The sequence below is a fragment of the Nicotiana tomentosiformis genome, chromosome 2 (assembly GCF_000390325.3).
Source record: "Nicotiana tomentosiformis chromosome 2, ASM39032v3, whole genome shotgun sequence".
In the NCBI taxonomy this organism is placed as follows: domain Eukaryota; kingdom Viridiplantae; phylum Streptophyta; class Magnoliopsida; order Solanales; family Solanaceae; genus Nicotiana; species Nicotiana tomentosiformis.
In genome coordinates this window covers 8,570,943-8,643,031 of record NC_090813.1, presented here as the reverse complement: position 1 = coordinate 8,643,031, position 72,089 = coordinate 8,570,943, and the positions used below count along the sequence as shown (strand labels likewise).

At 40.0% G+C, this 72,089-nt stretch overlaps 3 protein-coding genes and 1 non-coding gene across 4 annotated transcripts; all 4 read left to right on the top strand.

Annotated features, from left to right (window-relative positions):
* Nucleotides 1-28,324: 28,324 nt before the first annotated feature.
* On the top strand, nt 28,325-28,541 carry LOC117273688 (small nucleolar RNA U3). The gene has a single exon (XR_004503704.1). It is a non-coding gene; the product is annotated as a small nucleolar RNA U3 (small nucleolar RNA).
* An 8,067-nt stretch (nt 28,542-36,608) lies between these two features.
* On the top strand, nt 36,609-37,157 carry LOC104087808 (uncharacterized). Its single transcript, XM_009592367.2, has one exon. It carries the CDS (start codon nt 36,609-36,611, stop codon nt 37,155-37,157), a length of 549 nt encoding a protein of 182 aa, XP_009590662.2.
* Nucleotides 37,158-37,160: 3 nt separating this feature from the next.
* Nucleotides 37,161-37,508, top strand: LOC138904308 (uncharacterized). Its single transcript, XM_070192809.1, has one exon. The coding sequence runs from the start codon at nt 37,161-37,163 to the stop codon at nt 37,506-37,508; it is 348 nt and encodes a 115-aa protein (XP_070048910.1).
* A 25,674-nt stretch (nt 37,509-63,182) lies between these two features.
* On the top strand, nt 63,183-65,128 carry LOC138904307 (uncharacterized). The gene is made up of 3 exons (XM_070192808.1): nt 63,183-63,213; nt 63,498-63,562; nt 64,418-65,128. Exons 1-3 carry the CDS (start codon nt 63,183-63,185, stop codon nt 65,126-65,128), a joined length of 807 nt encoding a protein of 268 aa, XP_070048909.1.
* Nucleotides 65,129-72,089: the final 6,961 nt, after the last annotated feature.

Sequence of the window (72,089 nt, the reverse complement as noted above, 5' to 3'; positions counted from 1 at the left end):
TTTAGAACCCCGTTCCCAAAAATAACTTCCCGTATGTACTTTTAATGATTTATGACTTGCGGGGATGGTTGGTTCGGGATTTGAAAGTGTTTGGGGTTGAAATCGGAATACTTGGTTCCTTAAGTTGGCTTTAAAAAGGCCAAGTTTGACTACGGTCAACATTTTAAGAAAACGACCCCGGAATAGAATTTTGACGATTCCAACAGCTCCGTATGGTTATTTTGGACTTTTAATGAGCGTGTTCAGAATTTTATTTGGAAGTCCGTAATTAAATTAGGCTTGAAATGGCCAAAATAGGAATTTAAGTTTGGAAGTTTGACCGGGGAGTTGACTTTTTTATATCGGAGTCGGAATCTAGTTCTGAAAATTTTCATAGCTCCGTTATGTCATTTATGACTTGTGTGCAAAATTTGAGGTCAATCGGAGTTGATTTGATACGTTTCGACATCGAATGTAGAAGTTGGAAATTCTAAGTTTCATTAAGCTTGAATTGGAGCATAATTCGTGGTTTTAGCGTCGTTTTAGGTGATTTGAGGTTTCAAATAAGTTCGTATGATGTTTTAGGACTTGTTGGTATATTTGGTTGAGGTCCCGAGGGCCTCGGGTGAATTTCGGATGGTTAACAGATCAAAAATTGGACTCAAAAAGTTGCTGCAATTTTCCCTTCTGCTGGATATTTTGGGTTGTGATCGAGTCCAGGGTCGACGGCCTGAGTCGAAGCCACGATTGAAGGTCCAGCTCGAGGTCCATGATCGAAGGCAAGGCTCGAGGGCCAGGATCAAGACCCAAGATCGAGGGTCACGATCGAAGGCACAGCCTCGATGCCAGGCTCGAGGCCATGACCGAGTCCGAGGCTCGAGGCCATGATCGAGGCCATGACCGGAGTCTCAGGCTCGAGGCCATGACCGAAGCTCAGGCTCGAGGGCCATGATCGAGGCCCAATTCCGAAGGCTGCCTGGGCAGTTCTATAAAAGAGGGCATTCGTCCCATTTGCCATTTTTGACGAACTTGAGCTTGAGCAGAGGCGACGTTTGACTGATTTTTAAGGGGAAAACATTGGGGTAAGTGATTCTAACTCGGATTTGGTCTACATATACAAGTATATCATTGTTTTCACCATAAATTAGTGTTTTGAGATTTAAATTTGGGAAAACTTTAGAAATCTCATAGAAAATTTTTTTTGAGATTTCGGTATCGATTTGGAGTCGGATTTGAATGAAACTGGCATGGTTGGACTCGTAATTGAATGGGTTATCGGATTTCGTAACTTTCGCCAGATTTCGAGACGTGGGCCCCACAGACGAATTTTTAATTAATTTCGGAATTTTATTGAAAATGTTGTATTTTCTTATAGAATTGATTTTTATAAATTTAGTGATTGTATCGAATTATATTTGATTATATTCGAGCCAATCGAAGTTGGATAATCGAGGAAAAGACCTACTAGTGGATTAAATTGGAGCAAGACGATGTACGTCTCTTGTCTAATCTTGTGAGGGGGAAATTACCCCATAGGTAATTAACGTAATAATTGTTGCTAAATGTGGGGGCTACGTACGCACGAGGTGACGAGAGTCCGTGCGTAGCTACTATTAATGCTAAAGTGCGGGTAGTTTAGGACTCAAAACATGAATTACTTGTGTAAATAGTATTCTTTGTTTAATTAATATTATTTTATATATATATATATATTGTGAATTGTTAAATAAAAATATTAAAGGATGGAAATCTCATATACTTGATTTTTTGTTTAAATTAATTCATTGTTAAAAGAAACTGTTCATTCTCCCGAATTTATATTATAATAAATACATTCTTCTTCCGGAGGTACATAAGAAAATGTCCTCCTTTCGTGTGGAGCGGGCCGAACGCCTCGACAGGATAGATGCATCTATGGATCGTGCCGCACGTCCCTCGGTAGTGTACACGACACTCTGGATAGGGCCGTACGATCTCAGCAGAAATCGTGCATAATAATAATAATTACACGATACTTTGATAGTTTATTGCAGCTTGTAAAGCTAATTGATAAATTGGAAATTTTATTGGAATTGAAGGAATTTAACTGATATATTGGGAATTGTTGCATTTGAAGGAATTTAATTATTTCTACTGGTTAAATAAATTATTGTAAATTCTGTGAATCATGCTGATAAAAATATTCTAGTTTTATTTCAATTATTATTATTGACCCATAGTGAGTGTCAAAGTCGGCCATCTCGTCTCTACCACTTCGAGATTAGGCTTGATACTTACTGGGTACACGTTGTTTACGTACTCATACTACACCTGCTGCACTTTTTGTGCAGGACCTGAGGCAAGTACTAGTGAGGGACCTATCGCCTTACACCCATGTTATCCAGGGGCATAGTATTGAGCTGCCTTTCTGAGCCGTTGTGCAGCTACTAGTGTCTCTCCTTGTATTTTTCATTCTGTCTATTTTTATTTCAGACAGTATTTGAGATTTTATATAATCTACTAGATGCTCATCCACTTGTGACACCAGGTCTTGGCACACACATTGGTAGAATTTGGTGTCTTATTATTTTTCTTGGATTTAAATTTTATCGATATATGTTTAATTTATTAGTTGGCTTGCCTAGCTATAGTGTTGGCCGCCATCACAACCTATAGGTGAAATTGGGTCGTGACAACATGGTATCAGAGCACTAGGTTCATGTAGGTCTCACAAGTTTTGAGCAGACCTAATAGAGGCTTGCGGATCCGTACGGAGACGTCTGAACTTATCTTCGTGAGGCTATAGGGTGTTAGTAAATTACCTTTCTTCACATTCCATCGTGCAATTAATGTAGCACTATCCTTCTCTTATTTTCTCACAGATGGTGAGAACGCGCTTGAATGAAGTTCCAGACCAGGGAAGAGCTACTCCCCCAGTTGCTAGAGGCCGAGGGAGGGCTCCAGCCCGTAGTAGAGGGCGAGGACGTCCCAGGACTATTCCAGTTATGCCGCCAGTGGATCTAGCAGAGCATCCCATTATTGAGGAGCAGGAGGAGGTGCATGTGGCAGAGCCAGATCCGGCGGACTTCACATCTGCACCGGGATTTCAGGATGTCATGGGTCGTATGCTGCGATTCATGGGCAATATGACTCAGGCCGGTTTATTTCCGGCAGACTCAGCCATATCTCAGGCAGGCGGGGGAGCACAGACCCCTACCGCGCAGGCTTATTGACAGGCAGTTGTTGTATATCAAACCCAGGGTGCACTACCCATGGGTGGAGCCCAGCCATTGGCAGCAGCTACACCTGAGCCCAGGCCAACTGTAGCCGTCGATCCTCAGAAACTATTGGACAGATGGACTAGACTACATCCTCCTGTCTTCGGGGGTGAGCGACATGAGGATCCACAGGATTTCATTGATCGTTGCAAGGATAGACTGTACAACATGAGGATATTGGAATCCCATGGGGTTGATTTCGCTACTTTTCAGCTAGAGGGTAGAGCCCGTAGATGGTGGCAGTCTTATGCTCTTGGCAGACCAGCAGATTCTCCTCCCATGACTTGGGACAGGTTCACCCGTATCTTCTTGGACAGGTATATTCCACCCTCCCAGAGGGAAGAGTTGCGGTTTCAGTTTGAGCAGCTCCAGTAGGGTCAGATGTCAGTGACTAATTATGAGGCGAGATTTTATGAATTATCTCGCCATGCACTAATGATACTCCCTACTGAGGCGGAGAGAGTGCGAAGGTTTGTAGCCGGTTTACATACTGGTATTCAGGCCACTATGGCTCGAGAGGTTGAGATGGGTAATTCTTATGACGGAGTTGTGGAGATAGCTCGGAGGATTGAGGGTGTACGTCAGCGGAGCCGAGAGCAGATTATGAGAGATAAGCGGTTCAGGTACTCTGGAGAGTTCACAAGTGCTCCGTCCGGAGGCAGAGGTCAGTTCGTGAGGGGGCAGTCCAGCAGACCCCCATATCCAAGACCACCACCTCCTCGAGGTTCTCCAGTGCGACCTTATCTTAGTTCTATCCCATAGATTTCTTACCGCCCACCAGCTATTCAGGGTCCTCCCAGTGGGTATTTACGTCCCTAGGGCCAGACACTTAATTAGCAGCCCATCACACCGAAGAGTTGTTACGAGTGCGGGGATCCCAGTCACATGCGGAGGTTTTTTCCCAGGCTTCGGGGTAGACCAGTACAGCAGGGTTAGCAGCCTATACTTACCGGACCAGTTTCTCCACCAGTTGTCCGACCACCCAGAGGTAGAGGACAAGTGGGTAGGGGCCGTCCTAGAGGTGGAGGTCAGCCAGGCGGAGGCCAGACAGTTGGCGCCCCAGCTCGGTTCTATGCTTTTTCGGCCCGACCAGATGCAGAGGCCTCAGATGCCATGATTACAGGTATTATTTCTGTTTGCGACAAAGATGCCTCAGTATTATTTGATCCAGGATCTACGTATTCATATGTGTCATCTCTATTTGCTCCATTATTGGGTGTTTCTCGTGAGTCCTTGAGTACTCCTGTTTATGTGTCCACCCCTGTGGGCAATTCTGTTGTTGTAAACCGGATCTACCAGTCCTGCATTATTACATTTTCTGGCTATGAAACTAGAGCAGATCTCTTATTGCTTGAGATGACTAATTTTGAAATTATTCTGGCATGGACTGGTTATCTCCATATCATGCTATTCTAGATTGTCATGCCAAGACTGTTACCTTGGCTATTCCAGCATTGCCTAAGCTGGAGTGGAAGGGTTCGTCTATTAGTTTATTTAATCGAGTTATTTCTTTTATAAAGGCTCAACACATAGACGAGAAGGGTTGTTTGGCTTATCTAGCCTATGTTCGGGATACTACTGTAGAGACTCCGGCTATTGATTCAGTGCCTGTAGTTCGGGAGTTCTCCGATGTATTTCCTTCAGATCTTCTAGGTATGCCGCCTGACTGTGATATTGATTTCTGTATTGACTTGGCTCCAGATACCCAGCCTATATCTATCCCACCGTATCGCATGGCTTCAAAAGAATTGAAAGAGCAGCTTGAGGAGTTACTAGCCAAAGGGTTCGTCAGACCGAGTGTATCGCCTTGCGGGTGCACCGGTAGTATTTGTGAAGAAGAAGGATGGAACAATGTGGATGTGTATTGATTATCGTCAACTGAATAAAGGCACTATTAAGAACAAGTACCCGTTGTCGCGTATTGATGATCTATTTGACCAATTGCAGGGTGCTAGGGTGTTCTCTAAGATCGATTTGAGGTCGGGTAACCATTAGTTGAAGATTCGGGATTCGGATGTTCCGAAGACTGATTTTCGGACTAGATATGGTCATTCTGAGTTTCTGGGGATGTCCTTCGGTTTAACTAACGCCCCGGTAGCGTTTATGGATTTGATGAACAGGGTATTCAGGTCATATATTGATTCGTTTGTCATTGTCTTCATTGATGACATTTTGATCTACTCCCGCAGTAAGGAGGAGCATGAGCATGAGCAGCATATGAGAGTAGTGCTTCAGACGTTGCGGGAACAAAAGCTATATGCGAAGTTCTCTAAATGTGAGTTCTGGCTTGAGTCTGTAGCATTTTTGGGGCATATTGTATCGGACGAGGGCATTAAAGTTGATCCCAAAAAGATTGAGAAAGTTCAAATTTGGCACCGTCCCACTTCGGCGACTGAGATTGGGAGTTTTCTAGGTTTGGCAGGTTATTATCGTCGGTTCGTGGAGGGTTTTTCATCTATTGCAGAATCTTTGACCAAATTAACCCAGAAGGGTGCTCCGTTCCGATGATCAGATGATTGTGAGGTGAGCTTTCAGAAGCTCAAGACAGCATTGGCTACAACACCAGTGTTAGTGTTGCCTTCCAGTTCGGGGATGTATACAGTGTATTGTGACGCTTCACGCGATGGTTGGGTTGTGTATTGATGCAGGAAGGGCGAGTTATTGCATATGCTTCACATCAGCTGAAGCCCCACGAGAAGAATTATCCGGTATATGATTTGGAGTTAGCTGCGATTGTTCACGCTCTAAAGATTTGGAGGCATTATCTTTATGGGGTGTCTTGTGAAGTTTACACTGATCATCGCAGTTTGCAGTATTTGTTCAAGCAGAGGGACCTAAATCTGAGATAGAGCAGATGGCTTGAGTTACTAAAAGATTATATATCCTGTATCATCCGGGCAAAGCAAATGTGGTTGCAGACGCCTTGAGTAGAAAGGCGGAGAGTATGGGTAGTTTGGCTTTCATTTCAGCAGAGGAGAGGCCATTAGCTTTGGATATTAAGTCCTTGGTCAACAGACTTGTGCGGCTGGATATTTCAGAGCCCAGCCGAGTTCTTGCATGTGTTGTAGCCCGGTCTTCACTATTTGAACAGATCAAGGCTCGCCAGTATGATGATCCACAGTTAATGGTTCTTCGAGAAACGGTACTACTGGGTGGTGCCAAGGAAGTTACTATTGGAGCGGATGGTGTTCTGCGACTCCAGGATCGTCTATGTGTTCCTAATATGGATGAACTGAGGAAAAAGACCCTAGAGGAAGCACACAGTTCTCTGTATTCTATTCATCCAGGTGCTACTAAGATGTATCGTGACTTGAGGCAACATTATTGGTGGTGACGAATGAAAAAGGACATAATTGAGTATGTATCTAGTTGTCTAAATTTCCAGCAAGTTAAATATGAGCACCAGAGGCCAGGTGGCCTACTTCAGCAGATGACTATCCAGTGTGGAAATGAGAACGAATTACTATGGACTTTGTAGTTGGATTGCCACGGACCTTGAGGAAGTTTGATGCAGTTTAGGTGATTGTTGATAGGTTGACTAAGTCGGCACATTTTATTCCTGTTGTGACTACATATACTTCAGAGAGGTTAGCCCAGATTTATATTTAGGAGATAGCTCGGTTGCACGGTGTGCCAATTTCCATCATATCAGATAGAGGCCCTCAGTTTACTTCACATTTCTGGAGAGCAGTACAGAGTGAGTTAGGGACCCGTGTAGAGCTCAGCACAGCCTTTCATCCGCAGACCGACAGGCAGTCAGAGAGGACAATTCAGATTTTGGAGGATATGCTCAGGGCATGTGTGATCGACTTTGGAGGTCAGTGGGATCGTTTCCTGCCTTTGGTCGAGTTTGCTTATAATAACAGTTACCAATCCAGCATCGAGATGGCTCCATTTGAGGCTTTATATGGTCGGCGATGTCGTTCACCTATCGGATGGTTTGAGCCAGGTGAGGCTAAGTTATATGGTACTAATTTGGTAAGGGATGCCTTGGAAAAGGTAAAGTTGATTCAGGAGCGACTTCGCACAGCACAGTCAAGACAAAAGAGTTATGCGGATCAGAAAGCGCGTGATATATCATTTATGGTAGGTGAAAAAGTTCTCTTGAAGGTTTCGCCGATAAAGGGAATTTTGAGATTCGGGAAGAAGGGCAAGTTGAGCCCAAGGTTTACAGGCCCATTTGAGGTGTTGAAACGAGTTGGGGAGGTCGTTTATGAGCTTGCATTGCCTCCAAGCCTATCAGTAGTTCATCCGATTTTCCACGTATCTATGCTCCGGAAGTATCATGCCGACCTATCATATGTGTTAGACTTTAGCATAGTTCAGCTAGATAATAGCTTGGGTTATGAAGAGGAGAGAATTGCCATTGTTGATAAACAGGTTCGCCAGTTGAGGTCCAAGAGGATTTCTACAGTAAAAGTCCAGTGGAGGGGCCAACCAGTCAAGGAAGCGACTTGGGAGGCCGAGGAAGACATGCGGAGCAGATATCCACACTTATTCAGCACTCCAGGTACAATTCTAAACCCGTTCGAGGACGAACGTTTGTTTAAGAGGTGGAGAATGTAATGACCCAACCGGTCATTTTGACTTTTAGAACCCCGTTCCCTAAAATAAAACTTCCCGTATGTACTTTTAATGATTTATGACTTGCGGGGATGGTTGGTTCGGGATTTGGAAGTGTTTGGGGTTGAAATCAGAATACTTGGTTCCTTAAGTTGGCTTTAAAAAGGCCAAGTTTGACTACGGTCAACATTTTGAGAAAACGACCCCGGAATAGAATTTTGTCGATTCCAACAGCTCCATATGGTGATTTTGGACTTTGAATAAGCGTGTTCGGAATTTTATTTGGAAGTCCGTAATTAAATTAGGCTTGAAATGGCTAAAATAGGAATTTAAGTTTGGAAGTTTGACCGGGGAGTTGACTTTTTTATATCGGAGTATGAATCCAGTTCTGAAAATTTTCATAGCTCTGTTATGTCATTTATGACTTGTGTGTAAAATTTGAGGTCAATCGGAGTTGATTTGATAGGTTTCGACATCGAATGTAGAAGTTAGAAATTCTAAGTTTCATTAAGGTTGAATTGGAGCATAATTCGTGGTTTTAGCATCGTTTTAGGTGATTTGAGGTTTCAAATATGTTCGTATGATGTTTTAGGACTTGTTGGTATATTTGGTTGAGGTCCCGAGGGCCTTGGGTGAATTTCGGATGGTTAACAGATCAAAAATTGGACTCAAAAAGCTGCTGCAATTTTCCCTTCTGCTGGATATTTTGGGCTGTGATCGAGCCCAAGATCGAACCCAGGGTCAACGGCTTGAGTCGAAGCCATGATCGAAGGTCCAGATCGAGGGCCAGGATCAAGACCCAAGATCGAGGGTCATGATCGAAGGCACAGCCTCGATGCCAGGCTCGAGGCCATGACCGAGTCCGAGGCTCGAGGCCATGATCGAAGGCACAGCCTCGATGCCAGGCTCGAGGCCATGACCGAGTCCGAGGCTCGAGGCCATGATCGAGGCCATGACCGGAGTCTCAGGCTCGAGGCCATGACCAAAGCTCAGGCTCGAGTGCCACGATTGAGGCCCAATTCCGAAGGCTGCCTGGGCAGCTCTATAAAAGAGGGCATTCGTCCCATTTGCCATTTTTGACGAACTTGAGATTGAGCAGAGGCGACTTTTGACAGATTTTCAAGGGAAAAACATTGGGGTAAGTGATTCTAACTCGGATTTGGTCTACATATACAAGTATATCATTGTTTTCACCATAAATTAGTGTTTAGAGATTTAAATTTGGGAAATCTTTAAAAATCTCATAGAAAAGAATTTTTGAGATTTCGGTATCGATTCGGAGTCGGATTTGAGTGAAACTGGTATGGTTGGACTCGTAATTGAATGGGTTGTCGGATTTCATAACTTTTGCCAGATTTCGAGACGTGGGCCCCACAGACGAATATTTAATTATTTTTGGAATTTTATTGAAAATGTAGTATTTTCTTATAGAATTGATTCTTATAAATTTTAGTGATTGTATCGAATTATATTTGATTAGATTCGAGCCAATCGAAGTTGGATAATCGAGGAAAAGACCTACTAGTGTATTAAATTGGAGCAAGACGAGGTAAGTCTCTTGTCTAATCTTGTGAGGTAAATATTACCCCATAGGTAATTAAAGTAATAATTGTTGCTAAATGTGAGGGCTACGTACGCACGAGGTGACGAGAGTCCATGTGTAGCTACTATTAATGCTAAAGTCCGGGTAGTTTAGGACTCAAAACATGAATTACTTGTGTAAATAGTATTCTTTGTTTAATTAATATTATATATATATATATATATATATATATATATATATATATATATATATATATATATATTGTGAATTGTTAGATAAAAATATTAAAGGATGAAAATCTCATATACTTGATTTTTTGTTTAAATTAATTCATTGTTAAAAGAAACTGTTCATTCTCCCGAATTTATATTATAATAAATATACTCTTCTTCCGGAGGTACATAAGAAGGTGCGAAGAAATCACCGCGGATGCGAAAATCCTGGACAGAATGTTAAAAACAGAGGGGGTTCCGAGTTTTGCCATTTTTGGACCTTCAAGCACGGGTTTTGGGGAGATTTTGAGAGAGAATTCAAGGGAAACTTGAGGTAAGTCACTTGTGATCATTTCTACTCCATAATATTGAATTATCATCGAATAATCTGACTAGATTACATGTTTTTGAGGTGTAAATCGGGAGTTTGAACTTAGGGATTTGAAAATAAGATTTAAAGATTTGGAGGTTGAGTTGAGGTCGGGTTTTGGTAAAATTTATATTGTTAGACTCGTGGTTGAATGGGCTTTCAGATTTTGTAACTTTTATCGGGTTCCGAGATGTGGGCCCCACAGGCGATATTTTGGTGAAATTTCAGATTTTGATGGAAAATTTGTATTTTCTTATGGAATTAATTCCTATCATTTTTATTGACTGAAACAAATTATTTATGGCTAGATTCGAGGCATTTAGAAGACAATTCACGAGGCAACGACATACCAGAGTAAAGAATTACACGGTTTGAGGTAAGTAACACTTCTAAACTTGGTTTTGAGGGTATGAATCCCCGAATTAGGTATGAAATAAATTGTTTGGAGGTGACACACACGATAGGTGATGAACATGTAGACGTGCACCATAGAAATTGTGTCTTGAATAAATCCCGTGAAGTTGTAAATTAAAGAATCATGTTATTATCTGAACATGTGGCACGTATTAGAGGAATTGAGCTAAGGCTTGTGATAAATATCGTGTTTAAGCTACATGCCGATATTTTAGGACCCATGGGGTCATGTTGTCGTTGAATTAATTGTTCAGAAATATACATTTCATACTCAGTAATAATTATCCATTGTGAGGATATTTATGGGATTGAGCTGCGCAACGCAGCAGGCCATTTGGCTTTATATATGTTATTATTAACTGGATCGTGGTTGCCCGCCTGTAGCAGGCCTTATTGGCTTACTATTTTATGGATCGGAGTTGTCCGCCTGCAGCAGGCCTTATTGGCTTTACTATTTTATGGATCGGGGTTGCCCGCCTGCAGTAGGCCTTATTGGCTTTACTATTTTATGGATCGGGGTTGCCCGCCTGCAGCAGGCCTTATAGGCTTTACTATTATATGGATCGAGGCTGCCCGCCTGCACCAGGCCTTATCGGCTTTACTATTTTTGAATCAGGGCTGCCCGCCTGTACCAGGCCTTATTGGCTTTACTATTTTTGGATCGGGGTTGCCCGTCTGCAGCAGGCCTTAGAGGCTTTGTTATTATACGGATCGGGACTGCCCGCCTGCAGTAGGCCATATTGGCTTTGTATTACGCTTGGGCTGAAGGAGCGCCTCCGGAGTCCGTACACACCCCCAGTGAGCGTAGATGATCATCGACATTCGGGACGGACTTTCCAAGGCATGGACTTGCCTTACTCATTTGTATTGTAATGAGTTATCTGGACATGGATCTTGTCAGTATCATTTATATTTAGGGATAAATTATCCCAACGATGGATTGGCCTTATACGGTACTGGGTGACTGACTGTCAGTTGATGTGCATATATATATACGGGTTGGAACACCCCTGGGCTGGATTGTCCATAAACAGTACCAAATGACCGGATAATTTGTGACCAGTATTTACATGAGGTCTCTCTACTGAGATGTCATATGCCTCATATCATGCAATATTGATCTATTTCACTTGTATTGAGTTTAACTGTTGAACTTGAAAGCATGCCTACATTTTTGTACCATTATTTTTACTGGATTGTACTTGCGGAGCTCATCATTTCTTTCAGCCCAGAGGTTAGTCTTGTTACTTATTGAGTTAGTTGTACTTATACTACACTTTGCACCTCGTGTGCAGATCCAGGTGCTCCCGGATACGAAGACTGCTAGAAATCGGAGTTATTTTTGTTGGAGAATATCAAGGTAGCTGCTTGACGACCGCAAACTTGATTCCCTTCCTGTTTGTTATTGTAATGTTCTATACTTCAGACAGTGATGTTTATCAGTTAGACTTTGTATTCATTTAGATGCTCATGTACTCAGTGACACCGGGTTTTGGGAGTGTTATATTTGAAATTGTGAGATTTCTTCCACTGAATTTAATTATTTTATTTTCAAATTTAAAAGATATGGTGTTTTATTGAGATTTTCAGCTTGTCTAGTATTGAGATAGGCGTCATCCCGACAGGTGACATTTTGGGTCGTGACAGTAGTGTTGGCAATATATGCCATATTATAGAAGTCCTTTCTTTTTCAAATACTTTATAATGGAGTAGTGTATTTTTTGTTGGGATAATTTGATGATGTTTGATATATATATTTATAATAGTTTTCTCAATCTTATTACATACATGGCCTGAGAGTCTCTAGCTCCACTTTTATTTTGTGCTGGGATGTTAGATTTTAATTACTCACATCAATCTATTTATTTCTAAAGTTACTTGTATTGATTTTGTAATTCTCATGAAGCAAAATTGATACATATTGACTAGCATGAATAAGTAGATAGAGGGTAATTTTCAGCAATCTAGCATTCCAAATCTTGATTTTTTCTTACTTCAATTCTAATTCTCACGAAGGAATTGTTATAAGCAATATCATTGATTTTTTCGTAAAGCTAATCTCAAGAGGTCTTTACTACTTCTTGGCACAATTCAGGCAAGATATAACTTCGGTCTTATCATCACTAGTCATAAGTTAGTAAATAATACAACCTCAAGGAGTATTATTAATTGTTTACTTTCTAGTGAGAGAAGCATATTTGTATTAGCAATAAGCAATTGTCCATTAGTGAAATATATGTAGAATTTAAGATTTCATTATAAAAATATTGTCAAGTAAATTCAATGATTTTCAACCCTCTTTAAATATAAATTTTCCAAAAGTTGTTTTTGTTTAAGTAATTTATAAATTCAAAATCATACTCTCTTTCCATCAATTTGGTTCTCTCAAATAGTAGCTAAAATATTACAAGTTTGTAGCATAGATTTTCCAATCTCTATGGGACGATATCTTAAACTATACTAGAATTTGACAAAGCACGAGCAGAAATATCCTATACACATTGGCCTCGTCACACTTCTTGCTTGCTGTGCCGCAAACAAGCCTTTAAACCAACGGCCTCAGTAGATTTGGTTTCCAGTCCCGAGAGAAGGAGAACAATTTGGTCTCGTTCTGCTAAAAGCTGATTCCGTTCAGAAGTAAGTTATTCCTTCTCACGAATCAATCTTTGAAGGTCCTTAGAAGCAAGAAAGTTGTCCTACAAAACATGAAGAGGTAAAACTTAAAATGCATTAGTTCAAAAGTAGAAGAAATAACATAGGAAGAAACAAATGTACTGTTGCGGCGTTATGCATAGCATTGTTCGACAAACACTCTCTCGAGAGTGCCTAAATCATTTCCCAGTCTTTTTCAAAAGCCAAAGGCTTCAGATAGTTAGCAAGCTCCATTGACCGGGATAGTAAGTTGCATTCGGTAGAGATAGAAAGAGTAGCGTTCCTCCTCCTTTGTGGATCTTCAGAAGAGGCAGCATAATTTTTCCCCAAATTCCCATGAACTGGGGACTGTGGAAGAGGAACATCTTCCTTATGGTCAGGTGCGGTCGATGGAGGAGATGTAGCAACTGCTGGTGGAAGAGTGGATGAAGATGGCAGTGTTGTAGCAGTTGATGGTGTTGGTGAAGGTGGAGATGAAGCTGGTGGAATTTAAGAATCAGAAGCAGCTGCATCAAATATAGTGCCGGTTGTTGGATGCTCACCAACGTGAGATGGCAAGGACCCGGTACTCAGCCTCGCAGCACCGGTTACAACAATTGGGGCCGAAAAATGGGAGTTGGCATATTCTACCAAATTAGATTCTCCCCAAAGTGCCGAGACATCGTCTTCAGTTGGTGTAACTATCTCAAAAGGTCAAGCATCATGTTGAGACGATGATGATCGTCGCCTTCTGTTTAAAGAAACTCCCTCATCAACAACTTCTTCATCGTCATCAATCATCACAGTGTTTATGACCGCCCTGGAAGGAGGACCATCATCGCCACCGGAGATGACTTGGGGGCATCAGTCTTTGCCCTCTTATTCTTTTCCCTGGCCACAAAGGAACGTCTTCTCTTTGTTTGCTTATCCTCTGGCCGGGGACTCCGTAAAGAAGCGTTTGCACCCGTAATAGACCCGGAGATACATGTTCGAGTAAGTGCTTCCTGAAGCAGCCTTGCTGCATCTGTGGGATCAACCAAAACGTCCTCCTCGGTGACAGCAACAAAGCCCGCAGGTAAACCTAATTCCATGAACAAGTCAGAAGGGTTCAACCAAGTTCTTTATAATGGAAGCAAGGTCAATTAGAATTACCATGATTTTTGGCCTTCCACCCATATTTAAGGGCCAGTTCTTTCCACAAACAAGTTTCGGGCGTCGTAACATTTAAATCTTTTGAACCCACTGGTCCAAACCTGCTACCATCAGTGGGATCCATTGAGTTGCTAAAACATACGAAGGGTGAAGAGATGATACGACCATAAAAGGAAATCTAGCAAAAAGGAATACTATACGAAGAACTTACCAGTGCGGTTCCAAGTAACCGCAAAGGATGAAGTCGTTGCTGGAATGATGTCGCTGGTGGAAACTACAACGAATCGTTCCATCCACCCACGGTCGTTGTCATCATCCATGCTAAACAGCAAAGTATGGTGGCCAAGCTTGCAAAGGTTTATCATTCCCCCGTGGAAGATTCTAGGGGAATAAAGATTCATCATATGAGCTAGGTTAGCTCCTCTCCAGTTTCTTGGCTCAAACGTCAAAGGCAGGCGACCGTCCTCCATACTGAAGGACTTACCTGTGCAATACACACATAGTAATGAAGGTGAAACTCCGTAATTAAGGAATTAAGCTCTCTATTCAAATAAAATGCACTCAAAGTAAAGGGATACGTAAAAACGTATGTAAAACCTTTCTTGGGAAGGGTCACTCGCTCCGATAGATCAGGAGAAATAATATCTAACTCATGGAAACAACAATCCTCCTTCACAACAGGAATACTGGAGGGACGAATGGAAGAAGGGTACCTACTAGCAGCCCATGTACGAGGGTTAGTAGTAGAGAATTTCTCTTCAAACTCCTTCGAAGTAATAAGTCTTCTTGGGATGATTGAACCCAAGGAACAGAGTCCTCGGTTTTGTTCCTGTTCGTTGTAGAACCAACACGCTTAGAGGAAGAAGCCATTGGAAGAGAGTTTGTGTTTGAAGAGAATTAGAGAAACGATGGAAATCAAAGATGCAAATCAGAAGTTCAAGGAATTTCGAAACGCAAAGGAAAAGAATGTTGCGTATAAGTAAAATCTTGGAGGATAAATTCATGGCCATGATTACCTCGATAATCAGAAAAAGTAGTGATGAATCATGGGATGATGTGTGTTCAGGACATTAAATACGGAGAAGTGTGCGTCTAATCAATTGTCAGAAACCTTTAGAAGGAGTTATATTAATTCCCGCCAAAAAGGCAATTCTACCAACTTCTCGGTAACACAAAGTTATGTCACCGAAAAGAAGGGGGACTATCTGTATAAGGTAAAATATGATATGACACGTGGTTGTCTAAAAGGAGGACACGTGGAACCCAAGATGGGGATGGTTGAAGACCGGATGTAGCCGTTCCGCTTGTCATCGAAAAGGATAACTATCATAAAGGTGTAGTAAATGCTTTGTGCCCGGTAGCATTTACTAGGGAATATTCTGCAGCATTAAGAGCGATGGTCTGTTACAAAGAATTTGCCATTTATGTTCACCGTTACATCTTTATCAATGACCCTCATAATTGACATTAAATGAGGGTCATTCCCTATAGATAGCTATAAATAGTGAGATCAGTCATCATTGTAAAGGACACGAATTTTCTGGCTAAACGTATACTCTATTCTATACAAAGCTTTATATAATTTTACCTTCTTGATTTTTGATTTCATCATCACCGTGCCCGGAAACACTGTAACGAAATTTTCATCTCTGTTATTTTTATCTATATTTAAAGGCTAAGTATTATATATTTTTTCAATTATTGTATTATTTCAGGATCAAATTAATTCACTTGTCTAGAAACTACGTATAAATTCAACTGCACCGTTTTACGGGTAAACATGCTATAACTTGCCAATAAATTGGGTGAAGGCTATTCTGGGTCAATGAAAAAAATATGGGCTAATAAATATTTTGGGGGCCATAAAGCACCGTTTTCTCAAATTAAATTCAGTTGATATATGAAAATTTTGAATAGGCCTACTTTTCATCCCAAACAATAACATTACTCATTGGGCCAATAAATCTTGGAGTTAGAATTTGGGGAAGTGTTAATATACTCGACTTTGGGGCTACCTTTGACATCATACCCACATTGCATAAAAATTTATAAAACCTACCCATTTCGAAACACACTTCATAATTTGTATCTGAAGTTACAATTTTGGGTTTTAGAATCGGATCTGAAGCTCTTATATATCTCCTCAATGCAACTTTTTATCAATACAACTTCAAAATCGGGATATGAAGTTGTTTTATCTCTTCAATATAACTTCAAAATTGGATATGAAGTTTTTCTCTCTATTCAATGCAACTTCAGAATCAAATCTAAAGTTCTTCTAGCTCTCAAGAGGCATGTTTCATTGATTTCAACAAGGCCACCATCGAGTAAGCTTTCTCTAGGTTCAACAATGATGGTTAAAATTTCTCCACTTCGATCTACAAGTACCACTTCGAAGTTTGGATCTGAGTTTTAAAACAAGGAAGAAAAAGAAAAAGAATAGAAGAAGCAGCAACGGAGAAGAAACCCATATTTGAAGTTACCTAAATATTCGGTATCGGCAAAACTTTGGTAAAATATTGGTACAAATTCAATGGAGAACCCTAAATAGGGCTCCCCATAAAGGTTTTACCTTAGAATTGGGTAGGTGCCACCCGGATGCAAGTCGCTGCTATCATAAATTGTGACATAACCTCGACGACTTGAGCCATTTTAGTCGGACACTCCTCCAAAATGTGATGGAGGTCACCAGCCTAAGCCATGGGCCTTCATGATAGCCTACTAAGCCATGAGTCTTCATCATCGCGAATTAACCCCATTCGGGTAAGTAGGTTATCTCATTAGCTCATCCCAAATTTTTATATGAAGAATTAATTAAAATAGCAGCTTAGCTAACTGTTTAAACTGAAAATAATTGGTGATAAATAATGTGTGTATAATAAATATATACTTTATGTATATCAGCTAAAAAAAAATAACTGGCTATTTGCATAAAGATCCTCTTTATATCGGGTTTTCCGGTTTTCTTTTAGATACCAATGGGGACGAAACTCAATTAAAGAATCATTGTCACTTTGATTAGTTTTTTTTCTTCTTTCTATGTAATGGATTGTATCTTTGATTTTCTTAATGAATTATATATTTGATTTTCTTTGACGTTTCCTCATCTGGTCTTATTAAGTATAATAGTAAGTATATATTTCTTCTACTAATAATTATAGCCTTGTAGGTGCTACTAAATTTTGACGAACTCATTTTTTACATTTTATTTGAAAATTGATATCTTTAGTTTCTCAAAGAGTTAACTGTACACTCTTTATCAACAAAGCAAGAGACTAATAATCTACATGTTCTTACTTATTAATCAAACTTTTTTTACGGACAGATTAGGGACTACTACGTATAATAGAAGAGTAATTTGGGGTAGTATTAGGACTTTCACTAAGATGAAATAGACTATAAATTGCATTTCATAACTTGGAGCTCCGTCCGTTTCTGGAAAAACAAGCTAATTTCATCACACCGATATTAAACATTAACAGATCTACCTTTGCTTTTTCTAATGAAAACCATTCCTTGATCAAGGACATGCTCATCTAATGATATAAGCTCAACTTCACTCTTATATATGTTCTAGATAGGTGTTTACCCGAAAAACGGATAATTAATTAAATTTGTACGCGGCTCTAAGGACACGTGGTATAATTCGATACATATTGAGAAAATATAAAAATGAATATCGAAATAAACTGTAAAGGAAAATGAATGTAAACCGAATGAATCAATTAGCCTAAGCCTTCAAGTTTTATGACCCTCAAACTGAATGGAGAGTAACTAATAGAAGAACAATATGGCTAAATATCAAAAACCATAAGAAAGATAGTATATTGCTTTATATTCTATGTATCTGAACCAATCTCCCTTACAAATAATCAGACCCTCCTTTATATAGTGGGGAGGTTCTATTCTTAATATAATATTTTTAAATACAGCAAAGAATCTCATGATAGATTAATTAATTGGCCTCTTCTTGATATGCGCAGTGATTTTCGCCAATATTCTCGCCCAATTGCGGATATTTCGGCTTTCCGTTTTTTGGCTCGATAAGCTTTCCTCGATCAAGGCCGATTGAAGCCTCGATCGGTCTCTGTATTTAGCCCGATCTTGATCTCGATCTTTGACCAGTCTCCATTTAGCTCGGTCCCAATCTTAGTTGATCCGAATCGGACCTTATCCCTGCCGATGACATGCCGTTTCCTGAGAAATGGAACATGAATCATTAGTACTATTGCCCTTCGAACGTTCAACTTTGTGGTTTGCTTTTCGTTTTCTTGATCCAATCTTTCTATGCTTGTTACAGTTGTGGCCCGAATGCCGGAACCGATTCCAGAACTTAAATGATGGGTTGAAGGTCTGGTGCTGTAAAGGCCCTACTCCGATCGTGCTTGGATGGAACTATCGAAGGGTCGATGGGAGTCCCATAGTCATGGTAAGACTCTTTCTCAGATTGTTTATCGTTTAGTCTTTATCTCTTGCTCACCCCTTTTTTTTCCTTTGTAGGCCTTGGGAAGGACGATGCCATGAGGCCCCCGTCTGGTGACGAAGAGGTCCCTGCTCCGAAGCAGGCCAAAGAGAAGAAAAGAAAAGAGGCTCCGAGTTCTCCGGTCTCGGAAAAGAAAAAAACGACAAAGAACACTCGCAAGCCCAAGGGGGGCTCCGATATTATGCCTCTGGACTCGATCCGACGATTAAGGGATGAGCCCGAAGAAGCAGACGAGGAATTATCCTATGTGCGGGCTAATGTTGTGATACAACAATCTACGGATCGGTAGAGGTTGATAAGGGGGCTCTGGCTATAATTCCTGGACAAGAAAATGCTGAGGCCATCACGCCCCGAGCTGAGATGGTCAAAGGAGAGACCAGGGGCAGGACTTCTCGAGCAGCAGAAGATTTCTTGAGGGATGAACTCGGGATAATCGAAATTAATGGATCCCCTTAGATTTCAGATGCTATGATCTGTGAGGCTAACATGTTGGAAAGTCGATCTTACGAGGGTGTTCAGGGGTCGACTGATATTCATGGCTTTCTTTATGGGCTCGAGTCCGCTGCCTCGAAAGATATTATCGGGTTTGGTGGATTACCAGTACCGAGGAAAGCATCATGGTCGGGTGCTATCGAGTCTTCATCGAGCCCAAAGTTGGTAGACCGATTCCCAGTCCCGAGTGCTAATCCCAATCATAGGCGGAGAATAATACTCTCCGTCATAGAGGATGCCCGAATTTTCTCTCCACCCGTGGGGATTTCTATTTACCTTAGGTCTTTGGTGACCGAAGAGGATCAAGCCGTGATGAACACGGTAGGACCCGCTTGCCTCTTTAACGAGGCCCAGCATGCTCTAAATCGGGTAACTTCGAGGGTATCTCTTTCGTTTCTTTTATACTTAAAGTTGTAGATAATTCTAACATCTTGTTCCTTGTTTGCAGACTTCGGTGTTGCATCATGAGGCTTTCCTCCGAATTCGGGAGGAGCATGAGGCCGAGCTTCGGAGCCTCACTGAGAATAGTGACACCTACAAACTCGTTAGTGAGAAGCTTCGGGCAGATTTGGCAACGACTCAGAATGAGCATGCCGAGATGGCTGAGCAGGTATATCGAGTACTTCACGATACTGAAGATGAATTGGAGATAACCAATAATGATCTAATTATGCAGGCCCGACAGAGTTTAGAAAAAATCGGACGGCTTCAAACACAGGAGGATGCGATACAGGCCGAGGTGGAAGAGTTTAAAAAGATTATGGATATTCTAGCCTCGAAAAAGGAAATCGTCCAAGCTCAACTGGAGTCGGCCGAGACCCATCTCCGAGCTGCGAAAGAGAAGGTCTCGATACAGATCAAAGAGTTCCAGCATCAATTGGATTTAGACGTTTCTGATAAGGCAAGCTTGGCCGGTGAACTCGAAGTTGCCAGATCTGAGATGACTGAGACTAACAAAAGGGTTGAAGCTAAAGTGGCCCAGTTTAGGGTCAATGTTGAGGTCAACCAGGCCAAGGCCAAGGGCATGGTCGAGCATGCGAAATGGCAGGCTCGGAGGGAAGCTCTCGAGGAGGTTAGTGCCCAGGGCTTCGATATTGTGGCCGAAACTGAAAATGCCAAAAGCGGAGGAAGCCAGGGCCCAAAGGCTGGCTTTCCCTGAGAAAGACTCCGAGAGAAGCTTAAGTGAATCCGATGAAGGAGAAAAACCCGAGGATGAGGATGAAACCTCCGATGAAGATCAATCCACCTAGGACATTAGGTTTTTTGTTTTCCTTTTGCATTTTTTCTGAGTCCGTTTTTTAGCCGTTGTAGTTTTAGGCCAATTTGGCCTTTGTAAAAAATCTATTGTGTATAAATATATGGATTTACATGCCCTTTTGGATCTCATAATATTCCTTTGATTTATTTGTTTTTACAAAGGAAAAATAATGCCTGAGCACGAAACAGTAAGGTTGTGTTCGAGGGTTCGAACAAATCTTGCCTTTGTTTCCTTTCTTAAGTTAGAGATTTTGCCGAGGGTAGCCTTTAGGACCGGTTGTCCGAAGTTCTAATATTTTTGAAGGCTTATTTTTGTTACGGATTTCGGACGCCTCCGAGCCATGTTAATTTGGCTGTAGCCTTTTAATTGGGTAGTTACCCATTGGGCTTGTTCTCTCGTTTTATCTAGGCTTGCCCTAGATAATAGCTCCTAAGTGGGGTAGCCGTGACTTTTAGAAGTCGTGGCATTGCCTATTAGGTCTTTTGCATTCGGGGCCTGATGACTTCAGTTGTTTGAGTCGGATATCAGTCCCCAAGTGAGGGAGAGATCATTTGTATTCCGATTAAGTATTTCCCTTGGGCTTGTTTATATTCGGAAGTACGAAGCTCTTTTGCAATGAAGGAAGAAGAAAGGAATTCTGCTAAATTTTAAATCACAATATGTTTGTAAGGAACATATTTCTCTTCATTTTCGATCGAAATAGGGTTTCGAGAAATCTATATGGGCACGGTTTGATTTGACTTTGAGCAATCTATATGGGCACGGTTCTGTCACGACCCAAAATCTCACCCGTCGTGATGGCGCCTATCTCAATACTAGGCAAGACGAAAATCTCAATAAACCACAATTTCTCTCAAGATTGAAAATATAATATTTAAATACAATACAAACACTTTCCAAAACTTGGTGACACTAAGTACATACGCATATAATATGAATACAAGTCTGGAAAATATAGTCTATAATAGTCTGAGATGAAATACAGTGAACAAAGAGATAGAGAAGGAGAGACAAGGTCTGCGGAACACGATAGTTACATCAAAATCTCCTGAAAATCAACCGCGCGAAAGGAACAACACCCGCTATGTCCGAGAATACCTGGATCTGCACACGAAGTGCAGGGTATAGTATGAGTACAACCAACTCAGCAAGTAACAATAATAAATAAGGAACTGAAGATAATAACGAGCTACACAGTTATGGTTCATTTCCAGTAATTCCAGCAAAAGAATAGACATGCTATCAAATCTGGCAGTTTAATGTCAAATAAATTCTTATACAGTTCCTGTTCATGTAATCCGTATATCAACAATATTTCAGATATTTCACAACAATGACAGATAGCAACTAAGTGCAACAAAAAATGGAAATCAAGTACAACCTCTTAGGAAAATAATCACTCATAGGGCTCCCAGCCCTCATCACTCTCTGGACTCCCAGCCCTCATCACTCACTCTCAATCGGTACCCGTGCTCACTGGGGGTGTACAGACTCATGAGGGGCTCCTACAGCCCAAGCGCTATAAGCACGAACAACTCACGTGCCATAATATAATATAATATAATATAATATAAGAATCCGCACGGCCAACTCACGTGCAATAATAAGCCAATAAGGCCTGCTGCAGGCGGGCAGCCCCGATTCATAAAATATCCTCACAATCAGGCCCTCGGCCTCCCTCAGTCATAAATCTCTCCAGTCTCTCGGGCTCTCAATAATCATGAAATCGGCCAAAACAATATTGATATGATGTATCAATAATAATAACAGAGACTGAGATAAAATGTGCAAGTAAAAACTGAGACTGAGTAAATATAGCATTTAGCAGGCAATTCAACATGTACACGACCTCTATGGGTCCCAACAGTACTATCACATAGCCTAAGCATGATTTCTAGCATGATTTACAGTCAAATTTTATCAACACATAGAGGACATATAGCTAACAACAAATTATTCAACTTTTAAGTTTTTCGGGACAGATCAAGTCACAATCCCCTCGGTACACGCCCACACGCTCGTCACCTAGCATGTGCGTCACCTCCAAAATAATCACATGATACCAAAATCCGGGGTTTAATACCCTCAGGACCAGATTTATAACTATTACTTACCTCAACCCGTGTATTTATTTATTCCGCTAACCTTTGCACAGCCTTTACGCTGTATTCTATCGTGATGACATCGATAGATTTGATCTTGTCGGGATTGATCTCGATTCCTCGATTATATACCATGAACCCGAGAAATTTGCCTGATCCGACCCCGAATGCACAATTTTCCTGATTCAGCTTCATGTTGTACTTCTTCAATATACTAAATATTTCTTGCAAGTGCTTGAAATGGTCCTCTACTCGCGGGGATTTAACTAGCATGTCATCAATGTAAACTTCCATAGATTTTCCTATTTGTTCTTCAAATATTCGATTTACTAGGCATTGATAAGTAGAACCAGCATTTTTTAATCCAAATGGCAGTACGTTGTAGCGGTAGGTACCATACTTAGTGATGAACGAGGTCTTTTATTGATAATCTGGGCTCATTTGTATTTGATTGTACCTGGAATAGGCATCGAGAAAACTGAGGATCTCGTGGCCGGCCGTGGCGTCGATCATGCAATCAATATTAGGCAAAGGAAAAGAATCCTTCGGGCATGCTTTATCTAGATCCTTGTAATCTACACACATTCTAAATTTGTTTCCCTTTTTAGGGACTACCACTACGTTTGCTAACCATTCGGGGTATTTTACTTCACAGATTGACCCTATTTTAAGAAGCTTGGTTACCTCGTATTTGACAAAAGCATGTTTGACCTCGGACTCGGGACTTCTTTTTTCTTCACCGGATGCAAATTTGGATCCAAGCTTAGTCCATGGGTGGTGATTTCCGGTGGGATCCCTGTCATGTCAATATAGGACCAAGCAAAACAATCTATGTTAGCTATAAGAAATTGAATAAGCTTTTTCCCTAACTCATGATTTAACCTCGTGCCCAGGTATACCTTTCATTCGGCCAGTTGTTAAATTATTGTGATTTGCTCCAATTCTTAGTCTGTTGATTTGGTAGCGTCAGAATCATCGGGGACTATGAAGTATCGAGGGATCCCATAATCATCATCTTCGTCAAACTCATGCTTTTCTAGTTGGGTCGAGGCCGGGGTTTGTGATTGCTATTTGGTCTCCTGCTTTTCCTTCGAATTTGACCCTTTCGATATCGGAATCACTTCGTCGACGGCAATCATTTCCTTTGCGGTGGGTTGCTCCCCTTAGATTGTTTTGATTCCTTATGGTGTCGGGAATTTTAGAACCTGGTGAAGGGTCGAAAGTATCGCTCTCATGTTGTGGATCCATGATCTCCCGAACAGGGCATTATACCTCATGTTGCCTTCGATCACATGGAACTTTGTTTGTTTGATAGTCCCAGTCACGTTTACTGGCAAAGTTATCTCGCCCATAGTAGTTTCACATGCCATGTTGAATCTGTTTAGTACTAGGGCTAGGGGCACAACCTGTTCATGTAGACCGAGTTGCTCTATGACTTTCGATCGAATAATGTTGGCCGAACTACTTGGATTAATTAATACACACTTAACTTGAGTCTTATTCATGATTACAGATATTACCAGTGCATCGTTATGGGGTTGCATGATTCCTTCTGCATCTTCGTCATTGAAGGACAGGGTTCCTTTCGGTATGTAATCCTGAGCTCGAGATCGCTTTTCCCTTACGATCGCGACCTTAGTGCGTTTAAATACTGGGCCTTGGGGTACATCAATTCCTCCGATAGTCATGTGAATAATGTTTTGTGATTCTTCTTGCTCGTTCTGTCTATTGAACTCTTTGCTTTTGAAGTGATTCTTGGCCTGATCACTTAAAAACTCCCGAAGGTGCCCTTCATTGAATAAACGAGCTACTTCCTCTCTCAGTTGCCCGCAATCTTTCGTTTTGTGGCTATGGGTGCCATGATACTTGCACACTTGGTTGGGACTTCTTTGGGCTGGATCGGTCTGCAAGGTCGAGGCCATTTAGTATCTTTGATGCTCCCGATAGCCGATACGATAGCGGATGCATCGATATTGAAGTAATACTCCGATAATCGTGGCGCCTCCTTAGGTCCGGTGTGCTTGTCGAAACCATTCTTGCTGATCAATACCCGAGTATCGTGACCTCAATCGCTTCTCCTTTCACCTCGTATGGAGTTTTACCAGTGTTCGTTGTCCCTACGATCTCTATTATATGGTTGATATCGATCCCTGTTCATCCTCGGTTCCCGATCGATGTCTCTTTTGGTCGCGGAACCAGAAAGAGCCCCCAGCTGGTCATCTTCGACTCTAATCTTTGATTGATATCGATTATGTATAACGGCCCAGGTAACAGTCGGGTACTCAATCAAGTTATGCTTCAACTGCTACGAAGCCACTGAGCTTCTTTAATTTAGTCCTTGAGTCAAAGCTTGAACTGCCCAATCGTCTATGACCGGTGGTAGATCCATTTGTTCCATTTGAAAACGAGATACAAACTCTCTTAGCATCTTGTTCTCTTTTTGCTTTATCTTGAAAAGGTCTGACTTCCTAGTTTCGACCTTTATGGCCCCAGTGTGTGCTTTTACAAAAGAATCTGCAAGCACGGCAAAAGAGTCGATAGAGTTAGGTGGTAAATTATGATACCATATCATTGCTCCCTTTGACAGGGTCTCCCCGAATTTCTTCAGTAATACAGATTCGATCTCATCATCCTCTAGATCGTTCTCTTTAATGGCACACATATAAGAGGTGACATGCTCATTGGGGTCGGTCGTTCCATTATATTTAGGAATCTCGGGCATGCGGAACATCTTAGGGATCGGTTTGGGAGCTGCGCTCGGGGGTAAAGGCTTTTGTACGAACCTTTTGGAGTTCAGGCCCTTCAGTATTGGTGGTGCCTCCGGGATCTGATCAACCCTGTAGTTATAGGTTTCCACTTTCTTGTTGGTTGCTTCGATCCTCTTTTCCCCTGATTCCGCTTTGTCAGTTCCTCGAGCATCTTTATAATTTCGGGGTTAGTCCCCGATTCTTGTTCATTTGACCTTACCACAATTGGCTCCGTCGTGTGGGTGACTTCTTGGGGTGGACCAGCCTCGGCCCTACTCGGTGCTTGGGTTTGGCTCTGCAACTGAGCTATCGCCACTTGTTGAGCTTGCAGCATTTCGAAGATCATACGCAGGCTGATCTCGTCTTCTCCCACATTTTGGGTATTTCGAAATACAGATCGGATTCCACCATGGATGCTATCTTCGGGGCCGAAATATTTGTTTGCTTCGATGGCCACATACGAATTAACGTCAATTGGATCCACAGCCCGAGTCCCAACGGGGTCAGTGGGTGGCCTTCCATCCCCGAGCGTCACGTTGTTATTCTCATCATGATGGCCGGATTCGTTGTCGGTATGTAGGGCACTAATTGAGAGTTCGTCATTTTTAGCTTGAAATCAAAGATACTTCCAAGAGCAAGTGTGAAATAGTGTGTTTTACAAAGATTTATATCAAATAACCACTATTATCCTTAGCCCCACAGTGGGCGCCAAACTGTTTACCCGAAAAACGGATAATCAATTGAATTTGTACGCGGCTCTAAGGACACGTGGTATAATTCGATACAAATTGAGAAAATATAAAAATGAATATCGAAATAAACTGTAAAGGAAAATAAATGTAAACCGAATGAATCAATTAGCCTAAGCCTTCAAGTATTATCACCCTTAAACTGAATGGAGAACAACTGATAGAAGAACAATATGGCTAAATATCCAAAACCAGAAGAAAGATAGTATATTGCTTTGTATTCTATAAATCTGAACCAATCTCCCTTACAAATAATTAGACCCTCCTTTATATTGTGGGGAGGTTCTATTCTTAATATTATATTTTTAAATACAACAGAGAATCTCATGATAGATTAATTAATTGGTCTCTTCTTGATATGCGTTGTGATTTTCGCCGAGATTCTCACCCAATTGCGGATATTCCGGCTTTCTGTTTTTTGGCTCGATAAGCTTTCCTCGATCGGTCTCTGTATTTAGCCCGATCTAGATCTTGGTCAATCTCGATCTTTTAACGGTCTCCATTTAGCTCGATCCCGATCTTGGCTGGTCTCAAACTTGACCGGTCTCTATTTTGCTTGACCTCTGGGTCTCAAACTCGGTAACCTAACTTCGCATCATGGCTTGATATTACACAAAATTGAACCTTGGTCTATCACGTTCCAATCTCGATTATTCATATGAAGGGCGAACTTGGTTTTGGCCGTATACAATCGGATTATATGATGTATAAGCTCTCCAAGAATTACAAGCACGAGACCTGAGCCGATCTATTTAAGGTTTGAGGCTCTCACAAGCACCATGATGCTAGCTCTGATGCATACAGCTCATATTGACACAATGATACGATTGATTTTACATTGGTCCATTGTAGGCTTAAACAATTTGAAAGTACATGATCATTGCAGTTGAAATAGTCGTTTCACTAGACTACTTTCATTTCTGATCCATGAACTGGACACACTTTTCTTGATCCACTTATCTGTTATTCCATCGGATGAGCTAGCCAGCTATGCTGCCATTGGACCGGGATGATCCATATTGGAAACTTGTTTTCCTTGATGAAAAGCCACCAGAGGAGAGTCTAGACAAATTTTCAATTCCTCCAAGAGACATGTTGTTAGCACCCGGTGCTTATGCATCGACCTCACACACCATGAGAGAAGTTATATTGGTATATGTCTCAAGTCTTTCTTCCAAAACTCAAAGCATAGTTGCTACTTTTCCTGAAACATCAAGATGCCATTAGTAGGAGTCCACAAGAAGAGCAGAACGGTATAATTTTCTGAGACATCTAGTTCCACACCTTCAACCATGCTTCTGCCTTTGCAATCGCTAGTTTATCTTTTAAGGTATTGCATTTCTCCCTACAAGAATATAGCTAGTCTAGTCGGGCCAAGAAGTTCCTAGTGCTTAAATACGGTCACATTAAGTGTTGTTTTTATCTAGCAGCCAATATAGCTTCCTCAAACTCATCAATAGGTGATGTTAGTTTTTCAACATTGCAACCTCTTGTATGTGTATCTTGTTGTCCTCTTCCTGTAGAAAGAGTCAAGATGCTTTACATGAAAATCTGGATAGTGGCAGCTAATAGGAGAGTATATATGCTCCTATTAATATCACAAAGTGATGGCAGGTCTCGTCTATATCTATATGTTATATCAGGTCTTGGTTTTTGTGTTGCAGGTCATCAACAAAAGGCAGCCCTTGTGCCTCCAGAAGAGCAGCTTCTGTAATCTAGAGTTTTATTGTCATCCCGCAGCTTTGCAGCTTGGCCAAACAGACTCTTAATCTCGCATTGTCTCCCATTTGTAGTACAACCCCTCAAGATATTCGGTTTGAAGTACAAAATGGAGTCAAAGAGAAAAGGACGCAAATTGATTTTGTAAAGTTAAGCCTGAGAGTAGGTGCGCCCTAAGCTTTGATCATGCTCATTGCCATCACGGATTGCAGCAATCTCATTTTCAATGGCTACAAGTACTTCTTTCTGCACTTTTTGGCCTGAAGTTCATTGCCTTGTTCAATGTTTCAACTTTCTTTTTCCAACATCAATGTATTCCATACAAAAATAAGGATAGGATTTAAAGGTAGAAAACAAGAGGGATACAATGTATATGGTGGAAAATCATCTGGTCAAAATGTCAGAGAAAATAGAGCATGGACCTCAGTAGCATCAACTCTTTCCTTAGGCTCTTATCCTTCTCACAGCAAGATTTGCATAAAACAATAACCTCTCTATGAAGCAAATCATCTAGTGCTCCAGAAACATATGATCCTTCAGACACATTGAGAGAAGTAACACTGGTAAACGTCTCAAGTATTTCTTTCCAAAATTTTAAAGCAAAACTGCTGAGAAATCAAGACATCAAGATGCCATTAGGACAAAATCATCAAACAAACCCATTTAACATCTGATCTGTTCTATAGGCTCGTACCACTGTATCCTTGAGTTCTAAGGAGACAGGAAACCAAGTCTGGTTGATGAGACATGGCCATTGGACCAGAGCGTGATTAACAGCTCCCACGGCCCTCGGGTTATGGTGCCATAGATGATCGTTCTCAGCCCCCTAACCATGGGTGTTGGGATGGTCTAATGGCTGTCTGACAGACTCCAATTCCTTTGTTTTGCTCTTGATGTTCTCCATTTCTGTCACTTGAAGTTTAGCTGAATCCCTCCTGCAAATTTCACCATAGATGACTGCTAAAATTCACCATTCATATTCACTAGAATAACTTTTCGAGACAACAAGCCTTCCCTATAAGCTAAGCAATCTACTTCACCTAAATTGTATATTGGTTTTAGACTAGTCTTAGTAGGCGCTTTGCGCGCGAGTACTACACGTATCAATGAATATATAAATTTTAAAAATTACATAAATAATATATTTTTCGTTATTGAACAAATACTAAAGAAAAAAATGTAAGTTCCTTAAATAACGAATTTTAATCTCCCTAAGCTAATTCAATAAAATAAAGAAATCCTACTCCACATAAGTTTTTATATGCCCTTATTATGATTTATAAGACGTGAAATATCTTATAAAAATTATTATTATCTTTGTTACCAAACACTATAAGCAAATAATACAAAAAATATTTTTACCATAATTATTCAAAGATAACAAAATAAATTAAAGAATTTGAATCTTTTGGTATTTTAGAAATTTGTGAGTGATGAGGTAGAACTCCTCAAAGAAAAATGTTAATAAATAACAATAAAAGTTTTAAGTAACTAATATTGAATTACAAAAATATATAATACTACATTAAAAATTATAGGAAATTATCATTTTTGAAATGAATATAAAAGAAAGAAAAATAATAACACACTTATTTTGAATATCTTTTGTCTTATGTTACATCCTTAATGCTTCAACTTAGCATGTTTAGCAATTTAATTTTTAATACTATATTATAATGGATTTTGCTCTATTTTCTTATTTCATTCATGGCCGATGCTTTTCTAGTGAAAATAAAAATATGTACCTTAAAAGTTTTATCAACTTGACAAATAATTTTACTTACATAATGATTTTGAAAATTATTGAATTGGTGTTTTTTTTGCTAATTTATAAATTCAAAGACTTAATTATTTGTTGAGATTTCATGCTTTTGACATAGTATGAAGATGCGAATTATTTTCGAACTTTTTTCCTACTCGAACACTATATTATTCTCTTTATCAATTGTATAATATTTATATAATGTCGTTCGCCTTTTTTACCCTTTAAAAATATATTTTATATTTGACAAAATAGTAATTTGTTTATCTTCCTAATATTTAGGACTTCTAAATTAACTAAAATTTTAATTATTATATCTTTCCTTATTTGAATTCTGTAGAAAAAAAACTTTAAAATTAATTAAAATTTTACCTTATATAAATTATTTAATTTATTATGACACAACTATAGCTATACTTTTTCTAATATTTAGGAAAAAAAGAAATAGAATAGGCGGATTATTTCCATAAATCTACGTTATCAATTTTCCTTTCCACTAAGAGTATTTTAATTTGTTTGGCAAAAATCACTTAGCTTGAACACTCACTTTAATTGTACTATTCTTTTATCATTATTGCCACTGAATCCTTTCCTTACAATATTTTCGCATGGTGAGTTATTCAATATATATGTATAAGGAAAGATATAATAAATAAAATTTTAGTTGATTTAGAAGTCCTAAATATTAGGAAGATAAGCAAATTACTATTTTGTTCAATATAAAATATATTTTTAAAGGGTAAAAAAGACGAACGATATTTCCCTAAGGGCCTTCGTGCTTTTAATATAGTATAGATTCTGATTGGGACGAAGAGGCTTTACCAAAAGTATTTATTTCTTTACAATGGTAAAAATTATGATAAAGAACACTTACCCAGTTCAAAGTCGTGAAAATCCCCCTTGAATCGCCCAAATCCGAGACTCAAAACTCAAAAATGAGTAAAAATGGCTAAGACCCGATTTTATGTATTCTGCCCAGCGTTTTCGCATCTGTGGTGCCTGGGCTCGCACATGCGAGCTCGCATCTGCGAGAAAAATCTCGCATCTGCGAAAAGGAGCTGCCAGGCGAGGTTCAGCATCTGCGGACAAAATGTCGCACCTGCGACGTCCGCATCTGCGCACAAGGGCCGCACCTGCGAAGGCCGCATATGCGATGGATGTCTCGCTTCTACGAGCTCGCACCTGCGGTCAAAATTCCGCAGGTGCGATTACACCAGAACTCAAAATTTCAGATTTTGCTTAAGTCTAATTCTTGTTTCAATTTCAATCCGTTTCACTCTCGGAGTACTCGGGACCTCGCTCGAATATACCAACAAGTCCCGTAACATAATACGAACTGACTCGGGGTCTAAAATCACATCAAACAACGCTAAAATTACAATTCACACCCCGATTCGAATTTTGAGTTTTAAACTTTCAATTTGCAAATCTCGTGCTAAAACATATTAAATGAATCCGTAATGACTTCAAATTTGGCACACAAGTCATAAATGACATAACAAAGCTGTTCAAATTTCTAGAATTGGATTCCGGCTCCGATATCAAAAAGGTCAACCCCATGGTCAAACTTGGAATATTTAGCCTTTAAATTGCTAGTTCCGTTAAATGGTCATAACTTGAGCTAGGGACCTCCAAATTAAATTTTGGGCATACGCCCAAGTCCCAAATCACGATACGGAGCTATCGGAACTGTCAAAATACTGATCCGGGTCTATTTGCTAAAAACGTTGACCAAAGTCAACTCACTTGAATTTTAAAACTTTATTTCCCATTTTAATCCATTTTTCACATAAAAACATTCTGAAAAATTATACGGACTGCGCACGCAAGTCGAGAAATGATAAATAGTGCTTTTCAAGGTCTTAGAATACATAATTACTTATTAAATTTAAAGATGACATTTTGGGTCATCACATTAGGACACTTGCACAAACATACACGTAGTTAAGCACTCTTATCGGATAAGAGGTGTTCTTGATATTATTGAGCATAGATGCTTACCCTTGTTTAATTATCTTCTATCTGAGAATGGCTCTATTGGCATGTGAGTCGTCAGTGTTGTTATGAGGTGTTATGAGGGAACATGATGCCAAGTGTTAGAGTTCAGGTATTGAGACCTGTGAGTTGTGAATTGTCCAAGGTTCGGTACCTCGTGGAGTTGTTGACTAAAACCTAATGTAAAAGCGGTTGTAATTACTGAGTTATTACTTGTCCTTGCTGTATTCGTGATTCCGGATTTAGGTTGTGTTCCATTCACTTTGTTTGCGTCATTTTCATGATATTCCGTTGATACTTGTTGTTTCTTGCTTTAATGCCATTACTGTATTGTGAGACATTTTGCATAGTCTTTATGTAGACATCATACTTATGGTATTCATGTACTTATATCTGTTCGGTTTATTAGAACTGTTCCTCGTCACTACTCCACCGAGATTAGTCTTGATACTTACTGGGCACCGATGTGGTGTGCTCATGCTACTCTTCTATACATATTTGTGCAGATCCAGGTACTTGTTCGTTAGCTAGCTGTGTGGACTGTTGCTGTGGAGACTCAAGGTAAACCTGCTACTGCGTTCGCAGGCTTCGGAGTCACCTTCCAGTTTTCATTTTACACTGTTTATTCTTATTTCTGGACATTGTATTTAGAAGTTTTCTAGCAAACACTCTGTAGAGCTTATGACTTGTACTACCGGTTTTGAGAATTGTAAGAGATTCTATTTAAATAATGTTGTTGTTTTAATTATTGTTAAGCTTACCTAGTCCCTAAGACTAGGTGCCATCACGATACCCAACGGAGAGAAAATTAGGTCGTGACAGGTGTACTCATGCTGCTCTCTGCGCATGTTTTTCGTGTGCAGATCTAGGTGCACCTTATCAGCCGCACTATCAGTGAGCCGGGATAGCCTTGGAGACTTCAAGGTATATCTGCCGCGTCCGCAGACCTCGGAGTCTCCTTCTACTCTTTCTCATATCCATTATTATCTGTATTTTTCCTTGTTAGATTCTGATTTATAGAGACACTAGAATTTTCCTTCTGTAGTTTGTGATTCACGATGTTCCGGGTTTTGGGATTTGTTGTTTATTTTTGAATAGTTGGTTAAATTTATTTTTTTTTATTTCATTATTCCGCAAAATGTTAGGTTTACCTAGTTGTAGAGACTAGGTGTCGTCACGACGTCACACGGAGGGGAAAATTGGGTCGTGACAATATATTATATACTTAAAAATATACTATTTTAAATAAAGTATTTATATAATATTTTGATTCTCTGTATTGTCTAACAATGTTTTGCAGGAGATAAGAATACTATTAATAAAGCAAGAAAATGAAAGAAACGAGAAGGTTGTAACAGATTCAATTCACAACGCAAGAAGGTTATGACACATCTTCTTCAAGATGCATCTTCCTTGGGACACATTCTCCTCACTATCAGTTAACATCACAACATTTCAAGAAGAAATGCACTTCTATAAATAGAAGGCAACTCTCTGTGTAGTAGGCATCGAGGATAAAGGAACAAAAGAGCCACTTTATTTTCTAATGCTTTGGTCTCTTAATCTTTCTTGTTCTTTTTTCTTTACTTCTTGTAATTTTCAGATTTCCTGGTAGTGTTGGCAATATAGGCCATATTATAGAAGTCCTTTCTTTTTCAAATACTCTATAATGGAGCAGTGTCTTTTTGTTGGGATAATTGATGAGCTTGATATATATATAATTATAATAGTTTTTTCAATCTTATTACATACTTGGCCTCAGATTTTCTAGCTCCACTTTTATATTGTGTTGGGATGTTAGATTTTAATTAGTCACATCAATCTATTTATTTTTAAAGTTACTTGTATTGATCTTGTAATTCTCACGAAGCAAAATTGATACATATTGACTAGCGTGAATAAGTAGATAGAGGGTCCTTTTCAGCAATCTAGCATTCCAAATCTTGATTTTTGCTTACTTTAATTCTAATTCTCATGAAGGAATTGTTATAAGCAATATTATTGATTTTTTCGTAAAGATAGTCTGATGAGGTCTTTACTACTTCTTGGCACAATTCAAGCAAGATATATATTTCGGTCTTATCATCACTAGTCGTAAGTGAGTAAATAATATAACCTCAAGGAGTATTATTAATTGTTTACTTTCTAGTGAGCAAAGCATAATTGTATTAACAATAAGCAATTATCCATTAGTGAAATATATGTAGAATTTGAGATTTCATTATAAAAATATTGTCAAGTAAATTCAATGATTCCCAACACTTTTTAAATATAAATTTTTCAAAAGTTGTTTTTGTTTAAATAATTTACAAATTCAAAATCCTACTCTCTTTCCATCAATTTGGTTCTCTCAAATAGTAGCTAAAATATTACAAGTTTGTAGCATAGATTTTTCAATCTCTTTGGGACGATATCTTAAACTATACTAGAATTTGACAAAGCACGAGAAGAAATATCCTATACACATTGGCCTCGTCAAATTTTTGGTGCCGTTGCCGGGGATTGGCATACATCTACTTCAGATTTAATATTTTGTTACTAACATGAGATCTTATTATTGTTATTTTTCTGATAATATTATCACTACGTATTAATAACACTTTAAAAAAAAAATATATTTGTACCTCTTCCTATTATTGCTATCATTAGCTTTCCCTCATTATATTTAGTTTAATTATTTCTAGTACTATCACCTGTTGTATCATTTTTTGTTTCTCATTGCCAGTACTTCGACGTACTTCTCTTTCTATTTTCAATATAGTTTGTTGTTTACATATTATTATTATTTTCTTATTATTATTATTATTATATTATTATTATTTTCTTATTATTATTATTATTATTATTATTATTTTCTTCTTATTATTATTTTGTAATATTATATTATTATTATTATTATTATTATTATTATTATTATTAATATTATTATCATTAGTACTTCTACACTGTTATTCTCACTGATAACTATTATTATTCACTAGTCCAACTTTTGTTTATACTTAATAAATCTCTATTATCTCAATTAGTTGTTAGTATTACTACTAACACTTCCTTGTTAGTTTCATTGTTTTAATATTTTATTTTTTATATATATATTTTTTTAGTAGCCTAATTACTAGTATTAGTATCTACAATATTATGGTATTAGTTTTTCTTCACTAACTATCTATCTTTGAAATTTTCTTTAGTTTAGTTGTCAATTACTAACACTACATTAGGAATTAATGTAATATTTTCTTACTTTCAAATTTTTAAGTAGGTTATGTCCCGCTCTTCTACAAAAGAGTTGGCTAATTACGATCCTGAAATTGAAAGATCTCTTCGATTGCGCAGGAAAGGACACGCATTATCTTCTCAAAGATAACTTGTGACAGAATGGAACTTCAATTAGAAGATGATAACAATCTACCCAAAGTACCACTACCGGTCCATTTAGAAGATCAGTTTGATGAAGTGGCGCCAAGACCAGCAAACAAAATCCTAAGGGATTATGCTAGACCTGACCGCTTTAACTGTGAATCTAGTATCAGGAAGCCTCCAGTGGCAGCCAACAAATTTGAAATCATGACCGGCCTGATTCAAACGATTCAATAATCTTGTACCTTCACTAGAGATTCAAGTGAAGATTCACACAGTCATTTAATTGATTTTATGGAACTTGTTGAAACTGCTAAGTACAATGGAGTACCTCCTGAAGCTATCAAGTTAAGGCTATTTCCTTTTTCTTTAAAAGGAGATTTCAAAACATAGTTGCGAAGTTTACCTCAAGGGTCAATTACCACATAGGACCAGATGACTCAGAAGTTTTTGAATAAATATTTTTCTCCTGCTAAAACAACAAAGTTAAGGCAAGACATATCTAATTTCTTATAGACTGATACTGAGTCAGTTTATCAAGCTTGGAAAAGATTAAAATCAATGTTAAGAAAATGCTCACACCATGATATTCCTGAAGACATGCAATTGTATATTTTTTATCACGGGTTAAAACCCTCTTCTTGAAATGTGATTGATGCAGCTACAGGAGGTTTTGTGATGGGAAAAACCACAGAAGAAGCATTGCAGTTATTGAATGAAAGTTTTGAAAATGCCATTCAATGGCCATCTGAGCATGTAATCATCAAAAGGGCCGCTACGGTAAATCAAGTTGATGCTTTAAACACACTAACACAACAGATTGTTGCTTTGGCACAAAAATTTGAATCTTTTCAAGTGAATACAAAATAACCAAACCAGTCTGAGGCTTATGATATGTGTGGAGGAAACCATCTGAATCATGAATGCCAAGCAATCAATTAAAATGGCGAACAGGTCAATGCAATCGATTACAAGCAGTAACCCTTTGGAAGTCAAATGACACATAAACATCCAGGATTTCAATGGAGTAATCCAAATGGTTATAAGAACTCTCAGATCTTCCAAAAGCCACAAGTACAAGGTCCACCTGTTACCAAAATCAAAATCATGGGCAACCAAATTTCAGACCTTATCAACAAGCAGCTCCATATCAGCAAAAGCCTCAACAAGCACATCCAAGGCTTGATGACCTTTTGTACAAATACATTAAGGTCACTAGTGAAAAAATGGAAAGCCAAAATTCAGCCCTTAAAAATTTGAAAATCCACTTGAGCCAATTGGAAACTCTTGTGTCAGAAAAAATTCAAGGCCCCTTACCGAACAATACGAGAAAAAACCCAAAGGAACACCTTAAGGCCATTTCCTTAAGATCAGGTAAGGAGCTTGATGAACCCAATACTGTCAGACAAGAAAAGAACCTGTCAAAACAACAGGTAAACAAGGGTAAGAATTTTGAAACACCCTCTGAACAATTAGAAGATAAAGAAGTCAAGAAAAATGATGAGAAGAATATTGAAAAAATGACACCTCTCCCTGTGACAATTCCTTTTCCACAAAAAATGAAAAGAGAAAAGCTTGATAGTCAATTTGCAAAAATTTTAGAGATTTTAAAACAGATTCACATTAATATTCCTTTTACTGATGCTTTGTTGCAAATGCCTTCTTACGCCAAATTCCTGAAAGAAATTTTGTCAAGAAAAAGAAAATTATAAGAAGTTTCTATGGTAATGCTAACGGAAAAATGTAGTGCTATACTTCAAAATAAGCTACCGCAAAAACTGGGTGACCCAGGCAATTTTACAATTCCATGCACTTTAGGAGGAATGTATTTTGAAACAGCACTCTGCGATTCTGGAGCTTCAATAAATTTGATGCCATTTTCTATTTTTAGAAAATCAAATCTTGGTGACTTGAAAGATCTTGGTGTCTCTCTTCAATTTGCAGATCAGAGTACTAAGAAACCTAAGGGAATAATTGAAAATGTACTTGTGAGAGTAGATAAATTTATTTTTCCTGTAGATTTTATAGTGCTTAAAATGAAGGAGTGCCATGATGAACCAATTATTTTGGGTAGACCATTTCTTACTACAGGTAGAGCAATTATAGATGTCCATCAAGGACAACTAATTCTAATAGTTGATGAAGAAAGGGTCATTTTTTACATGCAAAAGATACTAAGATTTTTCGGAGATGAATCATCATATTCATGCTTTTCAATTGACATGATTAGTTATTTTACAGATGAATTTAGAGACGATCAATTAACTCCAGACTCAATGGAAAGATGCTTTGCCAAATCAGGCACCATACAAGATGATGATCCCACCATCATAAGAGAAGCTGAAATATTAGAAAAGGATTATGAGGATTAAGAGATGCAACCAGAAGAAGTTCTGCCAAAACCCGATTTCAAAATTCTCTCATCTCATTTAAACTATGCATATCTTGAGAAAGAACAATGTCCAATGATTATTTCATCTTTTTTGACTCCAGAACAAGAAGAGAGATTAATTGAAGTCTTGAAAACACACAAAGGAGCCTTAGGGTGGAAAATAGCAGATATCAAAGGGATTAATCCAGTTGTTTGTACTCATAGAATCCTCATGGAGGATAAATACAAGCCAGTAGTCCAACCCCAAAGGAGATTGAATCCATCAATGCAGGAAGTGGTAAAAAAGAAGATTGTAAAACTTCTGGCGGCAGGTATCATTTATCCTATTTAGACAGTCCTTGGGTAAGTCCTGTTTAGGTAATGCCAAAGAAAGGAGTTTCATACCTACCAGGGCTATCATAGGATGGAGAGTCTGTATTAATTACAAACATCTCATTGATGCTACTAGAAAAGATCATTTTTCTTTGCCATTTATTAATCAAATTTTGGAAAGAATTATAGGATATAGGTTTTATTGTTTTCTTGATGGCTATTCTGGGTATAACCACATACCAATTGCACCATAAGATCAAGATAAGACAACCTTCACATGTCCACATGGAACATATGCTTATAGGAGAATGCCATTTGGTTTATGCAACGCCCCTACTATATTTCAGCGTTGCATATTAGTAATTTTCTCTGACATGACCGATAAATTTTTTGAGATTTTTATGGATGATTTTACACTCTTTGGAAAAACATTTGAGGATTGTCTTTATCACTTGACTTTAGTTCTTAAGAGATGTGAACAGACAAACTTGATTCTTAATTGGGAAAAATATCATTTTATGGTTGATGAGGGAATTGTTTTAGGACATAAAATTACTGCTCAAGGGATAGAAGTTGATAAGGCTAAAATTGATCTTATAGCAGGATTATCCCCTCCCACAACTATTAAAGGCATTAGAAGTTTTCTAGGTCATGCATGTTTTTACAGACGGGTCATAAAAGACTTTTCAAAGATTTCAAAACCACTGACTAACCTCTTGATGAAAGATACTAAGTTTAATTTTTCAAGTGATTGCCTAGATGAATTTGAGACCCTTAAGAAAAAGTTATCAACTGCCCATGTAGTTGTGTCTCCTTATTGGAATCAACCTTTTGAGGTTATGTGTGATGCTAGTGATATAGCAGTAGGAGCTATTTTAGGCCAGACAAAAGATAAGATTTTTTGTCCCATTTACTATACTAGTACAACAATGAATGAGGCTCAACTTAATTATGCCACAACAGAGAAAGGGTTACTAGGAGCAGTACTTCCATTTGATAAATTTTGTCCATATTTGATAGGAACTAAGGTCACAGTTTTTACTGATCATGCAGCTTTGAAATACCTCTTAGCAAAGAAGGATGCTAGACCTAGGTTGTTAAGGTGGATTTTACTTCTGCAAGAATTTGATCTTAAGATAAAAGATAAAAAGGGGACGGAGAATCAGGTAGCTGGCCATTTGTCTATATTAGAAAATCCTCCCCTTGAGTTTAGTGAGATAAAGGAAGAATTTCCTGATGAAAATATTTTTTCAATTGACTCAGTGGTGACTCAACCACCCTAGTTTGCAGAAATTGCAAACTACTTGGTTAGAAAGTGGACATCCCAAGATCTCTCGTACCAATAAAGGAAAAAACTTATATCTGATGGAAAGTATTATCTGTGGAACGAACCTTACTTGTTTAAATTTTTTGCAGATAATATAATTAGAAGATGTGTGCCCGAAGAAGAGATGACCAAAATTTTATATCACTGCCATGGAGCAATTGGAGGTCATTATGCAACAAATCGAACAACTTTTAAGGTTTTGGAAGCTAGATTCTTCTGGCCGACACTCTTTAAAGATGCCCGAACATGCGTTGCACAATGTAATAGGTGTCAGAGAACAGGTAACATCACTAAAAGAGATGATATGGCATTGCAATCGATACAGGTATGTGAAATATTTGATATTTGGGGAATAGATTTTATGGGACCTTTTCCTTCATCTCACTCTTTTAAATATATTCTTGTGGCTGTGGATTATGTGTCAAGATGGGTTGAAGCGATCCCCACAAGAAAGAATGATGCTCGTACAATGTATAAATTTCTTAGAAAAATATTTTTACTAGATTTGGCACACCGCGAGTCATCATTAGTGACCAAGGAACTCATTTTATGAATATGCAATTCTCTAATTTGCTATCAAAATATAGTGTGACTCACAAAATAGGAACACCATATCATGCTCAATCTCCAGGACAAGTTGAAGTTTCGAACCGCGAGTTAAAACGAATTCTTGAGAAGACGGTTGGAATTTCTAGGAAAGACTGGTCTTTAAAATTAGATAATGCATTATGGGCTTACCGAATAGCGTTCAAACACCGATTGGAACATCCCCATATAGACTTATCTTTGGAACAACTTGTTATTTGCCAGTTGAATTAGAACACAAAGCTTTTTGGGCATTGAAAGCACTAAACTTTGATTTGACCTCTGCTGGTAAAAATAGGTTTTTTCAGGTTAATGAATTAGAAGATTTGAGGTTGGAAGCCTATGAAAATGCCAGAATTTTCAAAGAAAAAACAAAAAATATGGCACAAAAATTTGATCCGAAAAAAGAATTTCAAAATTGGAGATAAGGTACTTCTTTACAATAGCTGACTTAGGCTATTCCCTGAAAAATTAAAATCCAGATGGACAGGTCCTTACAATGTTACTTCATATGGTGCTATTGAGATTCAGCAGATCAGTTTTGGAGCAAAGTTTAATGTAAATGGTCACAGACTAAAATTATATTTTGGAGGGCAATTTGAGAAACAACCATCAGTTACTCTAATTGAATGAAGAATCGTGTAGAAAATAAGTCGAGCTGGCGACATTAAACTCAAAACTACATTTTCCTACCCGTAGCCATTGAGGGTGAAGCAATGGAGCCTTATAAGTCCCGTATAAATTTGCATAATAAAATTGCCTAACCAATTGATCTAGTTAATATCCAGGTTATTGTACAATCATAACATTTTATGAAGGCCTCTACAAAGATAGAGTCACCTATACAGGAGTAATTCCATGGTGATCGGTATGCCTGTAATGACCCGGTCTGTCGTTTTGAGAATTTAAGCCCCGATCCCCTAATATCTGCTTTTTCTATATTTATTTCTGCTTTTGGGATTTTACGGGAGTATTTGGTTATGAAATTCGGGGAGTTTTGGGACACTTAGTCACTAGTTGTGAGTTTAAGCCTTAAAGTTTGGACCGTAATCAAAACTGTGTGAGGACGAATCCGGAATGGAATTCCGTTAACTCCGTTAGCTCCGTTGAGTGATTTTGGGTTTAGGAGCACGTACAAAATGTGTTTTGGAGGTCTGTAGTAGATTTAGGCATGAATTGGCGAATGTTAGTTTTTCGGCGATTTCGGCCGATAGTGAAAATTTTGATATCGAGCTCGGAATTCCATTCCGAAAGTGGAAGTAGGTTCGTAGTGTCATTTGTGACCTGTTTGTAAAATTTGAGGGCATTCAGACTAGAATTGATGTGGTTCGACGTCGTTTGTAGAATTTGAAAAAATTTAAATTCTTAGGCTTGAATCCGTACTTAACTCATGATTTTGGTGTTGTTCGACGTGGTTTAAAGGCTCGACTAAGATTGTAGGGTGTTTTAGGAGTGGTTGGTATGTTTGGTTGAGGTCCCGGGGGCCTCGGGTATGTTTTGGATGCTTAACGGGAAGAAACTTGGACTTAGGAAAGATTTGGTGCCTTTGCTAGTTCTGGTGTTTCGCACCTGCAGAAAAGAGACCGCAGGTGTGCGAGCTGCACATGGAAAGATGGAGGCGCATGTGCGAGAAGAGCTGGACTTGTCAGTCTCCACAGGTGCGGAGAATTTGTGCACATCAGCGGACTCGCACATGCGGAGATGAAAGCACAAATGCGAGAAGTCGAGAGTTGGCCTGGGGTCGCAGGTGCGAGGAAGTTCCGCATCTGCGATGCCCGCAAATGCGCAAGGCTATTCGCAAATGCGCAAGATGCGCAGAAGCGGAAGGGATGTCCGCAGGCGCGAGCGCGCAGGTGCGGCCCATTATGTGTTTTATTTTCGTTTGATGTGACGTACAATATCGAGTGTGAATGTTTTGAAAGATTCTTCGCGTTGTTAAATTTTTTTTGGGAAAATTTAATTCTCGTGTCTGGTTAATGAGTTTGGACTCAGAAAGATTAAGTGATTTCATAGTAATTGTGGTTGCGAAAGGGTATAACAAGATGCCAATTTGATACTAAGCAGGTGGGTTATCTCCTGAGGAGCAATATATGTAGTTGTGTTCCTTATGATGTGAATAGAGAGTTTCTTTTCTGCTAGCGGGGCGTATATGTTGAGACTTGAATTTGAATCTGGTTGAGAAAGTTGAATTGAGTGTTAAGAGAATGAATGCAAGATTAGCTGATGATTGAGGTATTTTATGGTTGGTGTGTCTTGAGCTTGAGAAGAATTTTAGTTGAACTGACTACAGTATTAAGGCTGTAATAAAGTATGGGTATTGTGAGTTATCAGGTATTTTAATCTATGGCTTTGATCCAAGTGGGGGAGCCTGCTATTGACAATTCAATTCATAGTTATGTGTCAAATTCTTTTGTTATGGTTTGAAGTATACTTGGGAATCAGTGATGACTTGTAGAGGTGGATTTTGAGAATGATTCGAGTAAGGAAATTTTTGGATACGTAATATATTTCGCTTTATGGGTATATAAAAATCACGAGGTGAGTGAGTTGTTATTCGTGAATGATGTAGTGCGCACGGAGTATGATTTGATAAGTGGTATTAAAGTAGAGTTACTTCTTTGAGTGTTGTTGTGCTAATGGAGCACGTGTCTTTTGGCCCATTTGGGCGGTGTAATGTGGATTTGAACAAAGGGGGTGACTCTCGGGAAAGTTCTAATGGATTCGAGATTAATATGTAACGATTGAGAATTTTCGGCGGATTTATTTATGGCTAAAATGTGAGATTTAATTTGGATGGTGTCGAGACTTATAGCATTTTTGTATATCATTATGGATTTTATATTTCAGTATCAGGAAGGTGAATGAAACGGTCTTAGACTCAAATAAGGTATTTTTAGAGTGAGTATTACGGTTGTGGTGCTTAAGAAGAATAAGATGACTTATGGACCTTAGGACGGTATGGTTTTATGTTGGGATGTCTTATAGTGTGCTTTGGGTAAGGATAGTAGTGTTCTGATAATGAGAAATGTCAACTTGAAAGTAATCCAGGAGAACCTCGGAGGAAATAGGACCATGGGGCTGTAGGCTACACCAGTATGGTAATGGCATGCTCAGTTCTTTTGGATAATAATGATGTGGAGGCTTTATAGATGTTTTGGTGGCAATATTCTTGGGTTTTGGTGACCAGTGTGGCTTGGACGAGATAGAGGAGATTAGTTCTGATAGCTTGAATTAGTGGGAATAGATTTCAAAGTGTTCTTGATGGTCTCTACCATGGTTGGAACCGGATATTTTCTACTGGTATGGGAAAACGTATTGTGCATTATGATTTCCTCCGGGAAAGAAGCAAGAGAAAAGTTCCAACTAATAGGGTATGTAATTTGCTAGTGACTCAGAGTTTATAATGAGATTCTTATTTTTTTCATGTGATAGATGTAGTGTGTTGTGCGGGATAAGATTTATATGTATGAGGTAGTAGTTCATTCTTGAAAGTAAGATCATGGATTCTGAATGGAATGGTCAGTGTTATATATATTTAGGTGAATGTTATAGTTGCTCGGTAATCCCTGAGAAGGGTGCACATTTCAGAAGGCGCGTTGTGTTTTGACTTATGGATGTTCATCGATATTGCAGTACCCACCTGATTGATAAACTGCTGATATTTAAATTATTGCTATATGGCATGGAGGAATTATGGGAATATTCCTAGTGGGATGATCATGCACGAAGGATGTGATAGCGATGCGAGTGCTGGAGTTGTGATCAGTTATGATAGTTCATGTGTACTTATTTGATTGCTCCCGTACGTTATGCTTGGATTAGAGGCATGTGACCATGCCAAGCGGATTATGTTATTGGCACGTGAGTTGTCTGTGCAGATCCATGTACTAATATTTTTGGTACGTGAGTTGTCCGTGCGGGTCCAGATATTTATATTATTGGCACATGAGTTATCCGTGCGGGTCAAGATATTTATATTATTGGCACGTGAGTTGTCCGTGCGGGTCCAGGTATTGATACTATAGCATGTGAGTTGTCCGTGCGAGTGATCTTAATGTGATCTCTAGAAGAGCTGTTTACTGTTATTAAATTTGTGTGTCTTGGTTATATTATATATAATGAGCTTATAGCATTACAGTTGTGGCGGTGCTTGTTGAACTTACAATACGATTCTCTTCTTTGAGATATTTTTTCATTTTTGGGTGCATAGATTGCCCAGTTTTTGGCTTGAGATATATTGGTGTGGCATGTATGTGGAATAATGGTGTTTGATAAAATAAGGTCATTGGACCTAGAATGGATACTATCGGGTTGGATTCTGGTATATTGGGAGGATAATATTGTAGGTCGGCATAGAAAGTGATTATATCTGGGACTATGGTTATGGCTGGATACAGCTTATTCATACTTATACAGTGTGTAGATGTGAGATTTGGGTATTGAAAAGAATTCTGGATGTTAGAAATTTGGCTCCATGGTTTTTGGGCTAAGGTTAAATTAATGATTTACATTTATGTTGTGTGGTCAGGCCTATATAGAATAGGGTGATGTGAGATCACCCCCGGGTACGTGCGTGATAAGATGGAATAGTGATTTGGTGGCTTGAAAATAACTCATGGCATGTTCGAGGACGAACGTATATTTAAGTGGGGGAGATTGTAATGACCCGACCGGTCGTTTTGAGCATTTACGCTCCTTTCAACTATTTGAAGTCTTGAATAACTTCCTACGAGGTATTATTGCTTGTGTGAATTGTCGGTTTTGGTTTTAAGGTATTTCAGAGTTAGCTTGGAAGAATAAATTTCATGTTGGAAGCTTAAGTTGAAATAGTTGACCGGATGGTGATTTATGTATAAACGACCCCAGAATAGAGTTTTAATGATTTCAATAGCTCCGTATGGTAATTTTGGACTTAGGAGCGTGTCCGGAAAATTATTTCGAAGTCCGTAGTAGAATTTGGCTTGAAATGGCTAAAATAGAAAGTTAAGTTTGGAAGTTTGACCGGGGAGTTGACTTTTCAATATAGGGGTCAAAATCTAATTTCGGAAATATGGAATAGCTTCGTTATGTCATTTATGACTTGTGTGCAAAATTTAAAATCATTCCGGATTGATTTGATATGTTTCGGCACAAGAAATAAAATTTGAAAGTTCAAAGTTCATAGATTTTGATTTGAGGTGCGACTCGTCGTTTTGATGTTGTTTGATATGATTTGAGGCCTCGAGTAGGTCCGTGTTATATTATAGAACTTGTTGGTATTTTCGTACGGGGTTCCGAGGGCCTCGGGTGAGTTTCGGATGCTTAACGGATCGAATTTGGATTTGGAGGAGTAGCTGAAGCAGCTGGGCTGCTGGTGTGATCGCACCTGCGCGAAAAAAGGGCTGCAGGTACGAGCTCGCGGATGCGAGGAATTAGTCGCAGAAGCGGAAAACGCATGGGCTGGCCAGCCACCGCGGGTGCCAAAATTTTTTGCCACAGGTGCGAAGTTCGCAGGTGCAAAGAAATCATCGCGGGTGCGAAGACCGCAGGCGCGAAGAAATCATCGCGGGTGCGAAGACCGCAGGCGCGAAGAAATCACCGCGGGTGCGAAGACCGCAGGCGCAAAGAAATCACCGCAGGTACGAAGAACGCAGGCGCGATGACATCACCGCGGGTGCAGGCGCGATGAAATCGCCGCGGGTGCGAAGACCGCAGGTGTAATGACCCAACCGGTCATTTTGACTTTTAGAACCCTGTTCCCTAAAATAAAATTGTTTGTATGTACTTTTAATGATTTATGACTTGCGGAGATGGTTGGTTCGGGATTTGAAAGTGTTTGGGGTTGAAATCAGAATACTTGGTTCCTTAAGTTGGCTTTAAAAAGGCCAAGTTTGACTACAGTCAATATTTTGAGAAAACGACCCCGGAATAGAATTTTGACGATTCCAACAGCTTTGTATGGTGATTTTGGACTTTTAATGAGCATGCTCGGAATTTTATTTGGAAGTCCGTAATTAAATTAGGCTTGAAATGGCTAAAATAGGAATTTAAGTTTGGAAGTTTGACCGGGGAGTTGACTTTTTTATATCGGAGTCGGAATGTAGTTCTGAAAATTTTCATAGCTTCGTTATGTCATTTATGACTTGTGTGCAAACTTTGAGGTCAATCGGAGTTGATTTGATAGGTTTCGACATCGAATGTAGAAGTTGAAAATTCTAAGTTTCATTAAGCTTGAATTGGAGCATAATTCGTGGTTTTAGCGTCGTTTTAGGTGATTTGAGGTTTCAAATAAGTTTGTATGATGTTTTAGGACTTGTTGGTATATTTGGTTGAGGTCCCGAGGGCCTCGGGTGAATTTCGGATGGTTAACAGATCAAAAAATTGGACTCAAAAAGCTGCTGCAATTTTCCCTTCTGCTGGATATTCTGGGCTGTGATCGAGCCTAGGGTCGACAGCCTGAGTCGACGCCACGATCGAAGGTCCAACTCGAGGGCCATGATCGAAGGCAAGGCTCGAGGGCCAGGATCAAGACCCAAGATTGAGGGTCACGATCGAAGGCACAGAATCGATGCCAGGCTCGAGGCCATGACCGAGTCCGAGGCTCGAGGCCATGATCGAGGCCATTATCGGAGTCTGAGGCTCGAGGCCATGACCGAAGCTCAGGCTCGAGGGCCACGATCGAGGCCTAATTCCGAAGGCTGCCTGGGCAGTTCTATAAAAGAGGGCATTCGTCCTATTTGCCATTTTTGACGAACCTGAGCTTGAGCAGAGGCGACTTTTTACTGATTTTCAAGGGAAAAATATTGGGGTAAGTGATTCTAACTCGGATTTGGTCTACATATACAAGTATATCATTGTTTTCACCATAAATTAGTGTTTTGAGATTTAAATTTGGAAAATCTTTAGAAATCTCATAGAAATAAATTTTTGGGATTTCGGTATCGATTTGGAGTCGAATTTGAGTGAAACTGGTATGGTTGGACTCGTAATTGAATGGGTTGTCGGATTTCGTAACTTTCGCCAGATTTTGAGACTTGGGCCCCACGGACAAATTTTTAATTAATTTCGGGATTTTATTGAAAATGTAGTATTTTCTTATAGAATTGATTCCTATAAATTTTAGTGATTGTATCGAATTATATTTGATTAGATTCAAGCCAATCGAAGTTGGATAATCGAGGAAAAGACCTACTAGTGGATTAAATTGGAGCAAGACGAGGTAAGTCTCTTGTCTAATCTTGTGAGGGGTAAATTACCCCATAGGTAATTAAAGTAATAATTATCGCTAAATGTGGGGGCTACGTACGCACGAGGTGACGAGAGTCCGTGCGTAGCTACTATTAATGCTAAAGTCCGAGTAGTTTAGGACTCAAAACATGAATTACTTGTATAAATAGTATTCTTTGTTTAATTAATATTATTTGATATATATATATATATATATATATATATATATATATATATATATATATATATATATATATATATATATATATATATTGTGAATTTTTAGATAAAAATATTAAAGGATGGAAATCTCATATACTTGATTTTCTGTTTAAATTAATTCATTGTTAAAAGAAACTGTTCATTCTCCCGAATTTATATTATAATAAATATAGTCTTCTTCCGGAGGTACATAAGAAAATGTCCTTCTTTCTTGTAGAGCAGGCCGAACACCTCGGCAGGATAGATGCATCTATGGATCGTGCCGCACATCCCTCGGCAGTGTACACGACACTCTGGATCGGGCTGTACGACCTCGGCAGAAATCGTGCCTAATAATAATAATTACACGATATTTTGATAGTTTATTGCAACTTGTAAAGATAATTGATAAATTGAAAATTTTATTGGAATTGATGGAATTTAACTGATATATTGGGAATTTTTGCATTTGAAGGAATTTAATTATTTCTACTGGTTAAATAAATTATTGTAAATTTTGTGAATCATGCTGATAAAAATATTCTAGTTTTATTTCAATTATTATTATTGACCCATAGTGAGTGTCAAAGTCGGCCATCTCGTCTCTACCACTTCAAGATTCGGCTTGATACTTACTGGGTACACGTTGTTTATGTACTCATACTACACCTGTTGTACGTTTTGTGCAGGACCTGAGCCAAGTAGTAGTGGGGGACCTATCGCCTTACACCCACGTTATCCAGGGGCATAGTGTTGAGCTACCTTTCTGAGCCGTTGTGCAGCTACCAGTGTCTCTCCTTGTATTTTTCATTCTGTCTATTTTTATTTCAGACAGTATTTGAGGTTTTGTATAATCTACTAGATTCTCATCCACTTGTAATACCAGGTCTTGGCACACACATTGGTAGAATTTGGTGTCTTATTATTTTTCTTGGATTTAAATTTTATCGATATATGTTTAATTTATTAGTTGGCTTGCCTAGCTATAATGTTGGGCGCCATCATAACCTATAGGTGAAATTGGGTCATGATAACATGGTATCAGAGCACTAGGTTCACGTAGCTCTCACACGTTATGAGCAGAGCTAATTGAGGCTTGCGGATCGGTACGGAGACGTCTGTACTTATCTTCGAGAGGCTATAGGGTGTTAGGAAATTACCTTTCTTCACATTCCATCGTGCAATTAATGTAGCACTAAAAATCCTTCTCTTATTTTCTCACAGATGGTGAGAACATGCTCGAATAAAGTTCCAGACCAGGGAAGAGCTACTCCCCCAGTTGCTAGAGGCCGAGGGAGGGCTCCAGCCCGTGGTAGAGGGCGAGGACGTCCCAGGACTATTCCAGTTATGCCGCTAGTGGATCCAGGAGAGCATCCCATTATTGAGGAGCAGGGTGAGGTGCCGGTGGGAGAGCCAGCTCCGCTGGACTTCACATCTGCACCGGGATTTCAGGATGTCATGGGTCATATGCTGCGATTCATGGACAATATGACTCAGGCCGGTTTATTTCCGGCAGACCCAGCCATATCTCGGGCGGGCGGGGGAGCATAGACCCCTACCGCGCAGGCTCATGGATAGGAAGCTGCTGTATATCAGACCCAGGGTGCACTACCCTTGGGTGGAGCCCAGCCAGTGGCAGCAGCTATACCTGAGCCCAGGCCAACTGTAGCCGCCGATCCTCAGAAACTATTGGACAGATGGGCTAGACTACATCCTCCTGTCTTCGGGGGTGAGCGACTTGAGGATCCACAGGATTTCATTGATCATTGCAAGGATAGACTGTACAACATGAGGATATTGGAATCCCATGGGGTTGATTTCGCTACTTTTTAGCTAGAGGGTAAAGCCCATAGATGGTGGTAGTCTTATGCTCTTGGCAGACCAGCAGATTCTCCTCCCATGACTTGGGACAGGTTCACCAGTATCTTCTTGGACAGGTAGATTCCACCCTCCCAGAAGGAAGAGTTGCGGTTTCAGTTTGAGCAGCTCCAGTAGGGTCAGATGTCAGTGACTGATTATGAGGCGAGATTTTCTGAATTATCTCGGCATGCACTAATGATACTCCCTACTGAGGCGGAGAGAGTGCGAAGGTTTGTAGCCGGTTTACATACTGGTATTCAGGCCACTATGGCTCGAGAGGTTGAGATGGGTACTTCTTATGAATGAGTTGTGGAGATAGCCCGGAGGATTGAGGGTCTATGTCAGCGGAGCCGAGAGCAGATTATGAGAGATAAGCGGTTCAGGTACTCTGGAGAGTTCACAGGTGCTCCGTCCGGGGGCAGTCCAGCAGACCCCCATATCCAGCACCACCACCTCCTCGAGGTGCTCCAGTGCGACCTTATCTTAGTGCTATCCCAGAGAGTTCTTACCGCCCACCAGCTATTCAGGGTCCTCCCAGTGGGTATTCACGTCCCCAGGGCCAGACACTTAGTCAGCAGCCCATCGCGCCGAAAAGTTGTTATGAGTGCGGGGATCCCAGTCACATGCGGAGGTTTTGCCCCAGGCTTCGGGGTAGACCAGTACAGCAGGGTTAGCAGCCAATGCTTACCGGACCAGTTGCTCCACCAGTAGTCTGACCACCCAGAGGTGGAGGACAGGTGGGTAGGGGCCATCCTAGAGGTGGAGGTCAGCCAGGCGGAGGCCAGACAGTTGGCGCCCCAGCTCGGTTCTATGCTTTTCCGGCCCGACCAGATGTAGAGGCCTCAGATGCCATGATTATAGGTATTATTTCTGTTTGCGACAAAGATGCCTCAGTATTATTTGATCCAGGATATACGTATTCATATGTGTCATCTCTATTTGCTCCATTCTTGGGTGTTTCTCGTGAGTCCTTGAGTACTCCTGTTTATGTGTCCACTCCTGTGGGCGATTATGTTGTTGTGAACCGGATCTACCAGTCCAGCATTATTATATTTTGTGGTTATGAAACTAGAGCAGATCTCTTATTGCTTGAGATGACTGATTTTGAAATTATTTTGGGCATGGACTGGTTATCTCCATATCATGCTATTCTAGATTGTCATGCCAAGATTGTTACCTTGGCTATTCCAGCATTGCCTAAGCTGGAGTGGAAGGGTTCGTCTGTTAGTTCATTTAATCGAGTTATTTCTTTTATAAAGGCTCAACACATGGTCGAAAAGGGTTGTTTGGCTTATCTAGCCTATGTTCGGGATACTACTGTAGAGACTCCGGCTATTGATTCAGTGCCTGTAGTTCGGGAGTTCTCCGATGTATTTCCTTCAGATCTTCCAGGTTTGCTACCTGACCGTGATATTGATTTCTATATTGACTTGGCTCCAGATACCCAGCCTATATCTATCCCACTGTATCGCATGGCTTCGAAAGAATTGAAAGAGCAGCTTGAGGAGTTACTAGCCAAAGGGTTCGTCAGACCGAGTGTATCGCCTTGGGGTGTACCGGTATTATTTGTGAAGAAGAAGGATGGAACAATGTGGATGTGTATTGATTATCGTCAACTAAATAAAGTCATGTATTGATGATCTATTTGACCAGTTGCAGGGTGCTAGGGTGTTCTCTAAGATCGATTTGAGGTCGGGGTACCATCAGTTGAAGATTCGGGATTCGGATGTTCCGAAGACTGCTTTCCGAACTAGATATGGTCATTCTGAGTTTCTGGTGATGTCCTTCGGTTTAACTAATGCCCCGACAGTGTTTATGGATTTGATAAACAGGGTATTTAGCTCATATATTGATTCATTTGTCATTGTCTTCATTGATGACATTTTGATCTACTCCCGCAGTAAGGAGGAGCATGAGCAGCATATGAGAGTAGTGCTTCAGACGTTGCGGGAACAAAAGCTATATGCTAAGTTCTCTAAATGTGAGTTCTGGCTTGAGTCTGTAGCATTTTTGGGGCATATTATATCGGGCGAGGGCATTAAAGTTGATCCCAAAAAGATTGAGAAAGTTCAAAATTGGCACCGTCCCACTTCGGCGACTGAGATCGGGAGTTTTCTGGGTTTGGCAGGTTATTATCGTCGGTTCGTGGAGGGTTTTTCGTCTATTGCAGAACCTTTGACCAAATTAACCCAGAAGGGTGCTCCGTTCCGATGGTCCGATGATTATGAGGTGAGCTTTCAGAAGCTCAAGACAGCATTGGCTACAACACCAGTGTTAGTGTTATCTTTCGGTTCGGGGATGTATACAGTGTATTGTAACGCTTCACGCGTTGGCTTGGGTTGTGTATTGATGCAGGAAGGGCAAGTTATTGCATATGCTTCATGTCAGCTGAAGCCCCACGGGAAGAATTATCCGGTACATGATTTGGAATTAGCTGCGATTGTTCACGCTCTAAAGATTTGGAGGCATTATCTTTATGGGGTGTCTTGTGAAGTTTACACTGATCATCGCAGTTTGCAGTATTTGTTCAAGTAGAGGGACCTAAATCTGAGATAGCGCAGATGGCTTGAGTTACTAAAAGACTATATATCCTGTATCATCCGGGCAAAGCAAATGTGGTTGCAGACGCCTTGAGTAGAAAGGCAGAGAGTATGGGTAGTTTGGCTTTCATTTCAGCAGAGGAGAGGCCATTAGCTTTGGATATTCAGTCCTTGGCCAACAGACTTGTGCGGCTGGATATTTCAGAGCCCAGCCAAGTTCTTGCATGTGTTGTAGCCCGATCTTCACTATTTGAACAGATCAAGGCTCGCCAGTATGATGATCCACACTTAATGGTTCTTCGAGAAACGGTACTACTGGGTGGTGCCAAGGAAGTTACTATTGGAGCGGATGGTGTTCTGCGACTCCAGGATCGTCTATGTGTTCCTAATGTGGATGAACTGAGGAAAAAGATCCTAGAGGAAGCACACAGTTCTCTGTATTCTATTCATCCAGGTGCTACTAAGATGTATCGTGACTTGAGGCAACATTATTGGTGGCGACGAATGAAAAAGGACATAGTTGAGTATGTATCTAGGTGTCTAAATTGACAGCAAGTTAAATATGAGCACCAAAGGCCAGATGGACTACTTCAGCAAATGACTATACCAGAGTGGTGTGTTGCCGCGGACCTTGAGGAAGTTTGATGCAGTTTGGGTGATTGTTGACAGGTTGACTAAGTCGGCACATTTTATTCCTATTGTGACTACGTATACTTCAGAGCGGTTGGCCCAGATTTATATTCAGGAGATAGTTCGGTTGCACGGTGTGCCAATTTCCATTATATCAGATAGAGGCCCTTAGTTTACTTCACATTTTTGGAGAGCAGTACAGAGTGAGTTGGGGACCCGTGTAGAGCTCAGCACAGCCTTTCATCCGCAGACCGACGGGCTGTCATAGAGGACAATTTAGATTTTGCAGGATATGCTCAGGGCATGTGTGATCGACTTTGGAGGTCAGTGGGATCGTTTCCTGCCTTTGGCCGAGTTTGCTTATAATAACAGTTACCAATCCAGCATCGAGATGGATCCATTTGAGGCTTTATATGGTCGGCGATGTCGTTCACCTATCGGATGGTTTGAGCCAGGTGAGGCTAAGTTATATGGTACTGATTTGGTAAGGGATGCCATGGAAAAGGTAAAGTTGATTCAGGAGCGACTTCGCACAGCATAGTCCAGACAAAAGAGTTACGGGGATCAGAAAGCGCGTGATATATCATTTATGGTAGGTGAAAAAGTTCTCTTGAAGGTTTCGCCGATGAAGGGAATTATGAGATTCGGGAAGAAGGGCAAGTTGAGCCCAAGGTTTATAGGCCCATTTGAGGTGTTGAAACGAGTTGGGGAGGTTGCTTATGAGCTTGCATTGCCTCCCAGCCTATCGGGAGTTCATCCGGTTTTCCATGTATCTATGCTCCGGAAGTATCATGCCGACCTATCACATGTGTTAGACTTTAGCACAGTTCAGCTAGATAATAGCTTGGGTTATAAAGAGGAGAGAATTGCCATTGTTGATAAACAAGTTCGCCAGTTGAGGTCCAAGAGGATTTCTGCAGTAAAAGTCCAGTAGAGGGGCCAACCAGTCGAGGAAGCGACTTGGGAGGCCGAGGAAGATATGCGGAGCAGATATCCACACTTATTCAGCACTCCATGTACAATTCTAAGCCCGTTCAAGGACGAACGTTTGTTTAAGAGGTGGAGAATGTAATGACCCAACCGGTCATTTTGACTTTTAAAACCCCGTTCCCTAAAATAAAACTTCTGGTATGTACTTTTAATGATTTATGACTTGCGGGGATGGTTGGTTCGGGATTTGGAAGTGTTTGGGGTTGAAATCGGAATACTTGGTTCCTTAAGTTGGCTTTAAAAAGGCCAAGTTTGACTATGGTCAACATTTTGAGAAAATGACCCCGGAATAGAATTTTGATGATTCCAACAACTCCGTATGGTGATTTTGGACTTTTAATGAGCGTGTCCGGAATTTTATTTGGAAGTCCGTAATTAAATTAGGCTTGAAATGGTTAAAATAGGAATTTAAGTTTGGAAGTTTGACCGGGGAGTTGACTTTTTTATATCGGAGTCTGAATCCAGTTCTGAAAATTTTCATAGCTCTATTATGTCATTTATGACTTGTGTGCAAAATTTGAGGTCAATCGGAGTTGATTTGATAGGTTTCGACATCGAATGTAGAAGTTGGAAATTCTAAGTTTCATTAACCTTGAATGGGAGCATAATTCGTGGTTTTAGCGTCGTTTTAGGTGATTTGAGGTTTCAAATAAGTTCGTATGATGTTTTAGGACTTGTTGGTATATTTGGTTGAGGTCCCGAGGGCCTCGGGTGAATTTCGGATGGTTAATAGATCAAAAATTGGACTCAAAAAGTTGCTGCAATTTTCCCTTCTGCTGGAAATTCTGGGTTGTGATCGAGCCCAGGGTCGACGGCCTGAGTCGAAGCCACGATCGAAGGTCCAGCTCGAGGGCCAAGATCAAGACCCAAGATCGAGGGTCACGATCGAAGGCACAACCTCGATGCCAGGCTCGAGGCCATGACCGAGTCCTAGACTCGAGGCCATGACCGGAGTCTCGGGCTCGAGGCCATGACCGAAGCTCAGGCTCGAGGGCCACGATCGAGGCCCAATTCCGAAGGCTGCCTGGGCAGTTCTATAAAAGAGAACATTCGTCCCATTTGCCATTTTTGACGAACTTGAGCTTGAGCAGAGGCGACTTTTGACTGATTTTCAAGGAAAAAATATTGGGGTAAGTGATTCTAACTCGGATTTGGTCTACATATACAAGTATATCATTGTTTTCACCATAAATTATTGTTTTGAGATTTAAATTTGGAAAATCTTTAGAAATCTCATAGAAACGAATTTTTGAGATTTCAGTATGGATTCGGAGTCGGATTTGAGTGAAACTGGTATGGTTGGACTCGTAATTGAATGGGTTATTGGATTTCGTAACTTTTGCCAGATTCTGAGACGTGGGACCCACAGACGAATGTTTAATTAATTTCGGGATTTTATTGAAAATGTAGTATTTTCTTATAGAATTGATTCCTATAAATTTTAGTGATTGTATCAAATTTTATTTGATTAGATTCGAGCCAATCGAAGTTGGATAATCGAGGAAAAGACCTACTAGTGCATTAAATTGGAGCAAGACGAGGTAAGTCTCTTGTCTAATCTTGTGAGGAGGAAATTAGCCCATAGGTAATTAAAGTAATAATTGTTGCTAAATGTGGGGGCTACGTTCGCACGAGATGACGAGAGTCCATGCGTAGCTACTATTAATGCTAAAGTCCGGGTAGTTTAGGACTCAAAACATGAATTACTTGTGTAAATAGCATTCTTTGTTTAATTAATATTATTTGATATATATATATATATATTATTTGATATATATATATATATATGTGAATTGTTAGATAAAAATATTAAAGGATGAAAATCTCATATACTTGATTTTTTGTTTAAATTAATTTATTGTTAAAAGAAACTGTTCATTCTCCCGAATTTATATTATAATAAATATACTCGTCTTTTGGAGGTACATAAGAAAATGTCCTCCTTTCTTGTGGAGCGGGCCGAACGCCTCGGCAGGATAGATGCATCTATGGATCGTGCCGCACGTCCCTCCGCAGTGTACACGACACTCTGGATCGGGCCGTACGACCTCAGCAGAAATCGTGCCTAATAATAATAATTACTCGATACTTTGATAGTTTATTGCAGCTTGTAAGGCTAATTGATAAATTGGAAATTTTATTGGAATTGAGGGAATTTAACTGATATATTGGGAATTGTTGCATTTGAAGGTACTTAATTATTTCTACTGATTAAATAAATTATTGTAAATACTGTGAATCATGCTGATAAAAATATTCTAGTTTTATTTCAATTATTATTATTGACCCATAGTGAGTGTCAAAATCGGCCATCTCGTCTCTACCACTTCGAGATTAGGCTTGATACTTACTGGATACACGTTGTTTACGTACTCATACTACACCTGCTGCACTTTTTGTGCAGGACCCGAGCCAAGTACTAGTGGGGGACCTATCGCGTTACACCCATGTTATCCAGGGGCATAGTGTTGAGCTGCCTTTCTGAGCCGTTGTGCAGCTACCAGTGTCTCTCCTTGTATTTTTCATTCTGTCTATTTTTATTTCAGAAAGTATTTGAGGTTTTGTATAATCTACTAGATGCTCATCCACTTGTGACACCAGGTCTTGGCACACACATTGGTAGAATTTGGTGTCTTATTATATTTTTTGGATTTAAATTTGATCGATATATGTTTAATTTATTAGTTGGCTTGCCTAGCTATAGTGTTGGGCGCCATCACAACCTATAGGTGAAATTGGGTCGTGACAGCAGGTGCGAAGAAATCACCGCGGATGCGAAAATCCTGGACTGAATGTTAAAAACAGAGGGGGTTCCGAGTTTTGCCATTTTTGGACCTTCAAGCACGGTGTTTGGGACGATTTTGAGAGAGAATTCAAGGGAAACTTGAGGTAAGTTACTTGTGATCATTTCTACTCCATAATATTGAATTATCATCGAATAATCTGACTAGATTACATGTTTTTGAGGTGTAAATCGGGGGTTTGAACTTAGGGATTTGAAAATAAGATTTGAAGATTTGGAGGTTGAGTTGAGGTCGGGTTTTGGTAAAATTTGTATTGTTAGACTCGTGGTTGAATGGGCTTTCGGATTTTGTAACTTTTATCGAGTTCCGAGATGTGGGCCCCACAGGCGATATTTGGGTGAAATTTCGGATTTTGATGGAAAATTTGTATTTTCTTATGAAATTAATTCCTATCATTTTTATTGACTGAATCGAATTATTTATGGCTAGATTCGAGGCATTTAGAGGACAATTCACGAGGCAACGACATACCGGAGTAAACAATTACACGGTTTGAGGTAAGTAACACTTCAAAACTTGGTTCTGAGGGTATGAATCCCCGAATTAGGTATGACATAAATTTTTTGGAGGTGACACACACGATAGGTGACGAACATGTAGACGTGCACCATAGAAATTGTGTCTTGAATAAATCCCGTGAATTTGTAGATTAAAGAATCATGTTATTATCTGAACATGTGGCACGTATTAGAGGAATTGAGCTAAGGCTTGTGATAAATATCGTGTTTAGGCTACATGCCGATATTTTAGGACCCATGGGGTCGTGTTGTCGTTGAATTAATTGTTCAAAAATATACATTTCATACTCAGTAATAATTGTCCATTGTGAGGATATTTATGGGATTGAGCTGCGCAACGCAGCAGGCCATTTGTCTTTATATATGTTATTATTAACTGGATCGTGGTTGCCCGCATGTAGCAGGCCTTATTGGCTTACTATTTTATGGATCGGGGTTGTCCGCCTGCAACAGGCCTTATTGGCTTTACTATTTTATGGATCGGGGTTGCCTGCCTACAGTAGGCCTTATTGGCTTTACTATTTTATGGATCGGGGTTGCCCGCCTACAGCAGGCCTTATAGGCTTTACTATTATATGGATCGGGGCTGCCCGCCTGTACTAGGCCTCCAGAGTCTGTACACACCCCCAGTGAGTGTAGATGATCATCGATATTCGGGATGGACTTTCCAGGGCATGGACTTGCCTTACTCATTTGTATTATAATGAGTTATCTGGACATGGATCGTGTCAGTATCATTTATATTTAGGGATAAATTATCCCAAGGATGGATTGGCCTTATACGGTACTGGGTGACTGACTGTCAGTTGATGTGCATATATATACAGGTTGGAATACCCCTGGGCTGGATTGGCCATAAATAGTACCAAATGACCGGATAATTTGTGACCAGTATTTACATGAGGTCTTTCTACTGAGATGTCATATGCCTCATATCATGCAATATTGATCTACTTCACTTGTATTGAGTTTAACTGTTAAACTTGAAAGCATGCCTACATTTCTGTGCCATTATTTTTACTGGATTGTACTTGCGGAGCTCATCATTTCTTTCAGCCCAGAGGTTAGTCTTGTTACTTATTGAGTTAGTTGTACTCATACTATACTTTGCACCTCGTGTGCAGATCCGGGTGCTCCCGGATACGAAGACTGCTAGAAATCGGAGTTATTTCTGTTGGAGAGTATCAAGGTAGCTGCTTGACGACCGCAGACTTGATTCCCTTCCTGTTTGTTATTGTAATGTTCTATACTTCAGACAGTGATGTTTATCAGTTAGACTTTGTATTCATTTAGATGCTCATGTACTCAGTGACACCGGGTTTTGGGAGTGTTATATTTGAAATTGTGAGATTTCTTCCACTGAATTTAGTTATTTTATTTTCAAATTTAAAAGATATGGTGTTTTATTGAGATTTTCAGCTTGTCTAGTATTGAGATAGGCGCCATCCCGACAGGTGAGATTTTTGGTCGTGACAGTAGTGTTGGCAATATATGCCATATTATAGAAGTCCTTTCTTTTTCAAATACTTTATAATGGAGTAGTGTATTTTTGTTGGGATAATTTGATGATGTTTGATATATATATTTATAATAGTTTTATCAATCTTATTACATACTTGGCCTGAGAGTCTCTAGCTCCACTTTTATTTTGTGATGGGATGTTAGATTTTAATTAGTCACATCTACCTATTTATTTCTAAAGTTACTTGTATTGATTTTGTAATTCTCATGAAGCAAAATTGATACATATTGACTAGCGTGTATAAGTAGATAGAGGGTAATTTCCAGCAATCTAGCATTCCAAATCTTGATTTTTTCTTACTTCAATTCTAATTCTCACGAAGGAATTGTTATAAGCAATATCATTGATTTTTTCGTAAAGCTAATCTCAAGAGGTCTTTACTACTTCTTGGCACAATTCAGGCAAGATATATACTTCGGTCTTATCATCACTAGTCATAAGTTAGTAAATAATACAACCTCAAGGAGTATTATTAATTGTTTACTTTCTAGTGAGCAAAGCATAATTATATTAGCAATAAGCAATTATCCATTAGTGAAATATATGTAGAATTTGAGATTTCATTATAAAAATATTGTCAAGTAAATTCAATGATTCCCAACACTTTTTAAATATAAATTTTCCAAAAGTTGTTTTTGTTTAAGTAATTTACAAATTCAAAATCCTACTCTCTTTCCATCAATTTGGTTCTCTCAAATAGTAGCTAAAATATTACAAGTTTGTAGCATAGATTTTCCAATCTCCGTGGGACGATATATTAAACTATACTAGAATTTGACAAAGCACGAGCAGAAATATCCTATACACATTGGCCTCGTCACACTTCTTGCTTGCTCTGCTGCAAACGAGCCTCCAAACCAACGGCCTCAGTAGCTTTCGTTTCCAATCCCGAGAGAAGGAGAACAGTTTGGTCTTGTTCTGCTAAAAGCTGATTCCGTTCAGAAGTAAGTTCTTCCTTCTCACGAATCAATCTTTGAAGGCCCTTAGAAGCAAGAAAGTTGGCCTACAAAACATGAAGAGGTAAAACTTAAAATACATTAATTCAAAAGTAGAAGAAATAACATAGGAAGAAACAAATGTACTGTTGCGGCGTTATGCATAGCATTGTTCGACAAACACTCTCTCGAGAGTGCCTAAATCATTTCCCAGTCTTTTTCTAAAGCCAAAGGCTTCAGATAGTTAGCAAGCTCCACTGATCGGGATAGTAAGTTGCATCCGGTAGAGATAGAAAGAGTAGCGTTCCTCCTCCTTTGTGGATCTTCAGAAGAGGCAGCATAATTTTTCCCCAAATTCCCATGAACTAGGGACTGTGGAAGAGGAACACCTTCCTCATGGTCAGGTGCGGTCGATGAAGGAGATGTAGCAACTGCTGGTGGAAGAGTGGATGAAGATGGCAATGTTGTAGCAGTTGATGGTGTTGGTGAAGGTGGAGATGAAGCAGCTGCATCAAATGTAGTGCCGGTTGTTGGATGCTCACCAACAAGAGATGGCAAGGACCCGGTACTCAGCCTCGCAGCACCAGTTATAACAATTGGGGCCGAAAAATGGGAGTTGGCATATTCTACCAAATTAGATTCTCCCCAAAGTGCCGAGACATCGTCTTCAGTTGGTGTAACTATCTCAAAAGGTCAAGCATCATGTTGAGACGATGATGATCATCGCCTTCTGTTTAAAGAAACTCCCTCATCAACAACTTCTTCATCGTCATCAATCATCATAGTGTCTATGACCGCCCTGGAAGGAGGACCATCATCGCCACCGGAGATGACTTGGGGGCATCAGTCTTTGCCCTCTTATTCTTTTCCCTGGCCATGAAGGAACGTCTTCTCTTTGGATGCTTATCCTCTTACCGGGGACTCCATAAAGAAGCATTTGCACTCATAACAGATCCAGAGATACATGTTCGAGTAAGTGCTTCCAGAAGCAGCCTCGTTGCATCTGTGGGATCAGCCAAAATGTCCTCCTCGGGGACAGCAACAGAGCCCGCAGGTAGACCTAATTCCATGAACAAGTCAGAAGGGTTCAACCAAGTTCTTTATAATGGAAGCAAGGTCAATTAAAATTACCATGATTTTTGGCCTTCCACCCGTATTTAAGGGCCAGTTCTTTCTACAAACAAGTTTCAGGCATCGTAACATTTAAATCTTTTGAACCCACCAGTCCAAACCTGCAACCATCAGTGGGATCCATTGAGTTGCTGAAACATACGAAGGGTGAAGAGATGATACGGTCATAAAAGAATATCTAGCAAAAAGGAATACTATACGAAGAACTTACGAGTGCGGTTCCAAGTGACTGCAAAGGATGAAGTCGTTGCCAGAATGATGTCACTGGTGGAAACTACAATGAATCGTTCCATCCACCCACGGTCGTTGTCATCATCCATGCTAAACAGCAAAGTATGGTGGCCAAGCTTGCAAAGGTTTGTCATTCCCCCGTGGAAGATTCTAGGGGAATAAAGATTAATCATATGAGCTAGGTTAGATCCTCTCTAGTTTCTTGGCACAAACGTCAAAGGTAGGCGACCGTCCTCCACACTGAAGGACTTACCTGTGCAATACACACATAGTAACGAAGGTGAAACTCCGTAATTAAGGAATCAAGCTCTCTGCTCAAATAAAATGTACTCAAAGTAAAGGGATACGTAAAAACGTATGAAAAACCTTTCCTGGGAAGGGTCACTCGCTCCGATAGATCAGGAGCAATAATATCTAACTCATGGAAACAACAATCCTCCTTCACAACAGGAATACTGGAGGGACGAATGGAAGAAGGGTACCTACTAGCAGTATGTTTTCTTGGGATGATTGAACTCGAGTGTTAGTAGTAGAGAATTTCTCTTCAAACTCCTTTGAAGTAATAAGTCTTCTTGGGATGATTGAACCCGAGGAACAGAGTCCTCGGTTTTATTCCTGTTCGTTGTAGAACCAATACGCTTAGAGGAAGAAGCCATTGGAAGAGAGTTTGTGTTTGAAGAGAATTAGGAAAACGATGGAAATCAAAGATGCAAATCAGAAGTTCAAGGAATTTCGAAACGCAAAGGAAAAGAATGTTGCGTATAAGTAAAATCTTGGCGGATATATTCATGGCCATGATTACCTCGATAATTGGAAAAAGTTGTGCTGAATCATGGGATGATGTGTGTTCGGGGCATTAAATACGGAGAGGTGTGCGTCTAATCAACTGTCAGAAACCTTTAGAAGGAGTTATATTAATTCCCGCCAAAAAGGCAATTCTACCAACTTCTCGATAACACAAAGTTATGTCACCGAAAAGAAGGGGGACTATCTGTATAAGGTAAAATATAATATGACACGTGGTTGTCTAAAAGGAGGACACATGGAACCCAAGATGGGGATGGCTGAAGACCGGATGTAGCCGTTCCGCTTGTCATCGAAAAGGATAACTATCATAAAGGTGTAGTAAATGCTTTGCGCCCGGTAGCATTTACTAGGGAATATTCTGCAGCATTAAGAGCGATGGTCTGTTATAGAGAATTTGCCATTTATGTTCACCGTTACATCTTTATCAATGACCCTCATAATTGACATTAAAGGAGGGTCATTCCCTATAAATAGCTATAAATAGTGAAATCAGTCATCATTGTAAAGGACACGAACTTTCTAGCTAAACGTATACTCTATTCTATACAAAACTTTATATAATTTTACCTTCTTGATTTTTGATTTCATCATCACTGTGCCCGGAAACACTGTAACGAAATTGTCATCTCTGTTATTTTTATCTATATTTCAAGGCTAAGTATTATATATATTTTCAATTATTGTATTATTTCAGGATCAAATTAATTCACTTGTCTAGAAACTACGTATAAATTCAACTATATCATTTTACGGGTAAACATGCTATAACTTGCCAATAAATTGGGTGAAGGGTATTCTGGGTCAATGAGAAAAATATGGGCTAATAAAAATTTTAGGGGGCCATAAAGCACCGTTTTCTCAAATTAAATTCAGTTGATATATGAAAATTTTGAATAGGCCTACTTTTCATCCCAAACAATAACATTACTCATTGGGCTAATAAATCTTGGAGTTAGAATTTGGGGAAGTGTTAATATACTCGACTTTGGGGCTACCTTTGACATCATACCCACCTTGCACAAAAATTTATAAAATCTACCCATTTTGAAACACACTTTATAATTTGTATCTGAAGTTACAATTTTGGGTTTTAGAATCGGATCTGAAGCTCTTATATATCTCCTCAATGCAACTTTTTCTCAATACAACTTCAAAATCGGAATATGAAGTTGTTTTATCTCTTCAATATAACTTCAGAATTGGATCTGAAGTTTTTTTAATCTATTCAATGCAACTTCAGAATCAAATCTAAAGTTCTTCTAGCTCTCAAGAGGCATGTTTCATTTATTTCAGCAAGGCCACCATCGAATAAGCTTTCTCTAGGTTCAATAATGATGGTTAAAATTTCTCCACTTCGATCTACAAGTACCACTTTGAAGTTTGGATCTGAGTTTTAAAATAAGGAAGAAAAAGAAAAAGAATAGAAGAAGCAGCAACGGAGAAGAAACCCATATTTGAAGTTACCTAAATATTGGGTATCGGCAAAACTTTGGTAAAAAATTGGTACAAATTAAATGGAGAACCCTAAATAGAGCTCCCCATAAATGTTTTACCTTAGAATTGGGTAGGTGCCACCCGGATGCAAGTCGCTGCTATCATAAATTGTGACATAACCTCGACGACTTGAGCCATTTTAGTTGGAGCTCCGTCCGTTTTTGGAAAAACAAGCTAATTTCATCACACTGATATTAAACATTAACAGATCTACCTTTGCCTTTTCTAATGAAAACCATTCCTTGATCAAGGACATGCTCATCTAATGATATAAGCTCAACTTCACTCTTATATATGTTCTAGATAGGTGTTTACCCAAAAAACGGATAATCAATTGAATTTGTACGCGGCTCTAAGGACACGTGGTATAATTCGATATATATTGAGAAAATATAAAAATGAATATCGAAATAAACTGTAAAGGAAAATGAATGTAAACCGAATGAATCAATCAGCCTAAGCCTTCAAGTTTTATCACCCTCAAACTGAATGGAGAGCAACTGATAGAAGAACAATATGGCTAAATATCCAAAACCATAAGAAAGATAGTATATTGCTTTATATTCTATGAATCTGAACCAATCTCCCTTACAAATAATCAAACCCTCCTTTATATAGTGGGCAGGTTCTATTCTTAATATAATATTTTTAAATACAGCAAAGAATCTCATGATAGATTAATTAATTGGCCTCTTCTTGATATGCGCAGTGATTTTCGCCAATATTCTCGCCCAATTGCGGATATTCCGACTTTCTATTTTTTGGCTCGATAAGCTTTCCTCGATCAAGGCCGATCGAAGCCTCGATCGGTCTCTGTATTTAGCCTGATCTTGATCTCGATCTTTGACCGGTCTCCATTTAGCTTGGTCCCAATCTTGGTTATCCGAATCGGACCTTATCCCTGCCGATGATATGCCGTTTCCAGAGAAATGGAACATGAATCGTTAGTACTATTCCCCTTCGAACGTTCAACTTTGTGGTTCTGCTTTTCGTTTTCTTGATCCAATCTTTCTATGCTTGTTATAGCTGTGGCCCGAATGCCGGAACCGATTCCAGAACTTAAACAATAGGTTGAAGGTCTGGTGCTGCAAAGGCCGTACTCGGATCGTGCTTGGATGGAACTATCGAAGGGTCGATAGGAGTCCCATAGTCATGGTAAGACTCTTTCTCAGATTGTTTATCGTTTGGTCTTTTTCTCTTGCTCACCCCCTTTTTTTTCCTTTGTAGGTCTTGGGAAGGACGATGCCATAAGACCCCCGTCTGGTGACGAAGAGGTCCCTGCTCCAAAGCAGGCTAAAGAGAAGAAAAGAAAAGAGGCTCCGAGTTCCCCGATCTCGGAAAAGAAAAAAATGACAAAGAAAACTCGCAAGCCCAAGGGGGGCTCCGATATTATGCCTCTGGACTCGATCTGACAATTAAGGGATGAGCCCGAAGAAGGAGACGAGGAATTATCCTGTGTGCGGGCTAATATTGTGATACAACAATCTACGGATCGGTGGAGGTTGATAAAGGGGCTCTGGCCATAATTCCTGGACAAGAAAGAGTTGAGGCCATCACACCCCGAGCTGAGATAGTCAACGGAGAGACCAGGGGCAGGACTTCTCGAGCAGCAGAAGATTTCTCGAGGGATGAACTCGGGATAATCGAAATTAATGGATCCCCTCAGATTTCAGATGTTATGATCTGTGAGGCTAACATGTTGGAAAGTCAAAATTACGAGGGTGTTCAGGGGTCGACTGATATTCATGGCTTTCTGTATGGGCTCGAGTCCGCTGCCTCGAAAGATATTATCGGGTTTGGTGTACCAGTACCGAGGAAAGCATCATGGTCGGGTGCTATCTGTTCTTCATCGAGCCCAAAGTTGGTAGACCGATTTCCGGCCCCGAGTGCTAATCCCAATCATAGGCGGAGAATAATACTCTCTGTCATAGAGGATGCCCGAATTTTCTCTCCACCCGTGGGGATTTCTATTTACCTTAGGTCTTTGGTGACCGAAGAGGATCAAGCCGTGATGAACACGGTAGGACCCGCTTGCCTCTTTAACGAGGCCTAGCATGCTCTAAATCGGATAACTTTGAGGGTATCTCTTTCGTTTCCTTTATACTTAAAGTTGTAGATAATTCTAACATCTTGTTCCTTGTTTGCAGACTTTGATGTTGCGTCATGAGGCTTTCCTCCGAATTCGGGAGGAGCATGAGGCCGAGCTTCGGAGCCTCACTGAGAATAGTGACACCTACAAACTCGTTAGTGAGAAGCTTCGGGCAGATTTGGCAATGACTCAGAATGAGCATGCCGAGATGGCTGAGCAGGTATTTCAAGTACTTCACGATACTGAAGATGAATTGGAGATAACCAATGATGATCCAATTATGCAGGCCCGACAGAGTTTAGAAAACATCGGAAGGCTCCAAACACAGGTGGATGCGATACAGGCCGAGGTGGAAGAGTTTAAAAAGAACATGGATATTCTAGCCTCGAAAAGGGAGATCGCCCAAGCTCAACTAGAGTCGGCCGAGACCCATCTCCGAGCTGCGAAAGAGAAGGTCTTGGTACAGATCAAAGAGTTCCAGCATCAGTTGGATTTAAACGTTTTTGATAAGGCAAGCTTGGCTGGTGAACTCGAAGTTGCCAGATCCGAGATGACTGAGACTAACAAAAGGGTTAAAGCTAAAGTGGCCCAGTTTAGGGTCGATGTTGAGGTCAACCAGGCCAAGGCCAAGGTCATGGTCGAGCATACAAAATGGCAGGCTCGGAGGGAAGCTCTCGAGGAGGTCAGTGCCCAGGGCTTCGATATTGTGGCCGAAACTGAAAATGCCAAAAGCGGAGGAAGCCAGGGCCCGAAGGATGGCTTTCCCTAAGGAAGACTCCGAGAGCAGCTTAAGTGAATCCGATGATGGAGAAAAACCCCAAGGATGGGTATGAAACCTCCGATGAAGATCAAGCCACCTAGGACATTAGGTTTTTTGTTTTCCTTTTGCATTTTTTCTGAGGCCGTTTTTTGGCCGTTGTAGATTTAGGCCAATTTGGCCTTTGTAAAAAAACTATTGTGTATAAATATATGGCTTTACATGCCCTTTTGGCTCTCGTAATATTCCTTTTATTTATTTGTTTTTACAAAGGAAAAATAATGCCTTAGCACGAAACAGTAAGGTTGTGTTCGAGGGTTCGAACAAATCTTGCCTTTGTTTCCTTTCTTAAGTTAGAGATTTTGCCGAGGGTAGCCTTTAGGACCGGTTGTCCGAAGTTCTAATATTTTTGAAGGCTTATTTTTGTTACGGATTTCGGACGCCTCCGAGCCGTGTTAATTTGGCCGTAGCCTTTTAATTGGGTAGTTACCCATTAGGCTTGTTCTCTCGTTTTATCTAGGCTTGCCCTAGATAATAGCTCCCAAGTGGGGTAGCCGTGACTTTTAGAAGTCGTGGCATTGCCTATAAGGTCTTTTGCATTCGGGGCCCGATGAATTCAGTTGTTTGAGTCGGATATCAGTCCCCGAGTGAGGGAGAGATCATTCGTATTCCAATTAAGTATTTCCCTTGGGCTTGTTTATATTCGGAAGTACGAAGCTCTTTTGCAAAGAAAGAAGAAGAAAGGAATTCTGCTAAATTTTAAATCACAAGATGTTTGTAAGGAACATATTTCTCTTTATTTTCGATCGAAACAGGGTTTCGAGCAATCTATATGGGCATGGTTCGATTTGACTTCGAGCAATCTATATGGGCACGATTCTGTCACGACCCAAAATCTCACCCGTCGTGATGGCGCCTATCTCAATACTAGGCAAGCCGAAAATCTCAATAAACCACAATTTCTCTCAAGATTGAAAATATAATATTTAAATACAATACAAACACTTCCCAAAACCTGGTGTCACTGAGTACATGAGCATCTAATAAGTCTGGAAAATATAGTCTATAATAGTCTGAGACAAAATACAGTGAACAAAGAGATAGAGAAGGAGAGACAAGGTCTGCGGAACACGGTAGCTACCTCAAAATCTCCTGAAAATCAACCGCACGAAAGGATCAACACCCGCTATGTCCGAGAATACCTGGATCTGCACACGAAGTGTAGGGTATAGTATGAGTACAACCAACTCAGCAAGTAACAATAATAAATAAGGAACTGAAGATAGTAATGAGCTACACAGTTATGGTACATTTCCAGTAATTCCAGCAAAAGAATAGACATGCTATCTAATCTGGCAGTTTAATGTCAAATCAATTCTTATACAGTTCCTATTCATGTAATCCATATATCAACAATCTTTCAGAGATTTCACAACAATGACAGATAGCAACTAAGTGCAACAAAAAATAGAAATCAAGTACAACCTCTTAGGACAACAATCACTCACATGGCTCCCAGCCCTCATCACTCCCTGGGCTCCCAGCCCTCATCACTCACTCTCAATGGGTACCCGCGCTCACTGGGGGTGTACAGACTCATGAGGGGCTCCTACAGCCCAAGCGCTATAAGCACGGCCAACTCACGTGCCATAATATAATATAAGGATCCGCACGGCCAACTCACGTGCAATAATAAGCCAATAAGGCCTGCTGCAGGCGGGCAGCCCGATCCATAAAATATCCTCACAATCAGGCCCTCGGCCTCCCTCAGTCAGAAATCTCTCTAGTCTCTCGGGCTCTCAATAATCATGAAATCAGCCCAAATAATAATGATATGATGTATCAATAATAATAACAAAGACTGAGATAAAATGTGCAAGTAAAACCTGAGACTGAGTAAATATAGCATTTAGCAGGCAATTCAATATGTACACGACCTCTGTGGGTCCCAACAGTACTATCACAAAGCCTAAGCATAATTTCTAACATGATTTACAGTCAAATTTATCAACACATAGAGGGCATACAGCTAACAACAAATTATTCAACTTTACAGTTTTTCGGGACAGACCAAGTCACAATCCCCTCGGTGCACGCCCACACGCTCGTCACCTAGCATGTGCGTCACCTCCAAAATAATCACATGATACCAAATTCCGGGGTTTAATACCCTCAGGACCAGATTTATAACTGTTACTTACCTCAACCCGTGTATTTATTTATTCCGCTATGCCCTTGCCACGAGAATTGGTCTCTGAAAGCCTCGTATCTAGCCACAATTAATTCGAATCAGTCAATAAAAATTATTGTAATTAATTCCATAAGAAAAATACTAATTTTCCCAATAAAATCCGAAACTAGCTCAAAAATCGCCCATAGGGCCCACGTCTCAGAACTCAACAAAAGTTACAGAATATGAACGCCCATCCAACCACGAGTCTAACCATATAAATTTTACCAAAATCTGACATCAACTCGACCCTCAAATCTTCAATTAAAGTCTATGAAGATTTCTACCATTTTCAACCCAATCCTTACCCATTTGAACTTAAGAATCCTTCCACAACCTTATTGGTATGTATACATAATACTCTTACACCCAAGAGTCATGCTATAAATCACCCATTTTTATTCCAAACACGAAATTGAAGGATTGAGGAAAGAAATTCTTACCTTTTTGAAGCCCTAGCAAGATCCTTATGAAATCTTCAAACCTTGAACAAGAATTGATGGATAAATGACTAAGTCTTCACTTTCTCTCTCTAAAATGCTCTCACCTCTCTCTGAAATATCAGATTTTGGCTCAAAAATGAGCTTCAAAGGCTATAAATCGAAGTTGGGTCGGGTCAAAAATTAGAAAGAATGGAAGTTGCGACGCAGTTATGCGGTCGCATATGCGATCGCATAACAGGTATGCGATCCGCATACCGGCCACATAATTTGGCCTCCAAAGCTGGGCGTTACTGACCCGGTCTGCGGTCATTATGCGGTCTGCATACTTGTTCTGCGGTCGCATAATGCACCGCAAAATCGGTCTGCGATCGCATAGTGTACCGCAGATTTTCCTCAAATCTTGCCCCTCTCCTGAACCACTTTGCGACCATTCTGTGGTCCGTAGAGTGATTCTGTGACCGCATAGTGGTCGCAGAAATGACCATTTTCCGACAAAATTTTCCTTTACACTTCGGTCCATTGTGCATTCTATAATCTTTGTACTAATTGATCTACCTCGGCACCACCAATACTTAATTTCCTTGGCAAAATTTCTCTGAGGTCGTTACACATAAATTAGCATCCGGTCAACCTTTTCAACTTAAATTCTAAACCTTGGAACTAAGCGCTCTAAATCATTTCAAAGCCTTACCGAACCCAAACCAATTACCCCGGCAAGCCAAATAACAACTGTAATTCACAATTTGAGCAGTAAATAGGGGAACGGGAATATAATAGTCAAAACGACCGGCCGGGTCGTTACAGGTTCAATTTAACTGTTTGACCCTTACAATAAATCCTATTTCTCGAGATCCTCCTTTTATGAAGTAGTTCCCTTTCTAGAGTTGATATTTGAAGATAACGCATATCCGAGGGTAGACCCCCATTATTCGAGGTTGATTTGCAAAGGAACCTTGGATACTGTCGAATGGATCTCTGATGCCGATTTGTAATTGGACTTGATTCTAAGTTAGCGATTCATTGTTGCCTCTTTAAAAATCTTGCCGAAAAAACCCATTTGGGACAAAACTCGGTCCGAGGGAAATAGAGTGCAACATGTGCTTTCAGACCTGAGGACTTCGTACCGTTTGCTAAATATCTCATTGTCGTTTCTTGCCGACCGCCTGCATGTGTTAATCTGAAAATAGGAAAGGAATGAAGAAAAGGAGTACCTTAGCATTAGTACCGTTTTAGGCGAGATACGTTCCAATTGCTTGGTAGTTGTTCCCCATTCATTATTCGGAGCTTGTAAGATCCTTTTCCAGTGACCTCAATAATTTGATACGATCCTTCCCAATTCGGGCTTAATTTTCCTTCATTAGGATTTCGGGGTGTTGAGGGTGACTTTTCTTAGCACTAAGTCCCCGATATTAAAATATCGAAGATTAGTTCTTTGATTGTAGTATCTCTTGATTCGTTGCTTTTGGATAGCTAATCGGATGAGGGCGGCTTCACGCCTTTTGTCCAATAGTTCTAGGCTCGTATTCATGGCCTCGTTATTTGGTTCCTTCGTTGCATATCCAAACTAGATACTCGGTTCTCCAACTTCGACCGGTATTAAAGCTTCGGCGCCATAAACTAATGAGAATGGGGTGGCCCCGGTACTGGATTTTGAGGTCGTTCGATATGCTCAAAGAACTTCGGGTAATTTCCTTCCACTTTCCTTTAGGGTCGGCTAACCTCTTCTTAAGATTTTGGATGATGGTTTTGTTGGTTGATTCGTCTTGCTCGTTCCCGCTAGGAGGATAAGGTGTTGATAGGATTCTTATGATCAAATGATCTTTGAGAAATTTGGTTACCTTGCTACCGATGAATTGTTTCCCATTATCACACACAATTTTGGATGGCATCCCGAATCGACATATGATGTGATCCCAAATGAAGTCGATGACTTCCTTCTCCCTAACTTTCTCAAAAGCCTGCGCTTCAACCCACGTAGAAAAATAGTCAGTCATAAACAAAATAAATTGAGCTTTACCTCGTGCCAATGGGAGGGGGCCAACGATGTCCATTATCCAATTTATAAATGGCCATGGTGACAAACCTGAATGGAGCAGTTCCTCAGGTTGGTGAATCATTGGCATATGTTTTTCGTATTCGTCACATTTTCAAACAAACTCTTTCGTATCTTTTTCCATGTCGATCCAGTAATAGCCGGCTCTAATTACCTTTTGAACTAATGATTCAGCACCAGAATGATTTTTGCAAGGGCCTTCGTGAACTTTTCTTAGAACGTACTCCGTGTCTCCCTGTCCCAGACATATCGCTAATGGACCATTGAACGTTCTCCTAAATAAGGTTCCATCTTCGGTCAAAGTGAAGCTGCCTTTGTGCGTATGGCCCTATATTCTTTCGAATCTGAGGGAAGCTTTACGATCTTCAAATATTCTATGTACTTATTTCTCCAATCCCAGGTCAAGCTTGTGGAATTTATCTCGGCGTGACCTTCTTCAACTACTGATCTCATGAGTTGCACGACGACCCTTAAATCGAGCTCGTTGTCCTCGATTGATGACCCTAAGTTTGCGAGAGCATCGACCTCACTATTTTGAGGCACATGTTGCAAAGTACACTCCTTAAATCGCTGCAAAATTACTTGTAATTTATTTAGGTATATTTGCATTCGGTCTTCTATGACTTCAAAAGTTCCGTTAACCTGATTTACTACAAGGAGGGAGTCGCATGTGGCCTCGATCACCTCTGCTGCCAAGCCTTTGGCTAGTTCAAGACCTACAATCATGGCCTCATATTCGGCCTCATTGTTGGTCAATTTCACATTTCTAATAGATTGTCTAACCACACTGCCTATGGGTGGTTTTAGTACGATGCGGAGCCCTGACCCTTTCGCGTTCGAAGCCCTGTCCGTAAAGGTCCAAACCCCTGAGGTCGTACCTGAATTTATCAATATTTCTCTTTCGACCTCGGGTACTAGGGCCGGTGTGAAGTTATCTACGAAGTCTACCAAAATTTGAGACTTAATCGTTGTTCGGTGTCGATATTCAATATCATACCCACTGATTTCTTTAGCCCATTTGGCCAACCGTCCTGAAAGCTTAGGTTTATGCAAAACATTTCGAAGTGGATAAGTTGTTACAACACATATAGGGTGACATTGAAAGTATGGTTTTAGTTTCCTAGAGGCGCTTATCAAAGTGAGCGCCAATTTCTCTAGGTGGGGATATCTAGTTTCGGCCTCTCCTAAGGTCCGACTGACATAATAAATGGGAAATTGTGTACCTCGTTCTTCCCGGACTAGGACTCCACTTACCGCCACCTCTAATACTGCCAAATATAAGTAAAGTTATTCGTCTACCCTTGGTGTCTGAAACAAAGGTGGGCTCGATAAGTACTATTTAAGCTCTTCCAATGCCTGCTGGCATTCCGAGGTCCATGTGAAATTATTTTTCTTTTTTAGCAACGAGAAAAATCGGTGGCCTTTATCGGAGGACCTCGAGATGAATCGCCCCAGGGTGGCCATGCGTCCGGTTAACCTTTGCACAGACTTTACGATGTATTCTATCGTGATGACATCGATAGATTTGATCTTGTTGGGATTGATCTCGATTCCTCGATTATATACCATGAACCCGAGAAATTTGCCTGATCCGACCCCAAATGCACATTTTTCCTGATTCAGCTTCATGTTGTACTTCTTCAATATACTGAAACTTTCTTGCAAGTGCTTGAAATGGTCCTTTGCTCGCGGGGACTTAACTAGCATGCCATCAATGTAAACTTCTATAGATTTTCCTATTTGTTCTTCGAACATCCGATTTACTAGGCATTGATAAGTAGCACCAGCATTTTTTAATCCAAATGGCAGTACGTTGTAGCGGTAGGTACCATACTTAGTGATGAACGAGGTCTTTTCTTGATCATCCGGGCTCATTTGTATTTGATTGTACCTGGAATAGGCATCGAGAAAACTGAGGATCTCGTGGCCGGCCGTGGCGTCGATCATGTAATCAATATTAGGCAAAGGAAAAGAATCCTTGGGGCATGCTTTATTTAGATCCTTCTAATCTACACACATTCTAAATTTATTTCCTTTTTTAGGGACTACCACTACGTTTGCTAACCATTCGGGGTATTTTACTTCACGGATTGACCCTATTTTAAGAAGCTTAGTTACCTCGTATTTGACAAAAGCATGTTTGACCTCGGAATCGGGTCTTCTTTTTTTCTTCACCGGATGCAAATTTGGATCCAAGCTTAGTCCATGGGTGGTGATTTCCGGTGGGATCCCTGTCATGTCAAGATA

Bases quoted from the DNA above. Each gene is read 5' to 3' on its own strand.
- LOC104087808 (XM_009592367.2), top strand. From the start codon at position 36,609: ATGTATTTTGAAACAGCACTCTGCGATTCTGGAGCTTCAATAAATTTG.
- LOC138904308 (XM_070192809.1), top strand. From the start codon at position 37,161: ATGCAACCAGAAGAAGTTCTGCCAAAACCCGATTTCAAAATTCTCTCA.
- LOC138904307 (XM_070192808.1), top strand. From the start codon at position 63,183: ATGCCGTTTCCAGAGAAATGGAACATGAATC. The intron at 63,214-63,497 runs GTTAGTACTATT...TTTCCTTTGTAG, and splicing joins AGAGAAATGGAACATGAATC to GTCTTGGGAAGGACGATGCC. The intron at 63,563-64,417 runs GCTAAAGAGAAG...CCTTGTTTGCAG, and splicing joins AGGTCCCTGCTCCAAAGCAG to ACTTTGATGTTGCGTCATGA.